We start from the raw sequence: 72,089 nt of genomic DNA, 5'->3' as shown, positions 1-72,089 counted from the left end.
CACACAAGCAGGGGGGCAGGCAGAGAGAGAGAGGGAGAAGCAGGCTGCCCACTGAGCCAGCTGGGAGCCTGATATGGGATGTGCAGCTAGATCCCAGGACCTGGAGATCATGACCCGAGCTGAAGGCAGATGCCCAACCATCTGAGCCACCCAGGCACCCTGACAACCTAATTTTAAAATTGTTATGAAAATGCATGGAACGCCTGGGTGGCTCAGTTGGTTAAGCGGCTGCCTTCAGCTCAGGTCATGATCCCAGCGTCCTGGGATCAAGTCCCAAATCAGGCTCCTTGCTCAGGAGGAAGCCTGCTTCTCCCTCTGCATCTGGCTGCCATTCTGCCTGCCTGTGCTCACTCTCTCTGACAAAAAAAAAAAAAAAAAATTGGAAGGTTAATGCTACCTGATTACAAGACTTACTATAAAGATAAAATAATCATCAACGGGATTTTAGTGTCAAGACAGATAAATAAATACATGCATCAGAATAGAGATTCCAGAAATAGACCCACAGATATATAGATAATTGATTCAATAAAGGGGCAAATGTAGTTCAGTGGAGAAAAGATAGTCCTTTCAACAAATAGTGCTAGAATAGTTGGATATTGATATAGGAGCAATGAAGGGGGAACAGAACTTTAATCCATACCTTGCACTATATAGAAAAATCCACTCAAAATACATCATAGACCTAAATATGAAACCTAAAACTATAAAATTTCTAGAAGAAAACATAGGAGGAAATCTTTATGATTTCTAACTGGGTAAATAAAGATTTCTTAGATATAACATCTAAATCACAATTCATGAAAGAAAAAATTGATACTGTATAGTACATCAAAATTAAGAACTTCTGTTCTTCGAATTATACCATTAAGAGAATGAAAAGATGGTCACAAAATGACGGAAAATATTTGTAAATCATGTATCTGATAAGAAAACTATTCAGAATACACAAAGAACTCTAAAACCCAATAATAAATCAAACAACCTAATTTTTAAAAAATGGATAAAAGATTTGAACTTAAATGTCACTGAGGAATTTTCATGGGTAGCAAATAAGCAAATTACAAAGATGTTCAGTGTTATTAAGTAAAATCCAAATAAAACAATGAAATACCACTACCCACCTGTTAGAATAGCTAAAATTAAAAAGACTAAACATACTGGGGCACCTGGGTGGCTCCATCGGTTAAGTGTCTGTCTTTGGCTCAGGTCATGATCTCAGGGTCCTGGGATTGCTCCCTGCATCGGGCTCCCTGCTCAGCAGAGAGTCTGCTTCTCCCTCACCCTCTCTACTCCTCTCCCCAGCTCATGCTTTCTCTCACTTGTTCTGTTTCAAATAAATAATAAAATCTTAAAAAGAAAGAAAGAAAAAGGAAGGAAGGAAGGAAGGAAGAAAGAAAAGACCACCCATACTACATATTGCCAAGGACACAGAGGTACTGAAGCTCTCACACACTGCAGGTAAGAATGTAAAATGGTACAACCACTTCGGAAAACAATTTGGCAGTTCTTTAGAAAGTTAAACATACACCTATCACATGCCTTAGCCATTACCCCTTGTGGGTGTTTGTGCAAAACAAATGAAAGCATACACCCACACAAAGACTTGTACATGAATATAGGAGTTTTATTTGTAACAGCCAAAAACCGAAAATTCCCCTCAACAGGTAAGAAGATAAACCAAATTGTGATTTACACTGAAATGTGACTCCACAGTAAAAGTTATGAACTACCGATATATACAACATGGCTGGGCCTCTCACAATCATTACACAGGCTGAAAGAAACCAGATTAAGGGTACTGAGTGTATGATTCCATTTATATACAGTTCTAGAAAATGAAAACTAATCTCAAGTGATAATAGCAGAACAGTGGTTAATTTGGGAATGAGCAGGGAATAGGAAGCACTACAAAGAAACACAAACTGACTTTGGGTGGGGACAAGTATGTTCATAATCTTAATTCTGGTCATAGTTTCACAGGTATATCCATGTCAAAACCTAGCACCTTCTACACTTGGAACATGTATACACTAGGATATATCAGTTATACCCCAATAAAGTTGTTTTTTAAAAAAAGTGATTGCATATAACCCCCACTGAGAGGCCCCAGGGGTGGGACCGTGGGACCCCATGGGTAGAAAGGCAACCTGACCAGGATATTCCCCTTCCAGAGCTGCTGGAGGACCAGATACTTCTGCAGCTACTTCTGGCCATGACAATAAGAGAACCCTGGCAAGCAGATTTTTTAAAAAAACAAAAACAAAAAGTGTTTAGCATGTGGTTAAGTGTTTTCTTTTGATTTCAGTTATCCCCTGATCTGACCAGCTTTTTTCTTTCTTTCTTTTCTTTTTTTTTTTTTCCTTTCTCCTGATGAATCTCTAAAGTAGGGATAGCTTTGATTTCACAGACTGGATAGATTTGATCTCACAGGTTAAACTGCGATCCACTGATAGTGGCCTGGAGCACTGCTCCCAGAAGCCCGACAGCAGGATGATGGCCTCCAAAGATGCCCACATCCTAATCCCTGGATCATGAAAATGTTTCACTCCACATGACAAAAGGGATTTTGCAGATTGATTAAGGATCTTGGGATGGGGAGATAATCCTGGATCATCCGGTGGGCCGAATCTAATCTCATGTGTTCTGAAAAGTGGAGGACATTTCCTAATTATGGCCAGGGAGTCAGAGCAGTATGAAAAGGATTTGGTGCCTTGAGGCTGGTTCTGAAAATGTGTGTGTGTGTGTGTGTGTGTGTGTGTGTGTGTGTGTGTGTGTTGGGGGGGGGCAGTTGCTATGTTCATGGACTGAAGAGAGGCTTCTAGAGGTTGGAAAAGGCAAGGAAATGGATTTTAACTCTTGAGTTTCCAAAAAGGAAAGCAACCCTGCCAAAAACCTTAGTTGTCACCCCACCCTGGTTTTAGCCCAAAGAGACCTGTGTTGGACCTCAAACCCACAGAACGCTAAGATAATAAAATTGTGTTGTTTTAATGTGTTCAATTTGTGGTGATTTGCCACTGCAGCCAAGCAAACAAATCCAAACGGGAAAGAATACTGTGGTCAGTTAGTAACGTCGACCGCGGAGACCACAGGGGAAAGAAGCTTGCGTGGTAGGGATCTGCCATCGTGGCTCCTGTCTTCACGGTGTGCCCGCCAGGCCGTGGGGCCAGAGGAACCTTCACCTACGGTGCTCCCCGTGTGCCAGGCTCTGTGCGAGGCTCTTCACGTATGTTCCCTCAGCCGTCTTCGTCTCCGTTCTACGATGAGGTAAATATTCCTTTTTTTTTTTTTTTTTTTGACAGTTGTGGATCCGAGAAATTAGGACTCACCGAAGATCTTAACTCCAAATGCTGGTTTGGTGTGGTTTGGTTGTTTTTGCTTCCTCTCTGCTTCCAAACAAAACACGGAGCCCCAAGAACCCGTAGGTGAACTAGGTTTCGAGTGTTGATGGGAAACCAGAACAAACACAGACGAAGACCCTTTGTCTTGGAACAATACTTCTGGCCCTGGAAGTGGCGCGCAAAACACTATTAGCACAGCTGGAGCTCCTAGAAGTGTCTTGGGAGCGGGGAAGGAACAATACACTCCTAATATTTGGTAATTATCATGAAAAGTACTTGCTCCTTGTTTACGCTTCAACTTCGGCACAGAGGAATGCCACTTATTTTCTCTCTCAGCACGACGCGGGTGACGCATCCAACCAGCTGCCTCCCTGGGCGGCCGGGCGGCTCCGGGGGTGGGGACTTGTTGATGCCTCCGCGGCAGGGCCCGAGCGCGCGGCCGCGCGGCCTTCCCGCCCTCACTCCCTCTTCCGGGATTCGCTCTCCCGGGGTAGTAACCTCACAGCATCCTGTGGTGAGGCGAGGGAGGGAGGAGGACCCCAGAGAGCCTCCAGCGCAGAGCTGTGGAGCCGGGCCAGGTCGCTGTCACGTGCCGTGGCACCGGCTCGCATCTGGAGGAAGCTAATGGGTCGGGAAGGCAGAAGGGAACGGTTGAGAGCCGAGTTTCACCAGGGACTAATGCCACAACTTAAGCTCTCAGAACCTTGATTGTTTTCACCTATGCTCGGAGAGTCCCAGTCCCCTCACAGGGACGTGGCCATGCTTCCCACGGCTTGGGCACGCACTAGGAGTTGGGCATTGTGGTAAGGGCTTTATCTGAAACCTCACCTGCTCCAACAGCCTCATGAAAGATACATTACAGGGGCACCTTGGTGGCTTAGTGGGTTAAAGCCTCTGCCTTCAGCTGGGGTCACAATCCCGGGGTCCTGGGATCGAGCCCCATATCGGGCTCTCTGCTCGGGGGAGAGCCTGCTTTCCCCTCTCTCTCTGCCTGCCTCTCTGCCTACTTGTGATCTCTGTCTGTCAAATAAATAAATAAAATCTTAAAAAAAAAAAAAAAGTTTCCAAAGGAATTGTTAAAATGGACTTACAGGATCCTGGTTGGGGGTAAGGGTGGGTCAGGCTGGGATTGGCCTTTGCCCTTAGCAAAGCCTCCAGGCTGAGGTAATTGAGTCCCTAGAGGACTGTCACTCTGCCTTTTTAAAGGGCTTGTCAGTGGATAAGGAAATTTAATAATATTGCTTCTGCCTGTTTCCCAAATCATTAGGATTAGATGCAATATTAGTTGGGACCTGAGATCCCCTTGGTCTCTCTGTCCTGTAATTACCCATTTGTGGTTAAATAAAACACAGATATAGAAAACCACACAAATTTTGGAAGCCCACCCATGGGCTGCATTCAGTCACAGCCAGCCACCCCAAATAGCCATGATCTTGACTTTTGGGGGAATAGCAGTTTTAGTCAGTCCAGAATGCTGGAACAAAGTGTCCTAGACTGGGTGACTTGTAAACAACAGAAATTTATTTCTCACAGTTCTAAAGTCTAAGATCAGGGGACAGGGATGGTTGGACTCTGGAGAGGGCCCTCTTCCGGGTTGCAAACTGCTGACTTCTTGTGTCTGTACGTGGTGGGAAGAGGGCAAGGAAGCTTTCTGGGGTCCCTTTCATAAGGGCATTGACCTCCTTCATGAGGGATCCAACTTCACAACCTCACCACCTCTCAAAGGCCCCGTCTTCTTATATTATCACATTAGGGGTTAGGATTTTCACATAGAAATTATAGGGGAGGGAGTACCCCATTCCCAGTCCTTTCTTTTTCTTACAGTTTTTCTCGTTTGCTTTCTGAAATTTCCTGAATTTGTAACTGTTACACCCAAGTTTCATGTCCGAGAGACCACCAAGGAGCCAACACTGATGTAATCACACAAGGGTTTATTCAGCAAGCTCGAGCTTGGGTCCAAGTGTACCCGACACAGCAGAATAGGGACTTGGACCCGGAACCAGATTATAGTCAGAGTTTTTAAAGGCAGAGTAGCGGTGGACTCGTTGGTGGGTGAGGACAAAGGGGATGATATAATTCTCTAAGGAATTTTGGAAGTAAGGTCTCCAGGACCTTGAGGGGCTAGCTATTGTTGGGAGAAAGGTTATTTATTACTAGTAATAAAAATCTTCTCATGAGACCCTTTAGATGTATATCAGTGGGTCATATGCTTGGGAATGATTGCTGACACTATCTCGGAGGCTTAGAGATAAAGTTTCACATTTCTCCTATCAAGTGTCCTTGTTAATGAGATTTAGGTTTAGAAGAAATTTAACTTTATTTCCATTTCCTTCCGCCTCAGCCTTCTTTAGTTTTATGGTGGGGAGGGCGACATTAGGGCCTGGGGAACTGAGTTATTTGCCTCTGGAAATTGGGCTATTGTTAAGATAGCTTCTTTGTTGTAAATCTCTAGGACATTTGTAAACCAAGGGAGACTCCTGTCTTGCAGGATTATGATCTCTGCAAGTTAACTATTTGTTTTTCTTTTAGGGCAGCCATGGGTGCCTGAAGAATGTCACACATATGAGAGGGACAGGGGCGAGGGGCGGGTGGAGAGGGGGTGCAAGATGCCAGCTTTTGCTTTGTCAAGATGACAGTACTTATGTCAGGGCTAGACTCGAGGTTGGTACAGCCTTGTTTTCCTTGGCCTCCACGGTAACTTGTAACTGAATTTGCTTTCCTTCATCTCTAGAGTCTGTTCAGTTTTTGTTCTACTCCCAGCAGTGTTTCCCCAGTGCAAGAGGGTGAGCCCAGGTGGTCACTTTGGGGAGTCCATTCCATAGGAACTAGACTGCTCCCCTTCTTCACCTTCTCTCCAGACCCCCTACATGCCCCACTCCTGGCTTGGGCAAAATGTCTGTCACATCAGTGGCCACTCTCAGATCGCTTCATGTGTGTTCCAGTAAGTGGCTTCTGTATCTGTGGAGATGTTCCTGTTTCCGGGTCTGTTGGCTTCCCCATGGCTGCCTTCCTTCCTCACATGTAGGCACTGATGCTAGGTGAATCTTGGGGCAGTCGCTGCTTTGTCCCCACAACTTATTGTTTGGGATTTGTGGGAATACCGTCTAATGTTGTTTTTTACTTTGTTATGTATTTGTTCTGCTTGTTGGCATGGGGAGATCGGAATAAATTCAAAAAATGATTCTATCACCATTCTCATCTTACAGAATCCCCCAAAACTCTCAAGACCTTCTCTAATCACAGGATCCTGTTCAGGCCTGGCTTCTGCCTTGTGCACTAGGACACAGCTGTACTCCACAAGGGCCTGCTTCATGGCCCACCCATCCTGCTTTCCATGTTTGTCAATGGCAACAGTCCATATATTCTGACAAGACAGATCTACATTCCTCTGTTGCAGAGGTTACCGCAACAGAGGAGATCACTTTAAAACATTTAGCAATGGGGCGCCTGGATGGCTCAGTCGGTTGAGCATCTGACTCTTGGTTTCAACTCAGGTCTTGGTCTCACGGTTGTGGGAACAAACGTGTGTGTTGGGCTCTGCACTCGGGCGTGCCAAGTCTGCTTGGGATTCTTCCTCCCACCCCTTCCCCTTTTGCACTCTCTCTGCTGGTGCACCCTCTCTCTCTCTAAAATAAATAAATAAAATCTTTTAAAAAAAATTATTTAGCAATGAGCAGACCTGAGAATAGATCAAAGAATCCTGTAGTGAGAGGGAGTTGGACTGCAGATTTTAAATCTTGTGATCTGACAGTTCAGGAAGGTCTCCCCAAACATCCCCAGCCTCTTTTAATTAATCTTATCTTGAGATAGCACAATGTGTCCCTGGGGGTTAGACCTTCATGCCTTTGAGTTTGAGGTTTCCAGAGGTCGTCAGAACAAGATTGGAATCCTCTACTCCCATTTCCATCATTTCAGGCATGCAAATGCCTTCATAAAAGTTCTGTTTTTGCTTGACTGCATTAGACCCTATTCAAAGTGGCAAGCACTGTGCGCCCCCTTCCAAGAACTCATGGTCTGAGTCAATAGCATGGATTGCCGTGATTTTATATTTCATCTCATATTCTTAAGGAGCCCCCAAAATAATATTTGGCTTAAGGAGAAAATTTCTCATTCTTTTTGACACTTGCATTAATGAAAGAAACTTTTGTATATATTTTTTTTTTCAGAAAAACAAAAGCTTGTTCAACAGAGAGGTTTTGTGTCTGTTCTTATGAATACTTCTTCCAGCTATATTTTGCAAAAATAAAGTCAAACCTTTTTAGAACCCTGGTGTTACAGCAGTTGGGGATAGGGAGGGAAGGAGAAAGTCGTAGCCCTTCTCTCCCGACACCTCCCTGTCTACCTTTCTCCAGGAAAGAATTTTCTCATACGCACCACTGAGAATGCTAATTGGGTCCCAATAACAGTGGGTAAGGTCACTGTGTGCTGGGAAAGCTTTGGTGTTGAGCCCAAGCTCAGTGTTCCAGCCCAATTTGTCAGAGTCTACACAGGGGTATTGGACATAAGACTAGTTAGTAATCAACTAGTTCGTGAATTTCCCACTTAATCTAGACCCTTGAGTGTACAGAGGAGGGCATTTCTGAGCCCCTGGTCTGACCCTAACAGCACATTTAACCACATAGTACTTCCAACCACAGCTACTTCCAGCCATTGCCTTCCAACCACTTCCAGCCTCACTTTGGGCAGTGGGAAAGAAAGTAAGCACACACATGCAAGCAAGGAGGGGATCAGGAGGGCAGGCAGATCCAGGCTGACCACTGTGCAACTGTATAGTTATAGGAGGAGAAGAACACTGAGCAGGAAGAAGAGAGAGGCCAGAGTGTGTCCCCAGGAGAGGTGTGGAGAGATCAGGTCTGGGGGGAAAGAGAATGGTTTCCCTTAGGAAAGCAAAGTGGACTCTCACTCACTACCTGCCTCTGATGGAATGTAATCAGGTAGAAGAAGCTTGGAACAGCTCCAGGCTTTCTCTTCTGGTTTCCTCACCCAGACTGGCTGTGTTGGAACAGTCTCAGATTATGTGATTGTTCCCATCCCTAGAAATTCAGTCCTTTTCAATCTATAGTTGGTCAGAGTGCAAAGAACACCACGATTCACAGGGTTTAGGGCAGAGCATACTGGTTAGTCCCTTGCTCTTGCTTCTCCAAAGCCCCTAGCAGAGGAAGAAATGTGTCATCCTAGGATGGAAGAGGAGAGCTAATGAAATGAAAGAAATATGGAAGCAGCGGTCAGTGGTGTGCCTTCCGCCACCTCCCACTACCCTCCCCTTCTATCCCCCCAACCCCACCACCACCGCTCTGTAGCCATGTACTAGATGGTATGGACTGCTCTGACTTTAATCAGAACAACGGAGTGGAGCTTGGCAATGTATTAATTTTCTCAATGATATTGTTAGTTTTGTTCTGATGCTAAAAGACCAGATGCCAATAGGTCTGGAATATTCTCACAGATCATTTTCTCTTCTCTGTCAATAGTTTCTCAACCATATTCTGGGAACTGAGGAGATCTAAAGGACACATCAGGACTCCTAAAAAATATCATTCAAATTCCATTTTTAAATACATATAACAACTTTAAAATCTATAATAAACATCCCTTCAAATGCATACTAAATTTGAATCTATCGTATATGTTAACTTCTGCTGTCAGGTTAAACTTTCATGTGTGAATGTGTATAGATTTGGAGTAAAATGTCTCCTATTTTTTAAAGGAAGAGTTTCCTGACATGGCAAGATCCACTGCTTTCAAAACTATTATTACTTGCAATTACTTATCTGTTTGAATCAGATCTCCTTACTACTGGGAAAATTGGTCAGAAATATTTTGGTTGTAAGAGACAGAAATCCAAGTCTGGCCTGAATGACAAATATTACTGGTTCGCACAACAGAAAAGTGCAGGGGTTGGGCTGGATTAAGTTCCAGCTAGATCTAGACACTTCTGTGGTGGCATCACCTCCCAAGGCCTCCTGTTGGCCAAGCTTTCCCCTGGGTTGGTCTCTTTGGCAGGTTTGTCTGGGTGGTGGAGCCCTAACCCCCAGCAGCTCCAGGCTGGCCTTCTACCAGACAGTGGGAACAGCCTCTGTGTTCTAGGAGTCCCTGGCCCTAGCTCCCAGACATACCTCTGTAGCTGGAAGTGGGACCAATTCCTCCAGAGCCATGGGACCAGAACTGAGAGATGGAAAATGGGGAATAAGGACTGGGTAGCAGAACCACAGAAGTTCACTATTCTAGGTAGCCTAAACAAACTACAGGAACACACCAGACTCCGAGACTGTACTGGCTCCCCCACTTTGATATCAGTCCCTGATTTCAAACTCCAGAGTTCCCCCAAATGGCCTCGTTGTTCTTATAGATTGATGTGGTGGGTGAATGTTGTACATTTGAACCTGACTATAAATGTATGCTAATAAAATAGCTCTTTTATCAGTTTATACAGTTGACAATTTCTACATAAAATTGCTCAAACAGGGGTTTGAGCTCAAACAGAGGTTTGACTCAGTGGGTTAAAGACTCTGCCTTCGGCTTGGGTTGTGATCCCAGCATCTTGGGATGGAGCCCCACATCGGGCTCTCTGCTCAGCAGGGAGCCTGCTCCCCACCCCACCCCCCCTGCCTCTCTGCCTACTTGTGATCTCTGTCTAATAAATAAGTAAAATCTTTTTAAAAAATTGCTCAAACACAGTGTGTTTTGGTTCATTCAAAGATTGAGAACTTATCATGATGTATTCATCCACAGCCCAAGTGAGTCTGGTCTGTATAATGCCTCCTTGACTGCCTAAGTTCATGACAGTCCTTGCCCCTTTTGTGCATGCTCCACTCATGTGGCTCTTGATTTAGAGGCCATGGGATGAAGGGGAAGCTTGTCATCAGAAGTTCAAGTGCCTGCCTCACTCCTTACTGTGTGGTTTTCCTTATCTGTAAGGAGTAGATCGTGACACCTGCTCCTTATTCACAGGGGGTGATTAAGCTGGAACATTTTGAGGGAAGGTTCTTTAAGGTCAATGAAATGCTATGGGATTAAAATTATTATCTGTCATCTTATGTTAATTATATATGTCTGCTTATTATGTATTTATATACAACTTAATTATTTATATGTGTATCTGTCTAGTCTCCCTGCAGTAGATTAATTGCTTTCATGGTTTCATTTTTTCATCCCTCCTGGAACCATTTCCTTTTCCATGCAACTTTGTCATGGCCTCCCACTCTGGCTCTAGATTTGACCACATGACTTGCTTTCACCAATAGTATGTCAGCAGATGTGATCCAAACAGAGGCTTGAAAAGGGCTTGCACAAGTGGTCATACTCACTCTTGCTCATCTACCTTTACCATGAGCACATGCCCAGGCTAGTCTGCTGGAAGATAGTCAAGCTGACCAGTCCCCAAGACTGAGGCTGCTCTAGATCAACCAGTAGTCAGTCAACCTCCAAACACATGGCCTAAACCAGAAGAACTGCCCAGCTAAGTCCAGACTAAACGGCCAACTTGCAGATTTGTGAGCTAAATGCACACTCACTAAATTTTCTCATGGTTTGTTCCACAACATTATTATGACAATAGAAAAGTATTACACTCCCTAAGTAGGAAAGCAAACATCTTGTTTTATATCTTATTCATCATAGTTCTGAAGCTCTCTAGTTTCCCCAACCCTCCAAGGGGAAGGAAGAGAAATAAAAATCCCAAGATTTTCCAAAGCTTTCTAACAGTTGGGTCTCTGGGAGGCAGTTCTTATGCAGTATTTTGTTTAATCTCCACAGTATGCCTCAGAAATAGACATTTTCCCATTTTTATAGATGAAGAAACTGAGGGTCAGAGAAGTGAAGTGATTCATCCAAGGTCACACAGGAAGAGTGGCAGAGTTGGATTCTCCCCAACGTGAGCCTCCTCCTCATGACAGTTCTCAATTTTCACTGCATTTGGCTTCCTTATGCCTATTGCTCCAAAGATCAGAACCTCCTCACTTGGCCTTCATCTGGATATCATCTTGTTCTCTAATAACGATATCATATTCATTTATCTTGGAACATAGATTTGTCTTTTTCCAATTTTTTTCTTCCCTCACCACACTGGAAGATGATCTACTTATTAGCCTACTGGTTTGACACCTTAAAAATCACAAATTGTCCCATTTCCTCATATTTATGTCTAAGAAACTTTGTTCGTTGTAAACAAATGAGGTGGGGGGGGGAGTTGCTTTCCAAAGATCTTTAGAGTCTAGCATTTTCTTAGCCCAAATTTGGCCCTCTGGGATTCTGGCCCCAATATTTCAGTTGTTCTCCTCTCCACACCCAACAGAGGTTATTTTTAAGTTGCAGTTTTATCCAAAGACTATTTTTCACAGAATGCCTTGGAAGGTCCTGCACTTTCTCTTCAGCTCAGGAACTGTCCCTCAGCCACACCCCCTTGGTCTGGGAATTCATTTTGGTTTATGCAAGAATCACATGTTTTCTTTGATGAAATCATCAGAGTATTTTGCTTCCATGCCCTTGGTAATACTTTTTTTTAAGGAAGGTCATTCTGTCTGTGATTTGCCAGGGGCAGAGATGTAGGCACTGTTTGCTGTCTGTTTGGAAGAGGAATTGACACAGGCTAAGGCTCCCAAACCTTACCCATGGCTTCACCTGGGCACCCTGATCCAGGTCCTTCAAACCCCTGCTCCTTCTCTTTCTTCCAAGTCCAACCATTCCTTTCTTCTCCAGGAAGAGTTCCCCGACTAAGGGTTCATGATAATATCTTTCTTTTCAGAATGATTAGAGAATCTGAAATACTTGATTGTGAAATTACTTAGCACATACAAGCAAGATATAGCCAGATAGTAATAATAATAACATGTAAAATGGGATAATGGGATATAAGCAATAAGAGAGTAGGGAGGGCTACTTCAGATAGGTGATGGGAGAAAAGATCCCTAAGAAGGTGACATTTGCATTGAAAGGATCCAAACCTTCCCTGAGGTTTGAGTAGCCTGGGTGAAGGATATCACAATGCAGAAGTCCTGGGGCAGAAAGTAGGCTTGTGAGCACTATGGCTAGAACAAGACAGTGACGCAGGATAGGGTTGGAGGAAGGGCTGGTCTACCAACTACACCACAGTGAAGAGTTCAGGACTTGCTGTAAATGCAAGTGAAGTGTGGGAGGGTTTAAAGCACAGCAATGATATCTGATTATTTGTGAAAGATCCCGTTGAGGGCTGCATCAAGATGAGATTAACTGGGGAGATGGAAGTGATGGCTATCCCACTAGAAATAATAGAGCTTTAGACAAAGATGGAAGAAAGTTTGTCACAATTTCTTTTTTATTGAAGTATAGTAGACATATGATGTTACATTAGTTTCAAGTGTACAACACAGTGATTCAAATTCTCTATACCTTATGTTGTGCTCCCCACAAGTGTAGCTGCCATCTGTCACCACACAACACTATAAAATACCACTGACTATGTTCCCTATGCTGTGCCTTTTCTCCTGGTGACATTCATTCTATAACTGGAAGCCAGTGCTTCCCACTCCCCTTCCCCCATTTCTCCATTTTGCCCAACCCCCACCTCCCCTTCAGGTTGTCATGATTTTTTTTTTTACCAGTTTTTCCCTGAATGTGATGATCTCCCTCCCCTGTATATTAAGTCTGTTTACTTTTAAACTTGAACCGAATCTTGGGTTTTGTTCTATTATTTACAAACCCACAAACCAAAATAGAAACTATGGTAGGGAATTAGATATAACTCAGCTTGGTTTAAAGCCAGGTATTTAAACTGGGCATTGGTCAACACCCTTAACCTATATGTTAAATTTGGAATGTACTTGTGAGATCCTTGGGTTAATGCCTCAACTACAAACTGCCACCTGTAAAATTTTCCAATATAACCTTCTTCTGGACTGATGCCCACCAGAAATTCCCATGACCTTGAAACCCTCATGAAACAGTTGTCTGTCTACTCCAAAAGTATGATTGTGTGAGAAAATAAACCTCTGTTCTGTGTAAGCCATTGTGGTCTGGTCTCGGTACCTTGTGGCCACTCATAATCCTAATTGATATCATCGGTCACTTGAACGTTGTTCAGACATGCCTCTCCCTGTTCCCAGTCTGAGGAACAGCCAGTGACATATGGTGGGTCATTTCCAGAGCTCTGCCAGACACTATTTCAAGACTTTCACACATTTACAAGGCAGCAGGTGACACTTGGGAAGACTCTGGGCATTTTCAATGCCTCCTCTTCAACTATTTCTTCCCTTGCTGTCAGATTTTGCATCTCACCAGCAGAGCTTATTATTCAAGGTGGCTAAACTCCAGGTGAAGTGAGAATATCTTGACCTTTCTCTGTGAAACTTAAACAGTGGTGCTAATGGAGGATGAGATGATCTACCATGCTCTTTAGTTGCCATAGATTTCTAAGGTTTATGCGAATAAGTCTTCTCCCTGCCCTTGCTAGTTGGCTGGGCCAAGGAGATACAGACCAAATGAAACCACTAATGAACTTAGAGTTTCCCCTTAAGCTAGAGGGTTCTTCTGAGGTAAGGGACTCTTTGATTATTTAGTACAAGATTTTTTTTAAATAGAAAGTTTTAGAGCCAACAAGCATCCTACAGGCCATCCAGTCACTTGAAAGAAGGAAAATGTAGAGCAGAAAATTTAATTTCCTATAATTGTGGACTATGTAATTTCAACACCAAGGCAAGGCAATCTCATACAAATTTATAGCGTCTGTTATGTACTAGGCACTGTAGTAGGTTTTCTACACACATTAATCTCATTTAATACTCCCGCAGATCTTAGAAAACAGATGCTAATTTCACCATATGATACATGGGGAAGTTGAAGCCCAGGAAGCTGCAGTAACTTTCCCAGAATTATAAAATCTTCAGATTTTATAGGTTGTATTATTATTTATAAATATTCACTTCCCTCTCCACACAGTGAAGACTGTTTCCCTACACCACAGATGCAGGGCTTGGTCATTTGACTTGCTTTGGCCAATGGAACATGAGCAAACATGGCATAAGTCATCCAAGAAAAAAAAGTGTGATTGCTTTGTTCAGTTTGGCTTCTTGCTCGTGTATCCTCTGCCATGAGGAGTCTTGCCCCAGTAGCTTCTGATCTCCTAGCCTGACTCCTGGAATAAGAAATGGACTTGAGGAGTGCCTGGGTGGCTCAGTGGGTTAAAGCCTCTGCCTTTGACTCTTGTCATGATCCCAGGGTCCTGGGATTGAGCACCACATGGGGCTTTCTGCTTGGCAGGGAGCCTGCTTCCCCCTCTCTCTGCCTGCCTCTCTGCCTACTTGTGATCTCTGTCTGTCAAATAAATAAATAAAATCTTAAAAAAAAAAAAAGAAAAGAAATAGACTTGAACCCTACCACTATCTGCAGAAGAACTATAACAATTCACCTACAGTTACCACCATGTAATATGAGAAAGAAAGAAGAATGAAAGAAAGAAAGAAGAAAAGAAAGAAGGAAGGAAGAGAGAGAGGGAGGGAAGAAAGAAAAAGAAAAAGGAAGGAAGGAAAGAATGTTTCTGTAAGCTACTGAGACCTGGGGGCTCTATGTTACACAGCATGACCTAGGAAAAAGCTACTAGATACACACAGAGCCAGAGCCCATACCCAGGTCTATCTACCTCTAAACTTGATGCCCTTTTTCCACCACACATTCCTTTATATCCTCACCTCCGGTTTTTGGCCTCAGGCAGTAGTTGCTGATTCTAAGCACTCCACTTTCTAGTACTCAAGACATTCCCTTGATCATGGCCCTTAATTCAAAATCCCGCTCTTGCAGAAGGACTGCCACCAGGTCTTATCAATGATGACCCTTCCTAGACAACAAAGAAAAAAGGTCTGTCCTGCATACACTCCTTCACCTTCTTTCCTACAAGCCCAGATTATGTATGCCATGACTTATCCATCCTTCCTCCCTGCCTCCTTCCCTCTCAGCTCAACTCTTCCATGTCCTGTCCAAGACAGACTTCTCTCCACTCTTCTCTTCATCCTCCTCTAGAATCTTACTGCAGGGATGATCTCCTCTTTCTTGTTTCTTTCATTCACTTCCCTCTCTGCATTTTTTCCCCCCAAAGTCTCCCTCTTTTTCTAAAACAAAACAAAGAATTTTCTTCTCTTCTTAGGCTACTTCTCTATTTCTCACCTTCTTTTGCCACCAAAATCCTGCATAGAATTGGCCCCTCACTAATCTCACTCCCTTGCTGCCCTCACTTCCTCACCATCTTTGTTTCCTTGTCACCAGCTCATTCATCCACCCACCAACTTCCAGATTCCACTCACACTGCTGCAGTGAAACTGTCTCTGAAGAGCACGTCAGTGGTTTCCTGATTGTCAGCGCCAGTGATTTCCATTCAGTTTTGGTCAACCTGTAGGTCAATAAAAAATTCCCAGTTAAATCCAATATTTGGGATACTTAAATATACTAAAAAGAACTTGTTGTTTATCTGAAATGCAAAGTTAACTGTGTGCCCTATGTATTTACTTAATCTGACAGCTTTAGCAACTTGCCCCTCTTTCAATTTGATCTTGATGGCCAGAAATCTGAAAGAGTTCATTGATTCTCACCCCGTCTTTGGCATCACTTGAACATGATGTCTCTCTTTATTCTGTTGCCTCCTCCCCACACCATGATCCCTGTCCCAGTTCAGATTGTCATCACAGGTAAGGAAGTGTAGTGGCTTCTTCCTGCTCATCTCTGTCTTCTGGTCTTGCAAACCCTTCCTGGCCATACTCTGTGCTGCAACCAAGGCAATCTACTCATTTTCAGTTATCCCATCTCTCCTACTGAAATAAGGCAATCGGCGCCTATTGTTCATTGGGCAAATCCAAACTTTCTAATAGGATATTCAAGGCTCTTCAAATATCTGATCTCACTCTGTTCTTTCCCCTTGACCTCCTGACATATATTGTTTATGTACACATATAATGCAGGGGTAATAGCAACAATGGATGATTGATTATTCCTGAATCACAAACTATATTTAAGTCATCGTACTCACGTATTTCCTTGACAAACATTGCAAAAAATGTTGCCATCCTCTCTGACCCAACAGTCTTACCCCTCCTTGCCTACATACATACTTTGTTTTCCTGGACAAGTTTTATACCCTGCAAAGGCCAGTTGAAATGCCATCTCTTCTGTAAAATCTCTCCTGATTCCCTCCAAAAGTTTTCCCTGGTTAATGGGGCACATAGTAGTTTCTACTCCAGATTTGTCAATGAGTGAGTGAGTTCTCTAAGACAAATTCACATAAATGTATCCATCTTATCAGACTCGTAAGCATCAAAGAAAATTTGACCCACTAACCACTCCTAGAGACTTGGTCTTAGCACTCAGGATTAGGTGGTAGTAAAGAGTATATAGTTTAATGTCAACTATGAGGTGGTTTCCCTTTGTCTCCTGCCATCCTAGGTTGCAGGGTTGAATTGACTCTTCTGGCTAACTGAGCAAATACCCTTTTTATTCTGTCCAGCTCCACACATGTATCCCCAAAGCTCTCAGTTTGGTCAAAGAGAGCAACTACACATGGCAGAAAATATGACTTGCTGCATGAAAAATGGGGCCCATTCTTGGGCCAATACCTTAATCAGTCAGTAATGCCTTCCGAAAGTGCTATATTGAGACAAATGCTAAAGCTACATCCAGATTTATAGAAAAGAGTAGCATGATTGTCTAGTTTTGGCTGCCATGGGCCTGGAAAAATGAGTAGCACTTATAATCTTGCCATCTTATCAAAGGTACTTGAATAGCTACAATCCTATCCTGTAGTCACCAAAGAAGCTTCCATGGTTAATAAGCTTTTAATATGGAAATGAATTTGTTTGCCTCAAATCCTAGTGGTATTTACATTTCCTTTACATAGTACTTTTGTTTATTAGAGTTTATAGCTCTGATGAAAAATATTTGATCAGAATATTTAATTTAGAGAAAACCAACAAACACTTTTTGAGCATATAGCATTAGGCAAAGCAGCATGAAATATAGTCTCTACCTTCAAGAAAATCACTGTCTGGATGGGAAGACAAGCCATGAACTCATTAAAAAATTTTTTGAAAAACTATATGAGTTAAAATCACAATACAAATAAAAATGTAAACCATAGCATAATCACTGCATGGTTAATCACCAAATAAGCACTTTGCATTTGAGTGAGGTAGAGAGCTTGAAGATATTTGTTCCAGCCTTGATCACTCCTGCCATTTGAAGAAAACACTTAGCCTGGGTCCTTTCTAGAAAATGTAAAATGTGACATGCACGACATTTATCTGTAAGGTGTAAGCCCATATCTGTAGGAAACAGTAGGATAATAAAGAGATTCTAGTTTAAACAGATGGCTGTTTGCTGCTGGTCATGACTGATTTAGATATTTTTTTCCACCCAAGAGTTTCTCACAAGTTAGTCTTTCTGGTGGATATTTGCTGCATTCTGATACTTCATCACTATATCACTACATGCCCCTTGATTTTCATACAGTGATATATATGGGGCTCCCTCCTATACTCCAGGGATAGAACTTGAGTCCCGACACCTAGGTCTAAGCCAGTTCCATTCCTTGGTCATAGTGATTAGTTCAGGATAGCCATGTGATTCATCAAATTAATCAGGTTGAATTAAAGTTAATTGAGAGACTTTGCTTGCAAGATCAAGAAGAAGGAGGCATTCACATTTTTCTGCCAGGCTTGAACTTGAGAGGCTGTATTGTTCCAGTGCTCTTGCCTTTACACAAAGTTGAAGAATGGAGGCACCACACAGAGAAGAGGATTGCTGGGTCCAGAGTCAGGGTCTTCACAACATCTTTTTGTGCTGAATCCAGCTGAGCCTGAAGCAAGATTCAACCTTGGACTTTTCGATGATATAACCAATCAAGTCCCTTTTCCTCTTGCTTAATCTATTATAAGTTGAGTTTCTGTCATTTATAACCCAGAATCCTAAGTGCCAACCTCACTTCACTATAACATCTTAAATATACAACATCTAACACACCTCTCATAGAGTTTCTTATATGCCCCTCTTTTGTTTGTCCTTCCTAAGCTTGCCTATCCACTAACTTACTCAATTTCCACCACTTTTTTTCTGAGGTAGGATCGGGCAAGCATTATTGATCGCAGTTGATAGAAACATTGACTTTAGTCCAAAGAAGCCAAGTTACTGATACTCCCAGCAGAGTCTCCAAATTAAAACCAAAATCCCTGGACTAGAGCCCAGGTCTTCTGATTCATAGCTTGGGTACTTTTGCTAAATCCTCATCTTGTCCTGAGTTTTCTCCCACCTTTATTTCTGCACCTGCCAGTTTTATAGCATTGTTTTCAGACTTGTGATTCTTGGTTTGGTCTTGGTAGAATAGAAACAACTTCTTTATTGAAAAATCTTACAGAGGTTGCTACAGGACCAATATCTTGTTGATCAGGGCTTCCCCACCCAGAAAATTGCCCCCACTCAGGATAATTGCAAACCTATCTGATGGGGCTTGATCTGTACTGGTAATTGATGGTGATAATAGTGATGCCGGTGGTGGTGGCAGTGATGATGATGATGATGGTATGATATTGGAATGAGAAACAACACCAAATGGGTCACAGTCCCTAAGGAACCAAGATTCAGAGACTGACCATGTTTGCAACTAGCAGTGACCACCACTGACAACTCTTTACCCCGAGCAGCTTTCAGCCTGGCAGTCACACTTTGTGCTAAATTAAGATGTTCTCAGGCTGAGTGATGGAGTGTAGCATCGCTGGAAATCAGACCCCCAGGTGCTGGAAGCCACTGGAGCCTGGCACATAGGCAGAGCCACTTGGCAGTACAATGTCCCCCTCGGGGAGCAAACTGGAAGCAAAATAAATGAATTTGACAGTGTGTGCTGTTGCCAAGCATAAAACTGTTTCCCATAAGTGATCACTTGCAAGACAGTAAGAGAATTCTGTCCATTGGAGCAGGGGTCGCCTGCGAGAAGGTTAGAACCTCCTGCTGGATCTCGGGGTTTTTCCAAGCAGATCTTAGATGCCAGAGTATAGCATCCTTCACCTCCCTGACACTGCGAGCTGATCCCCTCTAAGCCGATAGTAACCAGCACCCATCCCATCCTTGCCCTTCCTCTGAGCTTTGATGGGTCTTCCAATGGGAGGTTAATTCAACTCCTTCTTCTGGGCTTCTTGGGATCTCTCCAATTCCCTTCACACCTCTATCCATCCCAAATCTTCATGGAATAGTATTTATGATTCCAAAAAGACTGACATCATATAGTTTATAAAGCCAACCTCATTATTTTTAAGTCTGTTTCCTGTAATCATCTTCCAATTGGCAGTGAATGCTTATCCATTCATTCCTTTAGCAGAGATTTATTCAGCGTCTACTGTGTGCAGCACACCAATGTGTCAGAAACTGAGAGTTCAAACTATGTCAGGTTCACCATCGTAACACACTACCCAACCCAAGACTTGGAGCACAGCAGTGTTCCATAAACATTTGCCAAACAAATAAGAGAGTTAAAATAAATCAAACAGAAGCTCCAGAAGCTTGCAGAAGGTGCCCTGTGATGTAAAACTGAAGAAAACCATCACTGAGATCCCTCCCTATTCAAAAATTCTGAGTCCATGATTCAAAGCCTTAGTTAGAAAACACAGTTATCACAAGGTTAAATGGGGGGAGGGAGGGCAGGAGATGTCACAGAGTACTCAATAATAGGAGCCATGTAAGAAATAGTCTACTGAAGGTGCTAGAAGTGGTCAGAGGTGGGCCAGATGCCTGCAGCCTGGGGAAGGATTTGTGGAGGACATGGACTTACATAAGATCTTGCGGAAAGGGGGTGTTTGGTATAGGCATAGAGTTGGCAAAGCTGGGATTTACTCAAATGGAACAGAGGAACCCAGTTTCTATGGGTCCAAGTGGCACAGCATTTTTTGACTAGGAAGAAAAAGAAGATAAAAGGACTGCAACTATTATACATGTGCAAAGCATCATTGCTCTCGCCTTATTAAGTATCTTGCAAATATTCAACATTATTAATTGAGCACCTAATATATCCCAGGCACTCTCCTTAGATGCTAGGGATACTACAGTGAGGAGGGAAAGTGATGCATAAAATACATACCTAGTGGGCTGGATGGTACTAAGTGCTATGGAGAAAAATAAAGCCAGGAGCAAGGATGAATGCTTAGACTACAATGGAGGTGATAATCTTAAATAAAGTCAGGAAGGCCTCGCTGAGCATACAATATCTGAATGAAGACTGAAGGAAGTGAGGAGTAAGACATTCAGACGAAAAGCTCTTCCAGCAGAGAAAACAGCAGGTGTAAAGGCACTAAGGTAGAGTATGTCTAGTATGTATGAGAAACAGCAAAGTGGGCAGTTGGCTGGAGCTAAGGGAAGGAGGGAGAGACCAGTCAGAGAGAAGTTCCAAGAGATAACATGGGCCAAGTTAAGAGGGCCTCATGGGCTATTGTGGTGAAATTTGGTTTGCTTTATTTTGTTGTGGTGAACTTTGAACTTCAGTAGGCCTCATGAGCTACTTAGCATCTATTCTTTTTTTTTTTTTACAAAGGAAGAAACAGGATCTAGAGAGGTGATAGGACTTGCCCAGGATTATCCAGAATACAGGTAGCAAAGGCAGGGTTCGACCCAGGCCTACTTTACCTGCCCCAAACCTTTGCTCTCTCTGCATGAGCCATCCCTGCCTGTGTGTGCATACTCACACACACACTCACACACACCACCCCTTTGAGTCTTCCAGCACGCCAAGCTCTTCCTTACTCAGTGTCGTCATATATGCTATTCCCTCCGATTGGAATGGTCTCTATCGGAACAGTCTGTCTACTGTCCTCTCTGTCGGAACAGTCCATCTTTGGGGTGTCAGTCCCAATTTAGTAACCACAGAGAGGCCTTTCCTGACCCTCTGATGTAAACTGACGCCACCCCCCACCTCTGGTACCCTCTCTCTCAAAGCCCCTGTCTTCTCTCCCTCTGTGACTGTGTGTTTACTTCTGTGTCGGTTTAACTTAATTCTCCCAGATGATGTGTCTACCCATGCCTAGCCCAGTGCCTGGCACATAGGAGGCACTCAGCAAACATTCATTCATTCACTGAATAAATGAGAAGACCAAAAGGATCAAGAAGATGGAGTAGGAAGGACCCAGAGAGGTTTCCCAGCATCTCTAGGGAAGAGAAACCAATGGCTGCAGAGAGGGAGTGGGGGTTATCTGTGGACCTGGCTGCCTCCTCTTCCATCTGGGAATGAGACACAGCAGCCTGTCTCTGGCTGTGCCACAATCTAATACATTCATCACGTGACTCACCCCACTAGCAGCCTCTGGAATGAACGTTATTTGGAGTAATTGGACAAGCACTTAGAAAATGCTAGGGTTTATTTTTAAATGTGATTAGGACCTGTCTCTTGCTTTCCGGAAAATCACATGTGCTCCTCAGAGATACAAAATACTCATAATCATTAGGCATTCTTAAAACCAAGTTTTTAATCTTGTCTTTACTATGAACTTGCTAAGTTGCTTTAGGGCAAAGCATGACCTTCTTCATGGGACTGATAGAGAAACTGACACTTAGGAGCAATTGAATGCACCATCCGAGGCAAAGAACTGGTTGGTGGCAGAGTCAAGGGCTGGTCTCTTTAAACCAGACAGCAGCTGTGTCCAGCCTTCCACCTTGCCTCCTACTATAAATTACAAATCCCTTGACCCGGACAAATAATGCAGATCTCTCCCCACACAGAAAAATAATCTAGAAAAAGGGATCCATTGCCTTCCTGATTTTGTGTTTTATGTGGCAGCTGAGCAACCAATCGTTCTAACTAGGCCACAGGAAGCCTGTTTCTCTTTAAGAACCCATTAACAAGCTGGCAAAATCTCATCCCATTACCATGTAAATAAATAAGGATAAATTTTCCCACCTCAGCCTCGCAGTGCTAAACCAAACCTCTCCCCCTTGCACATTTTTGATAACCTGCTCATTCTGGAATACCTTGCAATTAAAGATAGCATGAACTGGAAGTCAATAATTCATCATGGAGGGGAAAAAAAGATGAGATAATTAACATTCTCTGGCTGGCTTTGGCTAGGAAATAGCTTAGTAAGCACAAGGACATTTTTTGGGCTATTTCCATCACGAGCGTAGAATAAATAAAATGGATCTTTTCTTGCTCTGGACCTGAAGGATCCATGTCAGGCTGGTTGGCCCCGGGGCTCAGCTGAGTTGGGTTCAGACCCTGCACTTAATGGCCAAGAAGCTGGCAGATGCAGCCTTGGGGCTGGCGTGGGGGTGGGACAGGGGGTTATGGGAGGTGGGCTCAATGCATTTCCAAGCTGTGACTTCTTCAGCTTCTAGCCCAAACCCTGAGTTTCAACTTTGCAATGAATTGCTCCTTGACCTCTAATTTTTTTTCTCCTCTGATCTCCTTTATCAATGATGGAAACTCACGGAGCCTTCCTTACTTTGCTCTTCTGTAAAATAGGAGAGATAATGCATGACAGTTATTGAAGACAGACCCAGCTTCTTTATCCTCCTCCTCACTAGCCTTTATGAATTGTTTATGACATGTCAGGGTTTACGATGTGCTAAATGTGCTTCATTTGCCTTATTGCATCTGATGCCTCCTGGGATGAATGGTCATTCTTTGAATCTCAGACAAAGTATGATGGAAATAAATATGTTAAACTTCTGTGTCACACAGTGGGAAATAAACCAAGGAAACACGGAACCCCAAGGGGATGGTGCAGGCAGCCGGAGAGGAGCTGGAGCCATAAATGGGTGCTGGGATATACCTAACCTTTACGGTTGACGTCAGGGGAAAGTGGTTTCTCTGTCTCTTAACCAAGAGCAGGGGTGGGTACAGCATGACTGTGCCCTCTGGGTGCCCATCCCATGGGACCTCTGTTGGCAGTAGAGCATCAACCTGCATGGACCATGAGTCTGTCCCAGTATGGCAATTCCTGTATTTTATGTTGTTGTGATTCTTAAGATGAATGTTTTTTTTTTTTTTTTTTAGTTCTGGCTCTGGTTTATATGCTGATCAACTGACCACTAGCCCAGTCTCTCTATCCTCTCTAAATTCTATTTTCTTGATCCAAGTAGTGAAATTTCAGTGGCGATTTAATGAGTCAGAAAGGAATTGTCCTAAAATGTCTGAACACACTAACCAGTCATTCAAAGTTGTCTCCCACACCCATTCCTACCTACACACCTGTCTCTGCCTCCTTCCCATTATGCCTGATGGAAAGATCATCCTCCTGAATCCAAGGCTGATCCCCGCTGGCACTTGGATCCCAACACATGTCCCCTAAGACCTGATCTCATCATAAACTCTCCCTCCATCCTTCATCTTTGACTACCCTCCAGCTTCCTAGTTTGGCTCCTTCCAGAAAAAACTAAACTTATTCATCTCTCTCTCTCTCTTTCTAATGTTAAAAAAAAAAAAAAAAAAAAAGTCCTCCCTTAATCCCCCAACCTTCTCCCGCTACTGTTTTATCTCTTTCCCCAATGTCAACGATCTAAGAAAGTATGTGTCTCCAGATCCTCACCTCCCACTTAGATCTCCCTGACAACAGACTGGCTGAATCCTGCTGGGCCTCTGAAACTGCTACCCCTAAGACTACATATGCTCTTGACCACCAAATCCAACAGGCACTTTTAGTCATCGTATGGATCGCTCTGTGGTCATGTACAGAAGCAGTTTCCTTCTTGAAACTCTGTCCTTGGATTTCCCAGCACTAGACTTCCCTGTGTTTCTCCAGGTCCACCTGCTCATTTTCCTTCAAAGATTCCCACTGTATTGAGCCAGCTCCAGGCTGTCCTCCCTCCCACTCCACACTCCCTGGGACCTCCCATCCAGTCCCTATGCCCACAACTCTCCATCAGGTCCATGTCTACATCCTGGATGTTTCTCTGGGGCTCCAGCTCATCCCCACTTGGAGAGCCCACCTGCTTCTGGCACTGGCTTCCTATTTCCACAAACATAATAGCTTAAAACATCACATGCTTATTATAAGAAATCAGTCTCAGTAGGCTAAAATCAAGATGTCAGGAGGGCTGTGTCCCTTCTAGAGGCTTCAAGAGAGAATCTATTGTCTTGTCCTTTTCGGCTTCTAGGGCTCACTGCCCTTGTTGGCTCCTGGCCCAGCACCACTCTAACCTCTGCTTCTGTGGTCACATCTCCTACTCTGCCTCTGCCCTGGGGGCTCCTTCTTATGATTGTATTGGTCCACCCAGGTAATTCGGGATAATCTCCCCCATCTCAAAATTCTTAAATTACTCACATCTGCAAAGTCTCTTTGACACATAATGTAACATAGTCACAGTTTGGGAAGTTATGATGTGGGCATCTTTGGGCAGCCATTATTCTGGCAGTCACACTCCTCAAACTCACTATGTCCAAACCTCTTGCACACCAAGATGCCACTGTCTTGGTAATAAACCACCATCCGTTCCACAGAGCCAGCCAGAAAAGTGTCGTCATCCCTGACTCCTTCTTTTCTCTCATCCTTACAGTCAGCTAATAAGCCAGTCCTATCTCCCTCCTTAAATCACTTCTCTCCACCCCTACAACCCAGAAAGGGTACCTTGGTTTGAGCCACCATCACTTCTAACCTGGATTATTGCCACAAATTCTTTACTGCTATTCTTGCCTCCAGTTGCTGTCCATGGAGTGTTGTTTGGAGAACACAAGTATTAATCTTCTTGAAGCTCATCAAGTTCCCATCCACCCTTACCCCTACCATTACCAGGGTAAGATCCAGGCCCCTTAATGTCACTACATGACTCCTCATGACCTGTCTCTCTCTGTTTACCTTTCCAGCCTCATCTTCAGCTACTCTCCTCGTGCTCTCTCTGCCTCTAACCACACAGAACAATTGCCGATTCCCAGTTAACCTCCTCCTGAAAGTCTTCCCTGATATGAAAGATGGCAAAACTGGCCTGAATTCTTCCCCTCCTCCATGTATCCTCACCCTTGGCAAGACAGCTTAACAGCTCTTCCAGTTAGGAAGTAGAATCTCTTTCCAAACAGCTTGATTCTGAGTTTGGCCATGTGGCTTGCTTTGGCCAATATAATTTGTAACAGTTGTCCCACAAAGAGAGGCTTGAAAAGAGCCCTTGCCCTTCATTTTATCTCCTTTTCTTTCACAATGAGGACCTGCCCCAATGGGTCTGCTGGAGAAAGATGTATGGGAAGCAGAGCAGAGATAAAGTAGAACGGACCTCAGCCAAGGCCATTACTGACCAACCAATAGCCAGTTCATGTCCAAATATGTGAGAGAGTCCATCCAAGACCAGCAGGGCCAGCTCCCTGACCTGAAGCTGAACACAGATATTTGAGTAAGCCTAACTGAGACTAGAAGAACCCACCTGCCTACCTAGACTCATGAGCTATATGAATGCTCTTTAAGCCACCAAGTTTGGGGGCAATTTGTTATGCAGATTTATTTTGGTAATATGTAACTGATACACCTCCCTTCCAGACTAGTTCAGGTTCCTTTCTCTGTTTCCATGTCAAGCCTGATCTCCGTCTGTCATAGCTCAGCAGGTCTCTCACAGTATTCTAGCTTTGTGGTTTGTGGTCTGTCTTTCCTACTGGCACACACAATCCATGAGATCAGTCTGTGTTTAGTTCATCCTTCACCTTGTATCTCAGTGTCTAGCCTACAGTAGTGGAAACACAGAAGACCCTCAACTGACATCTGACAAATGAATAAATTCCATTGAAGCAACAATGGCATTCTTTCTTCGACTCACTATGGCTGGGTTGGAAGTTGCAGCTCATAGGTGCTTTTGCTTTTCATTCAAAATAACTAAGCTCTCTCACCCCCTCAACCCCAAAGAGAAAGAGAACAGTGCTCGATTCAGATGTAAGAAATAGTTTGTTCACAGTAGGGGATGGCATGCACAAAGATACAGGTTTGGGAATGAGTCTGCCAGATAAATGTGTTTAACTAGGGTACAGCTTCATGGGAAGCCACTGGGACCTCAACTCAGCTGCTCATTAGTGGTTTTATCCTGGAAGAATCAAATCACCCTTCCAAGCCTCAGTTTCCCCATCTTTAAAATGGGGAGTATAGTACCCACTTCCTGGGGCTGTGATGCAAATGAACCTCCCATGCTGATGAGAGAAGAGGATGTCAGCAGCAATGATGACAATAGTCTACCACCTGAGCTTCTCTAATTCTGACAACCCTGGTAAGGGAAGGGACCCCATTAATGCCTGAGATAGAATTTCCTGCCAGTGCCAGGACTTCAGGCTCAGAATTAGATTGATTCGTAGGAAATCAAGGTAGGTAGAGTTTTTGCATTCATGGGTTTATAGGCTACCCACCAGACTAATCTAATTCTGTGAAGTTCTAAATCCAGCACAGGGAAATGCCACCATCCCCAGTGTCCTAGAGGTCCTGTGACATCCTGCTACAGCCCCAGTTCCAGTTCTCTCTCAACATAAACTTATGTGATAGCCTTGGAAAGCTCCACCTGTAGGCTTCAGCTTCCCTCTTGGTAAAATGAGAATACTCAACAAGATAAACTCCACAAACTTCTCTAGTTAAATAACCAGGAACTGGTCCTAGGGACTGGCATGTGTAATGCCCTCTTCAACCCCACTCCAGTGTACAAAACCTGGAAAGTTAAAATCTGTGTAGGAAATTCCTGGGGTTCCAATGGGATTTAAGTTCTGCCAATTTAGATGTATCTGCACAAGACTTTGATTTGGAACTGAATCCAGGAGGGAAGACAGAGTGGGGGACATGCATTTGGCTAGTGGGTGGTGGCAGAGGGGGCATGATTTTAGAATCAGTGGCCATGGCAGCAGTGTCCTCATCGTGCAGCTCTGTTGGTGGCCTGGTTCTGTTGTGTCATCTGCAGAGCTGTTGTCTTCCTGGTATTCATCCCAGACCATGGATTCAGCCCACCCAGCAACTGTATGAACAATTTAGTAATAATCCTCTAACAACAGAAATCGTAATAAACACCATTCATCTGTTTATTAATAAACATCTTTCTCTGTAAACTAACTAGAGTTAGTTAGTTTAACTGGATTCTGTTGTCTGCAACTAGGACTCCTGGCTGAAATGAGGAAGGAGGAAGAGAAGAAACAGCAAGACAGGAGGAGGGAAATTATCAGAAGAGGGGCAGCAACCAAGACAGCAGCTAATTTTCTCTGTGTAGATTTCTTCAAAGTGTGGTAAACCCATGGAAAGATGTTCATGTCACACTACATTTTTTAAGAACATGTATAATCCATACACGTGGGTAGTAAACATTTTAAAAAACATAAACTAAATGTTAGCAGCTGTTATTTCTAGATAATAGAATCACAAGAGGGTTTTTTTTTTACTACCTTTAATTGCTCTGTAATGAACATAGATGATAGTGATAGATATGTTTCATTTCCCCTGGACCCCACTCTGATTCTCTGATATTGGCCAGTAGTAAGTTCATCAGTCACATTAGTTCTTCCAAATCGGTGCTAGGCTGAGCATATCCAATATCTCTGAATATACATAATCTCTGCCCCTACTTATACAGAAAAGAAACCTGAGACCCAGGGACATGGTATAGTTGATCCAACTTACATCCTTTTAATGTGTTACCTCTCTCTGATAACAAAGGCTTGTAAAGCAACTAGAAGCACTAGTTTGGAAGTCGAAGTCTGGTCTCTAATCCTGTTTGGTCATTTCATAGATCTGTAGCAGGAGTTTCTTAACTTCTGTGAGTCTCTATTTCTTTCATTTGAAAATTGGGCATCATAATAGTACCTGCCTCTTGGGCTGCTGTGAGGATCCAGTGAGATACTTGTATGCGAAAAGCTTGGCAAATCATGCTCGGTAATTGTTAGCAGTTGCTATCACTATTACTATTATTATTATTATCCTCCTGTAATAGGACTCTATTCATATATTTCTTTAATTTGGAGAGGAATAAGGACAGAGATTTCTTTCCTGGGACACATTAAATCATGCTGATTCTGATTTCTGCAAGAGTGGGGATGCTGCCCTAATCATCTTGGTGCGGTCAGCATCCAGCCTAGCGGATGCTAATTTGAATGAATGAGTAGGTAGATGAATAGGTGGACGGAAGGACGGACAGAGACAAATAGATAGGTGGGAGGTAAACAAATGAGTGTATTACTCATGGGATGGATGTGGGGAAGGAGGACCTTAAGTGACTTAGGACGTCAAATGCCTGGCTGGGAAAGCAGGTCGTTGAGTGGAGCCCCAGAAGGGTAGATGAATGATGGACTGGGTGGGTGGGTGGGTGGATGAGTGGATGGGTGGAACAATGACTGGATGGGAGGAAGAGAGGGTCTTAAGTGACTTAGCTGTGAATAAAAGCTTGGACGGATGGGAAAGCTGGTGGTTAGGAGGAAGAGCAAGCTGGTGGATGAACAATGCGGTGGGGTGGGTAGATGGTTGGAAGGATGGTTGGATGGATGGATGGATGGATGGATGGGAAGAAGAAAGGGTTTTTAATGATTCAGAGCGTGAAAGAATGCCTGGATGGATGGAAGGTGGTTGTCCAGGTGACTGGATGGGAGGGTTACAGTTGGACAGAGGCACAGATGGCTGCTTCCCGGTTTTTCTCCCCCTGCATCACCACCCTTTCCCAGTTCCAAGGCCCGGAAGTCGCGCAGACCGACCCGGCTGGGGCGCTCTCCCCCTCCCGCCCCCCCCCGCATCCCCGCCCCCCCCGCACCCCAGCCCTTATGGAGGAGCGTCCCTGGAGAGCTCTCGGGCAGCCTGGCAGCTCCAAAGGCGGCGGGGTCCGGTGGCAGCGCTGGGACGAGGGGCACGGGCCGGAGTCCCTCCCCCCTCCCCAACCCCGCACCTAGCCCAGCGCCGGGTCTGCGCCCTGCTCTCCCGCATTGACGTCGGCGGCGGCGGTGGCCAGGCTCTCAGGAGCCTCGGTGTGACGCTGCACATCCAACGCGGCTGCTAAAAAAAGGGCTGTGACTCACCGCCCGCAGCTCAAACTTCCAGGAGCGCGGGCGGCGCGGGGCGGGGGGGTGGAGGCCAGCGGCGCGGAGCCCAGGGCGCGGGTCAGCGGCCAGGTGTGTCTCGAAAGCAAACCGGCGAGGACGGGGCGGAGCAGCCTGGTCGGGGCCGGGGCGGGAGGAGGTAGGGGGCCCAGGAGTCCCCAAGGGCCGCGCCAGCTCCCAGCTGCCGAGGTTCGGCCCGACCTCCAGGCCTGGGTTCCACCGGTCAGAGCTCAGAGCCAGCCCTTGTCGGGGATAAAGAACTCCACGTGGCAGGGGGCAAAGTGGCAAGTGGCTCCCATTCTGCACTCTGCTCTGTGGCCTAACTCTCTGCGGATTTGCATTCACTTAACCCTCAAAATTCCACTTTGCAGATCCGGAAACTGAGCCCAGGGAGGGAAAGGAACTTGTCAGAGGTGACCCAGGTGGTACAACCAAGTCTCTCAATACATTTCATACAATTGTAATATGATAGACAATGTAGGGCCCCTGCTGTGTGTCCAGGCCTGTGCTGGTGACACAGAGCTGGATGAGAGTGGTCCCCGCTGCCATGGAGCTCTTTCCCTGCCACCTCCGGAAGCATTGACTGGGGGCGGGGGGGGGGGGGTGACCCACAGGAGCAGGACAGAACTCAGTTCCATCCCTTCCCTCCCCCCAAACATTTCTCAGCCCTCCAGAATGAAGGTGACAACAGTGACTAAGGCAGATTTAATTCATTCATCCACCAAGCAATTATTAAGCCCCTAATAAGTACTGGGTAAGCCAAGTAACCCTGACCAACCCATCTTCACGGAGCACATGTCCTGCAGGGAAGACAGAAAACCGCATTAAGTGAGAAGGGCTCAAGAGACACAGCACCCAGCCTGACCCAGGCAACCAAGGAAGGCTTCCCTGTGGAAGCAGCCTTAATGCCAGGGTGTGGAGGATAATGAAAAACTGGGCAGATGGAGAGGAGGAGGAGGGAAGAGCGTTTGAGTCTGAGAACAGCATATGTCTAAGCTCAGAAGTGTGAGGTCGTGGTAGGCTTGAAGAACTGAAAAATGTTCCGTATACCTGCAACAGTGGGGGCAAAGGAGGAAGGAAAAGTGGGGAGGGGCAGGAAGTGGAGCCAGTCCTGAGGTGAAAGGTGTTAAGGACCTGGGGCTTAGCCAGAGGGTAGACCAGCTGACAGCTCAGCTCAGCACACCAGCAGCTGCATTCACAGAGAGCAGACTGAAATCTGTTCTGCTTGTACCAAAGAGGGCAGAACAGATGACAAATGGTGCGAAGGAGACACCAAGGAAGGCTTCACAGTGGAGGAGGTGTCTAAGCTGGGCCTGGTGGACGGATTTTCTGTTGAAAGGAAAAGGAGAGAGAGAAAGAGGAACAGTCTGGGAAGTGGCAGGCGTGGCATAGAACTTCATCCAGACTCTTGTAGATGCTCTTGAAAGGTTAGGGTGATGTTCACGAGACCAAGGCTAATGCAGCATCATTTTTCTGGGGACAGGACTCGGATGAAGTGGCCTGCCACGAACACCATGGGAACAGAAGTCACCGCCCTGGTCCTTAGGAAGCTGCCGATCATTGGTGCCAACACCTGGAGAACAGCATCACTTAGTTCTTCAACAACATGCATGGAGCAACTACGTGTCAGGGGCTGTGATGGACACCAGAAACCCACTAGAGAATAAAAACAGACATGATGCTCACTCTCATGGAGACTGATTCTGGGAGGGAAAATAATTTTTTTAAAAAGACCCAGGCACCATGAGAAGGCAGCAGAGGACTGGTCTACTCTGAAGATTCCTACTCTGGGCAGGAATCATTACTAATTCGACAAGTGGGCCTGGATGTGAACAATGAGAAGGAGAGAACAAAGCAGAGATGGGAGAGAAGAGTGTTCCTGGAGAGGGAACAGTGCTTGCAGATGCCCCCAGGGGAAGAAGGTCAGGTGACTGGGATGGAGAATGAGGGAGAGCTTGGTCCAGAATGAGGCTGTTCAGCAGGTGTCATAAACTACCCAACGATTGGGGATTGTATCCTGGAAACACTAGAATGTGTTGGAGTCTCTCTAACTGGGGCAAAATTGAGGGCAACCCACTCCAGGTGCTCTGGGTGTGCAGAGAAACAGGGAAGGAACAGACTCTCCGTTTACTGACCTTGCTCTTTTCTCATCTCACCGCATTTAACTCTGACCACAAGTCTGTAAGGTTCTCATCTCCATCATCACAAAGAGACACCTGAGATCCAGAGAAGGTAAGTGATTTGCCCCGTGTCCGCGGCTTGTTCGGGGGAAGAAACCAAAATCCAAATGACAATCTCTGTAATCCCATGATCTTTCTAATGGGGATGAGATAAGCCTCCCAGAAGAAGGTAGAGCCAGAAGTTAGTGCGAAGTAGGATTTGGATAGCTAGAAAGGAGGTAAAAAAGCTTTTCTCAAGGGACAAGAAGTTGTCATCAGGGTAGACATGAGACTAAGAACGGCCTAAGAAATAACGCAGGAACTGCATACACAGAATATAATGCAGAAAATGCAGGGGAAAAAGACAGGAAGGAAATATTAATTAAAAAAAAAAAAGATTGCTCTCAGAGGTTTATCTCTGAGGATTATGCTTAATTTTTATTTAAATTTTTGCTTGACTATGTTTTCTAAATTTCCCATAATGAATAGCAGTTTCTTCTATAAATAGAAGAGAGAGTAGCAGTCATATTTTAGGGGAACCAGGTTAATTTTTTCAGTTCTTACAGTCAATATTTACATCATATTAATTTTTTCATCCTCCTATGAGGCCCAGCACAATGCCTGCCACATAGTAGGTGCTCAGTAAAAAGAAATCAAAGGATGAAGTCTTTGGGGATGTGTGTTAAGGAAGTCAGGGTGGCTGAAGGCCGATGTTGGGGTTTTGCTCTGAAACAAGCTTCAGATCCACACTTCAAAAATCAGTCTCGAAACAAACCCTTGGAACTCTGAATGCACCTGGAGTTGCCTTCCTAACCTGTAGTGACCACACGCTTCCCCAACGCATGGTCACAGCCAACAAATTCCTTGGCAAGTTTTAATTAAGCTCTTTCAATGTGTCCACCTTGCATAGGCTCGATGGGGGAACAGATAACAAGAGCCGTATAAACCAGGGCCTCTTGCCAGAGCAAATATTTTGATACTGAATGACTTGGCTGCCTCCAAGCAGGCGAGACCCGAGAACACTGGCTCGGAAGGCTGCCTCTGCTAACCGAACAGCACAGCATACTATGATGTTATAATATTAGGTTCTTAATCATGGAAACACTGGCGTCTGTTTCGGCAGAAGCTTCCTCCCAGATGGTGCATCCTACTGTTTTTGTCGTCTGGAACAGTGTGAGGTTTCTTAAATGGCTATAAGCTTCCAAATCATCTCCCACACAATGGCAGCCTGTTAATTAAGTGGTCCCTTTGTGATTGCATTTGATAAATAGAAGATGAGAAAGGTTTATCAAGTTGTGAAGAATAAAAGCAAGACACAGCAACAGGAAGGGGCTCCGTGGGTGGAAAGGTCTTGGTGTGGGCGTTGTCCCGGGAGCTTCAAGGGAATCGAGGACAGCTTTGCAGGCACAGAGAGGAGAAGGCTGGGATTCACACAGACCACACGCTGCTGCCTCTGCCTAGTGGACGGCCAGCCAGATGCACATGGTGTGTGAGGTGCTTCGTGGCAGAGGCAGGCAGGGGAGGTGGAAGCCTTCCAGTCTTTTCTGCGTTGAGTGACTGGCGTCGATTGCCGACGTGCGGTTGTCAGTCACACTGCCCGGCACTGTTTTGATTTCAGTTGTCAGAACTGGGAATGCACAGCTCCAAAAAACTATCTGCTTTGCAGGTAGTGTGCTGCGTTCTTGGAACAGCAGATGACGGGTGACAATATACAATTTCATATGAACGCTCGGGCCGTGAACTTGACTTGGAGGGTTGGTGAAGTTGCAGGTCTCACTTGTTAAACTTGGCCTTCCTCAACAATTGAACACCTTTCTCCCAAACAGCACTTCAGGGAATCAAGCCTAGAGAGAAGTGGCATCCTCGGTTGAACACAGAGCTCTGTGGGCCACCCTCCAGCCTCAGGAAAGAAATACATCAAGCCCAGGCTAGAGAAAACATCTGTGATACCTGAGGATGTCTTTGTCTTTCCTGCTGGTTCCATCTTATTTCAAACATTCGTGTGATGACTCCCTATGAGGCATTTGCAGGGAGGAAGGCACGTATCTGGGGAGGAAAGGACTGGGCTGATAGGCTCCTGCTTTCATGTTTCTGTGGACCACTTGACAGTCGAGGCTTCGGCTCTTATTTTTATACTCCCAACACCCCGCACAATGCCGGCTGCTGGTGCTCAATCAAGGTTTGCTGAATGACTGCGTGAAGGGAGGCTATTTCCCACCCCCTCCTGTACTTAGTATTGTTCTATATCTTCTCCAGCTCCCTCCTCCTGCTATCATTAGTGCTTATTTTTCTGGCTTTGGAGGCTATTGAGAACAGCTGGGTCTCAACTTCTGCTCTCTCGCTCTTCATGGATTTGAAAGCTGTCAATAACTCACCTTTCAGCCTTCAGTCCTCCAGCTCCCTCTGGTCTGCCCCTGGCATCAGCATCTGCTCTTGGTCACTTGTCATAAGGAAAGGAATTTGTCTGGTATCTGATAGACCTTTAGAGCCTGCAAAGGTTTTCACTTGTTGAAGTATGATTTCAGGGGCTGCAGAAGAGCCACTAATAACCCCCCAACATCACACCGTCAACATGTTCCCAAATACCACCTCTCGCCCCACTCCTCCCACCTTAAAGTCCGGCATCAGCAAAGTTAACTTCCATTCCGCCGTTAAAATGTGGTTTAGAGACCACTTCCTCTAAAACAGGCATCACACTGACACGCACATTTGTTTACACAGTAGTTATACCACCTCCCGCGCCGAAGGGGAGTTTATGGTTCAGAGGAAAACTGGGAAAACACAGGACAGTCCAGAAACTTCGTGCCAGGCCAGACCCGCCCAGCAACAAATCTTTCACCACAGCCATTAGGTTCAGTAGTCACCAAGGTACTATTATTGTTATTATTGTTTACTATGATTACAATCAGAATACTACTGTTGCCATGAGTGCGTTTCTACAATCTAAACACTAGGCCAGTGGACTTCTGCTTCCTTTGTGACAACCAGATTCTCGATTACTTTTTTCACAGCTGTTTACAAACTAAGCTGATCCTTTTGTTTTTTTTAAGTATCAACAGATACTCTTATAAAATATTCCCAGGCTGTGTCAAAGAGAAAGGTTTTGACCGCTGGTAAATTTAAAGAGAACTGGGACTAAAGATAGATAGATAGACAGACAGACAGACAGATAGACCAACCAACCGACCAACCGACCTGGGACTAAGAGGAAAGGATTTCCTGCAGGTAATAAACACAAGACAACATTGGGACCTAACGGAGACACTTCCTTGTCTGTCTTTCAAGCATTTTCTTCTCCCTCTCAGGCATGGGAGAGCCTCAGTTTGGCAGCTGACTTCTGGAGGAAGTTGTGGAAACTGGTTAACTCTTGGTCACGTGTTGTAGTGATGAGCCAGTAGCATCTTTTTTTTTAAATATTTTATTTATTTATTTGACAGAGATCACAAGTAGGCAGAGAGGCAGGCAGAGAGAGACGGGAAAGCAGGTTCCCTGCTGAGCAGAGAGCCCGATGCGGGGCTCGATCCCAGGACCCTGGGATCATGCCCTGAGCCGAAGGCAGAGGCCTAACCCACTGAGTCACCCAGGCGCCCCCAGTAACATCTTTGACTCTGAGTACCCACCTCCTCCTACTGGGAGGTTACCCCACTTGTGTTCCACTGTCACAGCCACCTCTGGATCCTAGTGTCTCATTTCCCACTACAGGCTCCCCCTGCAGAGAAAAAGGCTTTCTCACTGGTCAGGCACTCCTGCCTGCCATCCATTACTGTCTCTTCGCCTAGCTTCTGGTCTCCTACCTTCTGAATTCTGTGTCCCTTTTGACTCCTTGCCCATGTTGTTTGAACTTGTGTGGATGCCTCTGTGGTACAGGCTGCCCTTTTGCTTGATTATCCTCGCTTCATTCCTGGTCTCCACAAGCCATAATAATCACGGCCCTCATGGAACAAATAGGGGAAAAAAAAAAAAAAAAAGACCTTTGCTTCCCTGACATCCCCTTGAGATGACAGAGGGGAGCCATCTGGCTGCAGATTCCTGGACAAGACATGGGTCACAACCTTCCCCCAAACAGGGTCTTCCTTGCACATCCTAGTTATTTCAGACCATGGCCTAAGCACTTCCGACACTCTGACCCTTGGTGTTGTCCTCACTGGCCTTCTGGTGAGATGGAGAACACTGAATGGCAAATAGCAAATCCATAAAAGAACTGGAGTGTTGGGCATCCCCCTTCAGCCTTGCTCGCCAGAAGACATCATTCCCTCCATTCTCTGGAAGAGAATGTTGTTGTTATTTCTGTAGATTTTCTCTTTTAGAGCAGTTTTAGGTTCATAGCAAAATTGAGTAGAAAGTACAAAAAGTTCCCAAAAACCCCACCAACACCACCACCCTCATATGTGCACAATGTTCACCGCCATCAATGGCTCCCGCCACAGTGGCACATCCACTACAGCCCATGAACCTACATGGACACGTCATCATCACCCAAGTCTATAGTTCACATTCTTGGTACTGTACGTTCTGTGGGGTTTGACATGTGTACCGCCATGCGTCCATCATTGTAGGACCATGCAGAATAGCTACAATGCTCCCCAAATCCTTTGTGTTCTGCCTGTTCATCCCTCCCTCTCCCCAAACCCTGGAACACACTGGCCCTTTCACTGTCTTCATAGGTTTGCCATTTTCAAAATATTATACAGTTGGAATCATACAGTCTGTAGCCTTTTCTTAATGGCTTCTTTCACTTAGTAATAGGCATTTAAGTTTCTCTGTATCTTTCCATGGCTTGTAGCCCTCTTCTTTCTAGCTCCAAATAATACTCCATCACCTGTACACAGCACAGCTCATAGATTCCGTCACCTACTGAAAGACACCTTAGCTGTTTCTAAGATTGGCAATTATAAATAAAGCAGTTATAAATATCCATAGGGAATGTTGTTTTTAATTACATTTTTAATTGGGATGACTTCTTGAAGAACAGGAGGGATGAGTTACAACAAATATATGTGGCTCAGAATGTAGGCAACATAGTCAACCCAAGACTTCCCAAATACCTGTCATCAAAATTGTCTATAGGAAATCACTCAGAAAGCTTATCAAAGACATAGATGTTTGAGCCCCACTCCTAAAGACTGACCTAACAGGCCTGGAAAATCACCAGGTTTAAGGAATACAGGTTTTAACTTCCAGAAGGAAGGAAGGAAGCAGTGGAAAGTTGAAGTCTTGTTCACACCAGGAAGGATCATGCACATTGAGGAGGTTGGAGACAAGCATCCAAAACTCATCCGATGGAGACATTTTGTTCTTCTCTGAGCCTCTTGGGGAAATGACTTGGTGGCTAAAAGAATTGTTGATATGTGCTATCCTCTCCCATTAAAAGGAGCTAAAAAAGCCCTGGGCACCAAGATGTGAACTATTTCCTTCAGGGTAGAATAGAGCCACTAAAAATAGCCTTGGAAAATAAGGAGTTGTAGAGGTTCAACAAGGAAAACAAATCAGAAATAAATTTGGCACTGCAAAAGAAAGCAGGAGAAAGAGACAAACTCTCACAAGCAGTTGAGAGAAAGAGGCTATTAGCTTGGGTACATAAAAGCAGGTACATTTTTCCCACCCACAGAGCTGCTGGCTGGCATTCCTGCAGTGTAAATCAGTCCCTCCTGAGCAAAGGGAGATGAGTCAGAGAGTCAGCCAGGATAAGCTAGGTTATGCCAGGGTAACAAACAACCCCCCAAACCTCACAGGCTACACCACATAGAGGGGGTTTCTCATCTGTGTTATCTGTCTGCTCTAAATCCTCGCTAAGAAAGACAGGGCCTATATGAAGTCTCAAGACTGGATGGAGAGATCCCAAAGGTTCTGTTGCCCCTGCCCTCCGTGAATGAAAGTTACAGCTGCCTGTTAATGAAGATATCCTCTCTGATTGCTCCAGGGACAAACGTATCACAGAGGGTTTGTGGTTGGTGGAGCAGGTGCCACAGTCGGAGGCCTGGGTGTATATCTGAGCTCTGCTACTCAGCAGCCCTGTGCTTTGGACAAGTCATGGAAACTCTCTGAACTTCTGTATCTATGCCTGTAAAGCGAGCATAGTAGTACACATACCACATCCAGCTGTGATTCTACAAGCCAAAGAACTCAGAAGTCTCCTCACCAAGCTTGGCACACATTGACATGGCAACAAAACCAGATCTATCAGGACATGAGGCTATGTATGGCCTTTATGTTACCCATCTCTTGTGACTGTTTCTCTTTTCATTGCAGAAATATGTATATGTTTGAGGACAAGATGTCGCTACAAACCGTGTTGGGCGGGCTGAAGAATATACAGCAGGTAAACTGTATTACCTCCCATGCATTCTGTCACACACCTGGTCTCAAGGGTTTTAGGGACGATGCTGTGGACCTGAACTTCTCTTTCTCCAACAGTTGGAGGGAATAAGGGGAAAAGAAGGCACGTAAAAATCCTAGCATCCCACCTCCTACACAGTCTGTGCTCAACAAAGAAGAGTTACTACTGAAATTATTGTTCCTCTCCATTTCCCTGTGGACAGAGGGGAAGCGAATGCAGGAGGTTGTGCAACTAGAGATAAATAGGACAAGGTCAGGTTTGTCCCTGTGGTTTCAGCCCCTTGATTTGTCTTTTGCTTTCTCCTAAATAAGGAAAAAAAAAATACATAGAATTGAATACAGACCATGAGAGCGCAGACAAGGAGAGTCAACAAAAGTAAGACTCAGGCAGGCGGAAAGGGCTCTCCCCTGTGCTTACAGAAGCAGCCCAGCAGGAGCTCAGTGCTGTGGGCCACCAGGGACATCTGCTTTCCTGGAGGCCTCTTTGAATGTACAGTTGAAGAGTCTCACTTGAGCAAAGGACTCAGAGGGAGGAGACGGGCTCTTCAGTCCTTACGCTGCCTTTCACCTTCCAGGGAACTTCAAGATTCCCAGGTCTCAGTTTTCTTACATAAAAATGGGCCAATCGTGCAGTCCTGGCTCCAACTGCCTGATTACAGGGGACATGTAAAAAATGTCTCCAGTGTGAATGCACTTGGAGAGGGAAAAATCTTTGTTTGCAGGTAGAGCGTAATTATTCATTCGACTCCATGCAGGAGATTGGTGAGGGAGCTGACATCACACAGGGAACTCTGGTTCACTCGTTCCTTAATCATGCTGCTCTTGTCAACTCTAATGGCATTGTTATTTGCACTTGGCTCCCTCACCTCTGCCAGAGCCGTTTGTGCTTGTCAGTTAAGGCCAGCGTGATTGAGTTTTCACGAGATGCAAATTAACTGAACAGCTTTAGCCCCACCATCACAGACAGACAATTGAAATCAAGGCTTTGGGATATGGTTTTTAGGGTAACAAATGACAGTCATTTGAAAGAAAACAAATACAGACAGGACACATATTTGAAAATTTGTTCTTCCCACTTCTGTCTTTTGCTATGTCTGCAGACTTTTTGGCCAATGGCTTTCTCGCTGTCTTCATGTCTTCTGTTAAGGACATGCATTTTGGGGTCAGATCAGAGTGAGCCCCCAGGATCCACTGCTATCATCCGACTAAGGCCAAGAAAGCAGGAGGACTGCTGGGACAGGATGACGTGACTTTGGTGGCATCCATGACTACTGAGGCTGGTCATTATAAAAAGACAAGCGGGTGGGTAAAGCCACATGTCACACTAGGGCTAGAAGAAAGGACCTGGTAGGGAAAAGCCTGCCCATTCGTCTGGCAAGGCAAGAACACATGAGTTTCCTACAGGCCATGGGGATGCTGCAGAATCCAGCATGGCCTAAGCCCCCATGGGAGGTACCCAGTAGAAAGATGCTATTAGGCAAACAGCAAGAGCTAAGAATGTCATAAGAGGTCAGCCTGAGTGTTCAGTCTGGGCCTCTAGGAATTTGCAAGTCTGCTCGTGAGATCCACTGAAGGCACACCTGCCAAAGAGGGCACTGGTGACCAATTTCGTCCTGGAAGGGGGTCCCTTTGCCCTTAATACCCCTGCCCTGACTCTAAAGAAGCCAGCCAGCCACAGGGACAGGAAAGAACGTCAAGTACAAGTGAAAGAAGAGACTGCCCCCCACCCCCACTGCAGATCCTTCTAGCCTAAGTTGGGGGGTGCAGGCATTCTGAAAGAGAGGGGACACTGAAGGTTTAGTATAGCCTCGAGAGGGCCATTTAATACCTGAGTTGAGTCTGAATGATCAGAGCAGTACTTGTTTTCATAAACTAACCTGAAGAGAAAACAGAAGCTAGGTCTGTCCAAGATGCCACCAAGGGACTGGTGTGGGGTCTGTAGAACAGTCAGCAGGCAGCACAGCAGCTGGAAGGCAAACGAAACTCGCTTCCTGTTGGTGCCCCCTGCCCACCTCCCCAAGTTCAGCCCCCATGACCAATGGGCACAGAGATCAAGTGCTTAGCTCGGGTACCAGAGCCCAGCTCAGCTGTCGGGAGACAGCAAGTCTTCCTGTTACCTTTATCTTCACACCCACAGCAATCTGATGGAGCCCTTATAGTCAAAGCACAGAAATATAATATATCTAGTAATTGAGAGGATGCAGAGATTTCTTAGCCTGTCTTTTAGAATTTAAAAAGCCCTTGTCTTCACAGGTGAATTCAGAACCATCTTCAGAATCAGGCTGCCCAGCACTCTGTCGATACACTGTAATCGAGACCTGCAAGAGCCCTTCTCACACCTCAAAATATTACGGTGATGTTGTGTCTGCCACTGGCTCCAGCCACAGAGAGGGAGCGTGGGGTTGCTGGTGGGGCTGCTTATCCTCCAGACGCCTGTCTTAGGCATCTCATTAGAACAGAGTCCCCCATGCGCTCGGAGCCTGCCTTTCATCGCCCACCATCAAAATCTTCCCGTTCTAGAGCTCATTTCCCCTTGCTCCTGCTCTCTGCTTGCCTAGCCTTGCCTGATAAAACAAACCATTCATGCACATAGCTCCACGAGGCCAAGGGCCCACATGTGAATCCTCGTTCTGTCGTTTAGTCTCTGAGGTCCCCAGGCAATTCCCTCCCTCTCTGCGTTCCCATCTGTGCAATAGGAATGACCATGCCTGCTCTGTTTTTATCTCACAGGCGCTGCTCTGGGGATTGGTGGCAGTCATGGATGTGGAAGGACCTAGAAAACTTGAAGGCACCATACAAATGATTATTGAGATGCTCAGGAGTGTAATGTCCTCATTCATTCAACCTGAATAACACTGTTTATGAATAGGTTAGACCGCAGTGGACTTCAGGGGTGGGAATCCTAGCTATGTGATGGGGTCAGGATGAAACCCATTTTCAACAAACTTCATTCTGTCTCACTAACTACTTAAAGATCCAGTCATGCTTCTGATCTGAATATCTCCCTAGACTCAGTACTTGATCTGGCCCACACTAGAATCGGCCCCAAATTCTCTGGATTTAAAAGAAAAAAAAAATGCTATTAGAATCAGAGCCTTCTTTGGAATGTTCTCCCCCTTCCATGTCAGCCTGGCCTGCGCTGGGCACTCAGAGCCTCTAATGCAGTCAATATTGTGGCTCAACTCAGCCCTTCGCTTGTATAAGGAAATGCCTTTTATCTGATGCTCTAGTGCCCATCCCTGTGCATGTTATTCTAGTCAGACTCACCTGGGCAGCCCTCAGCCCTGGCCCAGAACCTCCTGAGGAGAGGCCTTTGTCCTCAGCGCCGACAAGCAATGCAAGCTCGCTCAAGCCAAGAAAAACATTTCCATGGGCCCCCAAGAGGTAACGTCCAAGTCCATCACAGCTCCAGACTGAGTCGAGCAATTAAATCCACAGCTGCCCCTGCCCAAAACCTCAAAAATGTTAACATCTTGCACGTGTCAAGAGGGTTATTTATGAAACTATTTGCTTGTCAACCCCAGGAGGACGTTCTGTACTTTTTTGCTGGAATACTGTATATTTATGAACCATGGCTCAAAAACTAACTTTGGCAGGAATATTTATTAGAGAGGAAATTCTATCAGCCCCTTGCAAAGCGCAGCCTGGATTTGGTCACCGTCACACGGTGGTTGGGCAGGGTCCTGGTAGACAGCCAGTCTGTGGCTCCCTGCTGGAGGAATGAATTCCACGTGTGTGTGTGTCTTCGGGGGAAGGATTTCAGTTTCAGATAAGAAGCTTGCTTTCTCACTCACCCTGTTTTGAATCTCCACTCCCCCATTCTCAATCTCAAGTAATTAGCCTTGAACGTCGATTTAACATGTCCTCTATTTGTTGCCTCCCGCCTTGGATCCTTTAGCGGATCCAGCCCTGACCTCATAAAGTCTCCCAGTTTGGAGAACTAGCCTTCTGACCGCCCAGATTTAGGATCTGGTCATCTGGGCCTAGTGTGCGACACATAGAGAACCAGCTGGTGAGTGAGCACAAGGCTTGGTGTAATGTGGGACAGACCCTAATCTGGGACAGTGAAATGCTCAGAAGGAACTGTTGACACCAGCCTGCCTCAAGACGGCACCCGTGGAGCTAGGATGCCTCCAGCATGTCCCCACGGTCAGCTTCCTCAGCCAGTAAAGTCTTCTGCTGACAGGAATTCTGTGCCTGTCCAGCATCGTGCTGGGTTTCTTGCTCTCTCTTGAGCTTGGGTGATGAACTTATAATTCATTTCTTGTCTCTCTTCACGACTGAAGAGCCTCAGTGGGGAGTGGCCTGTGAGGTGTGGATCTTGTCCAGTGACAGATCAAGGAACATGTGTATCCGGGGACCTAGGGAGACCCAGAGTAACAGAGAGCTCTTCACACTTGAAAAGTGACATATGCTGTAATACCTATATTTTTCTTCTTAAGAGCTTTTGAGCCCTGATTAAACGCTTGTTCCTAAAAATCTTGACCTGTAATGACACGCCTGGTAGGTGTCCTTGTAGATAAAGTAAAATCCTTGAGCTAGTTTCCCAACCAGGCCTCAGAGTAGCTATACTAAATTATGATTATTGCCATTTGTCAAATATTTGGCATTTAGCACACTCTATTTCCGATTCTTAGAAACTGCAAAGATTTTTATCATTCCTATATTATAGGTTTAAAAAAAAATAAAAAGCCCAAGATGTGGAGGGGTTAAGTAGGTTTCTGACAGCCACACAGCTGATTACAGGTAGAATTGGTATTTAAATCCATAATGAACCTGTTCTTTGATGGGACAGAAGAGAAAAGAGATTAAGGAGTTGAAGGAAGGAGAGAGGAGAAAAGTTGAAGCATAAATAGAAACAACTCTGGGGAGTTTGGTGTTATTTACCCCAAGTTGCCCTTCCAGACTCACTTGACTTCCTTGAGGGATGCTGGCCGCCAGGAGGACATGTCCCTCTGTGGAGGGCCCCAGTGTGAACATCCAAGGAGGTCATCTTTGGACTTGGGCAGGGAGGTCATCTTTGGACTTTCTGGCAATGGAGACACAAGCAGATCCTGCAAGGAGTCATTCGGGGCCAAGTCAGGAATCTCAAATCCCTGAAAGCTTCTGGGGCCAGTCACAGGGACTCAGACTCCCCCGAATGTCTTTCTGTGCCAAGGTCAGGGCACAGAACTAAGCTGTTTCTTTATTGGTTCCTCTCCTGCCCCAGCCTTAGTCCACCCCACCCAGAGCTGGCATCTTGCCGGCAGAGAGCAATGCGTCTTGGGAGAGCAGGGTCGTTAGGGCCTCAGGCCACAGTCAAGGCTCTGGAGGCTGTGGGAGGGCCCCCACGGTATGAGGTCAGCCCCGGCTATAAATCCCTGGCCTGGGCATGGACACAGAGCCAGCAAACTCACTTAGTAGTGCACAGGGAGGGGAGTGGTGGGTGGGAAGAATGTTTGAGGAAAGGCCTCAAACAGCCTCCAGACCTTGGTGAAGAAGGGGCTTTACTCAAAGGCTTCATCCAAATATGATTTGTTTCATGAACACAATAGATCATGTTTTGAGCCTCTCCATCCTTGTGAATTTGAGCAAAGAAAGACTGCATGAGTGTGCCCAAAATACCCCATCCATAAAGTCAAGCCTTAGGCTGGTTCTAATCCTTATTCTGCTGATGTGTGAGTTTAAGCTTATCTCTTGACGTGTGAAAAAACGGGAAGAACACTTTATAATCTAATAAACCCTAGAAGACAAAAGTTGTGTATTTCAACTCTTAATTCAGAAGATCTCCTTTCCTATGTGGGTATATGGCTTTGGATGAGTTACTTAATCTCAATTTCTTAGTCCTTAAAATGGAAGCAATGAAATCCCTACTCCACAGGGGTGTGGTGAAGCTAAACTAGAGCATGAGTATACACAGATTTCCTTCCTGGCATATAAGTGCTCAAGAACTTTGAGCTTTTAAAAACAATTACTAATTCAAATTCCTGGAGAAAAAAATACAACCATGGGAATAAGAATGTACTTGGGACATTGTATATTAATGTGAAGAATTATGAGTCCTTATATACAGACAGGTAAATGAAGTTTAGAAATGTTACCACATTTGGCCAAGCTGCATAACCAGGCGCTGCGGGTTTGGGGAATGAGCTCACATCAGAGATTACAAGGAAATTGCTCTCTCAGACTGAATTTATTCAAGGAAAGGAGGGAGGTGGGCAAGTAGAAGAGCCCAAGGTAGGGATACCATAGATTGGGCTGGTCCATGGCAGTGTTGGTGCTATAAGACCTTCCCAGGAGGCCTCCAGAAATGCACATTTGCCATGAATCCAACAACCTGCCCTTGCTCAAGACCACCGCCTGAAGGAAGGAGTGTTCCAAACTGGGAAGGATGAGTTTTACAGATTTGGACTGCACCCCAGCTAGTGGGTGTTAGTGGGAAGACCTGCCACCCTGAAGGCTGGGAATCCTTAGCTCAAATCATTTCTTGGCCACTTCTTCGCTGACCGTGGGCAACTAAAGAACCTCCATTTCCCCAGGCTCTAACACGTGGATAAGAAATGCCTACATTTCAAGTCTTTTTAAGATTTAAATGAGTGAACTTACTAAGTACCTTACTTTTCCTTCCCGCACACCTCGGTGAAGTGGGCCATTAGACAAATCTTGTAGAAGAAGAGGAGTCTCCACCTTTATTAATACCCTGATGGCTAAGTGCTCGATCCTGGAGACACAGAGTCAACTCTCTCTCAGGATGGCAGTGAGACAAGAAGGCCTGCTTGCTCCGTATTGGAAATGTCAGCCTAAATATTTTTAGTTTTTAACAAAGTATGCTGTTGAAATCAAGAAAGAAAATCTCTAGGTGTCAGGAATGAAGTGAGAAGACAAAACTCTGTAGATATCTCTCCTCTCACTAGGGGAAGTAAATCTTAGGTGTGGGTATGCCTGAGGAGCTGTGGAAGCTCATGGCTACCCAGAATAATGACGTCAGGACTGTGTGAATCAGCAAAGACTCACTATGCCTACTATACTACTCTTCCAGAAGCAGGAAAGGAGACATGGACATTGTAAAAAGATCAATCCTAAGGTGTCCAGAAAATTCCTTTACCCAGAATCCCCCACTCTGCTGCTTTTGTTAAGCACATGTTTTGCCGTGTGTATCAGGAAATTATTGTGCTATTACTTTTCTCCACGGTGTTGTTATTTTTTTTTTTCTTTTCTGTATTACTTGGCTCTTTTGGAGTGGAATGGGAGACCCCCTGCGGGGCAGGAATGAAATAATCTGACCATGGTTTTAAGGGATCATATGCTTCTTTGTAATGTATCACTAAAGATTATTTACAGAGTGAGGGGGGTGCCAGAATGGAAGCAAGAGTTTGGGGGACAGAGAGTGTGAGTGAAAAGTGAAATGGGAGGGAGTCACAGACAGAGGGAGAGGTGGGAATAATTTAAAAATGTGAAGATCCCAGGGCCCCAGCCTTCTCACACCATCTGAGGACACAATGCTGTGGTCTGAGCCCCAAAAGGAAGAGAATTAGAGTGAGCCAAAAGCTCTGTCTGATCATCAGGGCCGCATGGATGTAAGACATAAGGAACAACTCAGTCCTTGGAATATATTACTACAAAGCAGAAAACTACAAATGCTTACTAATAAGAATGTTACCTTTAGATTCATGAAAATGCCTTCAACTTAAATCTCCAGCTGATAAAATTTCCAAGGCATTGATGTTGAGAGTGGAATAATGCAAATGAAATAAAATGCAGCTTTGATCCCTAGCTGTACCATTTACTAGCAACCTGCACAAGCATGCTATTTCTTATTTCTGAGCCTCAGTTTCTCCAAACTATGAAACGGAAACGGTAATAGTCTCCACTTCCCTAAGAACATTTTAAGAAATGAGATCATGCACTTGAGCATTCTGTAAGACCAGTGATGGTTCATCCTACGCCTTAGATAAACGGTTGAGGTTCAGAGTATGATTCTTTTTGTTAAAGGCAGGATCATGGCTGTTTTCCTAAAATGCCCATCGGCTGTTCTGCGACCTCAGATGACTTCACTCTGTGAACCTAGGCTTGTAGATAGGGTGGTCATGTGTTTCTGAGCTCTAGCTGTACACGACTTGGAAGTGCATGCCAGGTCTGCTGTTTACCAAATGACTCAGTGGGGACCTGTGATGTCACTTCACGGAGCCTCATCCTTGGAGATTTTGACAAAGCCAACTCTCAGAAGACCTTTATTATTGTTAATATTAAAAAGGCAGGGTCCTTCCTCTGCTCGGTTTCCCCGCGGTGGTCTCTCACGGGAACCGCCGCTACCCTCACGGCGGTGAGCTCGCACTCTGAGGCCTGCCGGAGGACGACTCTCCGTGACAAAAGGTGTGGAGTCCCTCGTGTGTACAGATTGGATTCCTCCCTCATTTTCTGGGTCTAGAATCCCAGAGAAAGTGTTTCCGCCTTCGCCTGCAGACCATGAAAACTATGACGCAGAGCCACGGCCCCTTCATAAACTGCACACTATTACCAGAATAAAAAGTACAAGACGTCCAGAGTGCGGGAAAGACACCATGAAGACACTTGAATAAGAAAAAGCACATACTCAAGCTCACAACAACCTCCCTCCGGGGAATGCAAAACTGAAAGCGGTGGAGCTTCCGGCAACAGTCAAGCCCCGGAAGTTGCCGCAGGGACTTCCGGCAGCGGAAGCCGCGAGTTCCGGTGTCGCAACAGCCCTTCCCTGGCCCTGCGCGAGGCTCTGTGCACCCCAAGCAACCAAGTCCTGATACCAGGGCGGTTTCTGATGAAAAAATCTACATCCTTCTTACTGGATTTGAGGATGAGAAAGTGTTTTCATCAAAACATATTTTAAAGGGGCCCCTGACAGGCTCAGTCCAACAAGCGTTTGCCTTCGACTCAGGGGTCTTGAGATGGAGCCCTGTCTCCCGCTCCTTGCTCAACGAGGAGTCTGTTCCTCCTCCTCCCTCTGCCATTCCCCCTGCTTCTGCTCTCTCTTCCTCTCTCTTCGTCAAATAAAGTCTTCCAAATAAATAAATAAATAAATAAAACATTTTTCATAAAATATATATTTTTTTAATAAAATGTATTTTTAAAGGAGGAGGAGAGATGGAGAAAGCTTTACCTCTTTCCACGCTGTCCTTCGTTCCTTTTCCTCCTTCCACAGTGAGAAGAGGCCCAGTGAGCAGCATACATTCATTAAAGCCCTGCCCCATACTACGGACCCATCCAAACAACTTCCAGGTTCTAATATTCGAATGGCACTGCCTGGTCGCTGCCTCGGGGCTACCACACCACTCCTCCCTATCCAGGAACTGCCCAGATATCAGCAGCTGAAAACATATGAATGTTATCAGGAACAACAAGGGGAAGGGGCCCTGAAATTATGGAGGGATGAAATCAGCCTGCAGTAAACAATCCAAGCTAATTGTCCGGAAAAGAGAAGCTTCCGTCTTCAGAATCCACTTCTCCCATCCTTTCTGAAACCCTTTTCTGAAAGACGGAGACCTAAGTACAGATTAGACCTCAAATATGTGGCAAACGAATCAAAATATTTAAAGGGATGGAATTTCTGACTCGTGCACCTCTTGTTGTAGTTTGTAATTGCTCCTTGCATGGGTCGTGGCCCTCTCCAGCAGCTCTGGGGATTTGGAAGTCCTCCACACTGGCTCCCTCACATCAAGGGATAGAGCTGTGCCAGAGACCAACCTGGTCCATGGAGCCCCAGAGCGTGAAGAAGAGCAGGACAGTGGGGCTGTGTGGAGTGTTGGAGTATTGAAGCCAGAGAACAGGGAAGTCAGAGGACATCTGGGATTAGAACCAGATGGTGAGGGAGGACAGATGGGAAGTATCAATCCCACCACTTACTGTGTAGCCTCTGACAGTGATTGAACCTTTCTTACGCCCAGACTCCCCACCCATGAAATCTCATGGGGCTGTTGAGAGAATTAAATTAGAGTGTGGATTCAAGCCATATAACACAGGCTTGGCACACAGTAAGTGCTCTGTAATTTATTCATTAACATGTGTTCAGCCAACAAATAAACAGTGACCATATTTTGAATGGAAAGCTCAGACTGAGGAGGCAGGTGCTTGGCCCGGGGTTCCTCATCCAATCATTAGCACTCAGAGGTCTAATCCCTGGGCTAGTGCTGTTTCCCTGACCCAGGCCACATAGTCTCAAGCACCTCTCCAACCTTGGGGCTGGCCTCACCATGGAGGTGAGGCCTACATTAGAGGCAGTCACCAACAGGGCATGATCTTGGAGACATTGTGGACCGCCAAGTGGTGTGGGACAACTGTCTAATAGATTCTTCTATCCTATCCTCCCTCTTGATCTAAAGTGCTCCATTCTCTGTGGGTTAGGCAACAGGGCAAAAAAGAGACTAACAATTCCTGAATTCCATTATGTGCCCAATACTATTCTTGACACACTGAATAGATCTTCCTGTTTATTTCTCATAACAGCTCTCTGAGGTAAGTACTCTTGTCCCTCCCAGTTTGCAGGTGAAAAAACTGAGGTACAGAAATGCTATGTTTGGATTAAATGGTGGCCCCACCCCCCAAAAAACTGTTAAAGCCCTAATTCCCTGGACCCTAGAATGTGACCTTATTTGGAAACAGAGTCACTGGGAATGTAATTAGGTAAGTAAGATGAGGTCACTAGAGTGGGCCCTACTCCAATATGACTGGTATCCTTATAAAAAGGGGACATTTGGACATAGAGGCATGCTCAGAGGGAGAACAGTGTGTAGAGATGAGGGCAGAGACTGGGTGAAGTAGCTACAAGCCAAGGACGCTAAACCATTGCCAATCAACTACCAGAAGTCAGGGCAAAGGCATGGAACAGTTTCTGCCTCACAGCCCCGGAAGGAACCAACCCTGCGGACACCTTGATCTTGGACTTCTAGCCTCTAGAGCTGTGACATAATAAAGTTCTGTTGTTTAAACCACTAGTTTGTGCTACATGGTTGCAGGAGCCTTAGCCAATTAATATAGTGATTGTGGATCCTGCCGTGCCACTCACTGTTCAAGCCGGAAACCCAAGGGTCACTATTGGTTCTTCACTCTCCCTTACTCTCCCATATATCCAGCACCAAGCCCTAAAGATGCTTTTCCCTTAATATTTCTAAGTCATTACCTCTTCCCATCTCCATTGCCACTGCTACCGTGCAAGCCACCTTCATCTCTCAGCTGGATCACAATAATCCCCTTACATCGGGTTTCCCCAACTCGTGCCTAGCCCAACCCAATGCCATTTTCCTCATAATGAAATCTTTACCAAAGAAATCAGATCTCATCACTCCCCTGCTTAGGAGCCTTGCAATGGCTCCCCAGCCCTCTTGGGAAAAAACCTAAACATTTTCCTAGGCCAGCAATTTTGGTCCATCCCAATCCTGCCTCATTTCATCATTAATCTCTGTGTGCCATGCAGATTCACCTTACTTTTAATTATTCAAGTTCATCAAGCCCTAGATTATCTCATAATCTTTGCACATGCTTATGCTTGGCATGCTTCCCCACCAACCCACCCACCACCCATGTTTTCCATCCTGAAAACTTCAACATAGCCTTCCACTCACAACCTAAGTGATTCCTCAGTGACGCCTTCCCTGACCATCACCCTCCTCTAGATTATTTCTGCCTTGTCATTCTCTGACTAGGCACCATGTTCTTTTTCTTCAAAGATCTTGCTAGACGAATGCCTGGGTGGCTCAGTCGGTTAAGCATCTGCCAGGGTCCTGGGATCAAAGTCCTGCATCAGGCTCCTTGCTCAGCAAGGAGGCTTCTCCCTCTGCCTCTGCCTGCTGTTCCCTCTGCCTGACTGATGCTCCTTCTGCTTGTGATTGTGCTCTTTCTCACAAACAAATAAATAAAATCCTTAAAAAAAAAATCTTACTATAATTTGTATCTGTGTATTATTTAAGGTACATACTTCCCAAGGGGACTTTTTAAGAATAGAGACCTTGTATTTCATTCACCTGTTGTATCCCCAGGAGCCGAGCACACAGTACCTGGAATATTGCCAGCACTCGATAAATACTTCTTGAACGAATTAATGAGAGTCAGCATTGACATTCCAGCCAGGTCCTGGATGATTCTGAGGCTCTTCTACCAGAGCACCCAGCCAGTTGCCCCCTGAAGCTTATGGTTAAAATTAACCCATTATAGAATTTCTGCTTCTGAATGGTGGGGTAGCTTGATTTATGAAACCCTTCTATTATTTTTTATTAATTTTTAAAGATTTTATTTATTTATTTGACAGAGAGAGAGATCACAAGCAGGCAGAGAGAAGGGGAGAAGCAAGCCCCTCCACTGAGCATAGAGCTCGATGAGGGGCTCCATCCTAGGACCCCGAGACCACGACCTGAGCTGAAGGCAGAGGCCCAACGCACTGAGCCACCCAGATGCCGCAAAACCCTTCTATTAATTTTAATTAAAAATAACTATAAAACCTGGATTAAATTCAAAGACCAGAAAAGAGTCTACTTGACAGCATCTGAGAAGAGCCAAGGCAGCCAGAAGTAATGGCACAAGATTCCAAAGGGAAGGAACTCCTAGAGGAAGGAGCCTGATATTTCACTCTACTTTGTACCTGAAGGAATTTGCAGTACCCTAAGCTGAGTGGGAGTGACAAGCCAAGAAACCAAGCAGAAGGCAGTGGTCAGAAGCTAAAAAACTAGCTCTCATGGAGTTGGAGAGACAGGAGTGGTGTTCATTGACATAAGGATGAGGGACCCCAGTAAAAACTCCAGGCTCCCAGTGAAGATGGAGGGTGAGAACAAACTGGAAATAGGCTAACCCTCATTTACTCCCTTCTCTGTCCCTGGTTGGATAGGCACGTTCTGTTCCTCCTATAACTGCTACTCAAAAGAACACAAAGTTTTCCCTGGAGAAAGAGGATGCCATCTAGACCATCCAGAATTTTGCATATCCGGAGTCCAGCACTTATTTTCAGCCTTTTTCAGGTCCAAGAAGACCAGGTGAATTCCCCTGCACAGGCCAGGCAGAGCCCAGGGGCAGAGCACAGGGTGAGGAGAAGGATGGTGGATGAGAAGATAAAGTTGACAATGTGAAGGTGTGAACAGAGCTCAATGGCCTGGACTCTCACTGGGAAGACAGAAAGCTGCCCTCTGGGGCCGGCCGCACGCCCGCAGACGAATGCAGAGCCGATGCAAAGAACACGCAAAGCAAATGTCAGCAGAGGAATGACTTCCCTCTTGACCAGTGATGAAACTGGCTGCAAGTTATTAGAATAATGTAATACTACAGCTGGAAGGGCCCTTAAAATTTGTCTAAGCCAAACCTTTAAACTTTTTGCTTTAATGAAGAAAGGCCCTGAGGCCCTGAGTTGGGGAACAGTCCTCCTATATCCACACAGAAAAATGAGATCCTCCGGGAGCACAGGCAGCCGGGCTGCCCTGCCAGCCAGACTCCCTCCCAGTTTCGTGGCCTCATTGAAGCTCAGACTTCAGATGACTCTAGTCAGCAACCCATCAACACTGCAAACAGCTTCCATGAGACTATAAATGTCATGTTAGACATCCGGTGATAAATGTCATTTCTCCTCAGCGAACAGAGCCCTGATGGGGGAATACAATGGGATTCCCATGGAATGAGATTCTTTCTCTCCCCCAAGAACACCACAACAATTTCCCATTTACAGTGTTGTCCTAATAAATACAAAGGAAGTCATAATTCACCCTTATTATTTACAATAGTTGTGATGTCCTGGCTTTTATAAAACCACGTGGGGCAGGATGTTTTCTATCAAGCAACAGCTGGGCCTTCCGAAAGCATAAAGCCAGTGCTCCCATCTGTGTTGTTACCTTGAGAGTAGGACTGGAGTTTTAGAATCTGGGAAAAGGGCAGCCAACGAGACTCTCGGCAGGAGGGCCAGGGTCCAGCCCTTGCTTCAGCACTCCTGGGTCTGGATGTTTCAGGCAAATCCCTTGTGTTTTGGAATAATGCAAACTACTTGTGAAGCTGTTTGTGCTAAGAGCTGACAAATCTCCCTTCCTGTCACCCTCACCACCTCCTGAGCTAGGGCCTGAGGAAATGGCAACTCAGAAGGCTTTTGACATGCTTGGGGCCATGGAAGTGGTATGACAGCTGGGACTCAACTTCAGTTACAGGGTGTTTAGTTGTAGAACCAGAATCTTTTGTTGTTGTTGTTGTGTTAGGTTCTGCTTGTTTTGTTTGTTTTTACCAACATCTTGTTGTCTTAGCTTCCTCATCTACATGCAACCCTAGTGTCACCCAACGCTGTCCCCGAGCCCACAGACATCTAAATAACCTTGACTCAAACATTCCCCTATCTACTACTGCCTGAGACAGGCCATAATGTCTTCCAGTCCTCAAGGGCATGCCTTATCCTGGACATCTCTGACTTTGGATCTGTAAGCACTGTCCCTGTCTGTCCCACATCAACATTCCCAGATGAGAAACTCAGAACCTATGCATCCAAAAAAAAAAAAAAAAAAATGCTGCTAGGATCCCATGGGTTGAGTGGGTTTAACAGTTTCAGAGGTCACAGGAGGAATTATGGCACAGAGTTCAGCCTCACCCTCACTCTACCCCATCAGATAAACTCCCTCAACTCTTCTCTCTCTTTCCCAAAGGACCCCCAAAACGTCTATCAGTAGTTCTGGTCCTTCCTCTAAATACTTCCCGTTGGCCAGCATTCATGGCCAGGCATATGTACCCAACTATACATCGTCTCAGTAATGCCAGGGTTTCTCTATATGGGAATCCCAGACATGTGCTAAGAACACAAATCTTTTTCTATACATTACATGAAAAATGAAAGGGGTAAGAGAAGTCAAAGATGCCCAAGCCTGGTTTTCTGAACCCATAGGACCATGAGGTATTTTCAGTATCTCCTAAAGTTAGATAAATACTGCACATTTATCTGCAGTGAAGGTATATACAATGTCAAGTATCTTTGTCTTGTACTAGAATTCTATCAGCTCTATGTGGTATTCTTGATTTTCTCTGATCAAAACCTCTGATAGACAACTATTTATGTTTCTGATTAAGTAAAAGAACTCATATCAATCCTTTATTAACATTTGTGCATTTGCTCATTCAGTGGGAATTATGGATCAATTTTTCTATGCCAGCCTCAGGTATTAAGTGATAAAATCAGATGAACTGCCTGCCTTCAAGGTGGTGACAGACAGGAAACAAATTAGCATAGTAATGTTTGATAGTTACTTAGGGACTTAGAATTTGGGGATACAAGCCTGAGTAAGCCCTCTGTTCAAATCCAGCCTGAAGATTTCTAATGATTCCTGCACATCTCTCTGCAACAGTTTTACCTTAAGACATACTCCAACCAATAATGTGTGCCCAGGTGAGAACTGGCGTAGGTCTTCAATGGGTTATGGACATGAGAATGTTTCCTTGAGGGAAACATGGTGCAACTTCAGCAAATGCTATAGACTGCTCCTTCTGTGTCTAATTTGTATACAACACAGCTTGGATCTTAATTTAGACCTGGATGCCAAAGTCTTTTCCACAGAAAAGGAAGAGGGTCAAGGGAGATGGATCAGAAAGAGCAAAGTTCCACCAAGTTCTTCGCTCATGCTTTAATCCCCACAGAAGCACAATTAACTAGGCGGCCTCTTCACACTGCTTTCATCACCCTCGCTCAGAGCCTTCTCTGGGCACAATCAAGTGCTTTCAACGCTCAAGTCATGGCTTTTCAGTGAATGTGGCTTGTCCATTTCCATTTCATTCAAGAGAGGAGGGAAAGAGATTGCTCTTTGGCAAGTGGATAAGTAGTGGGGGTGGGAGGCAAAGAGGGAAGACCAGAGAGAATCTGAGATAATTTGTCATACCTTGCATGGGTTGTGCTAAGGCTTAAGATTAATGCAGGTGGAATACAGGCCCATTACAGACACTCAGTGAAGGATGGTGCTACCGTTCCTGCTCCCCCTGGATGAATGTCCAAGTTCAAATCTGCATGTAAGTAACTCTGCGAAGATGTTTAAATATACCGACTGAGCCGCTTTCTGAGATTTCATAAACCCATGGACAGTAGAGAACCAGAAGATGTTAAAGACCTAGGAATCCAGTTCCGTGCAGTGACCTAGGGGAGACTGAGTGCCAAAGACGGAAGGTGCTTTTTCTCAGACCACATGGTTAGTTGCAAAAAGTAAGGACTAGAACCCTGACCCTTTGGCCAGTGCCCTTCCTGTCACACCAGCCTGTTTCCATATTCCCTTTTTTACTTCCCTCTTTCATGTTTTTATAGCCTATAGAATCCTCCCTCTTTTTTCTTACTAACCCAAATTTTCAAATAATTTTCCTCTATTCCATGTGTTCCAAGGAGGTAACCCAGTTATTCTGGAAATCACTTCTTTGTTCTTTGAAATCACCCCATTGGTAACCTGAGTAACGCATTTATTTGTGCTGTAGCTCATTACAATTTAAACTGTCTTAGGCAAAACCAAAAAAGAACAATTTGTTCATGGCAAAACTGAAAAGTGTAGGGGTAAATCTCACTCCAGGTATCCTGAGGCTCAGATAATAGCATCAGGACTGAGCATAATTCCTGCATCTCTCTCCTCCTCCACATGGGCTCCTTTCTCAAGATCTCTGCCTTAGGATGCTGTGATGGCTGCCAGCAGCTCCATGTTGAATCTTGTCTTCTTAACAGCACCAGCAGGAAGTGGAGTCTCTCTTTCCCAGCAGGTCCACAGAATTGCCACATGGGAGTCTCACTGGGTCTGATTGGGCACATGCCTTTTGGCCTACTGTGTTCACCTCCTCCTGGACCCCAGAAATAAGTGTCTTCATTAGATGGTTGTGGCACCAGCATAGTGACACTCAATGATTATCATATGACTTGTGGACAATGAGACACGCTGGTGTTAGCGGTGAAATAAGAAATTGATGAGACTTGCTAATGTCAGGTTTTGCAACCATGACACTGCAAGGTTATAGTATGATGTCTCACTGGGAGCTTTCTGAAAACTGTCAGGACCTTATACCAAGAGGCCCAGTTCCATCATCAGCAACCCAAGAGTATTTTCTATGGAAACTGGGGCTTTTCAAGAAGCTAAAGACTCTGAACATCCCACAGCCTGTTGTCTTCTGGTATAGTCTGCTGATAATATACACTTTGGGCTGATCAGAGTCATCTGTAACTTCTGTAAGGGTTCAGTTCAGAGAGCACATTTTTGACAGGCTTTTAAGGACATTTTGCTCATCTCTGAACCAGTCCTGTAGCCACAGGAATGCGATGCCCTGATTGGTCAGGTTTGGGTCACATGACTCTGAGAGGCCCTACATGGCCACTTGGCAGAGATGACGGTACTGTTGGATTCTTTAACATTTTTTTCTGCAGAGTGCCAGAAAACATGGAGTGTGGCATGGCCAATCCAGCAGGAAAAACCAGTATGTGTTGCCAGAAAAAGTAGTTGTGGATGTTGGACAGAAAAGAGAAATAGAGATCCACCACAGGCAATGTTCTCCCATCATTTCATATGTATAGACCTTATTTGTCTAAATCAATTTAAAGCTCCATGAGATGATGAGCTTACTCAGTATATAATCAATAATCAACACATTCTTTTTTAAGATTTTAATTTATTTATTAGATAGAGGGAGATCACAAGTAGGCAGAGAGGCAGGCAGAGAGAGAGAGGAAGGGAAGCAGGTTCCCTGCTGAGCAGAGAGCCCGATGTGGGGCTCGATCCCAGGACTCTGGGATCAAGACCTGAACCGGAGGCAGAGGCTTAACCCACTGAGCCACCCAGGCGCCCTTCAACACATTCTTATTGAATGTTTGAAACCAAACATTTATTGGGTACCAACAGAGAACAAGATGTTACAATGCTTAGGGGATTTTGGAGTATTTTCTATGGAAAATACAGCAAACCTGCAGCAAACCTATCTGGAAAGTCGACCATGTGCCAAGCTTGGTGCTAGTGCTGAGGATGCAAAGTTGAATAACATACAACCCTTGCCATTCATCCAGGGGGAGCAGGAACGGTAGCACCATCCTTCACTGCATGTCTATAATGGGCCTGTATTCCACCTAGCCTTAGTACAACCCATGCAAGGTATGACAAATTATCTCAGTATTATTTCACAAAGACCCAGAGAATGACGTCTAAAACCTGATAGCCAAGCTTGGAGGCTAAATAAAGTGTTAAAAATGTCCAAGTTCAAACTGCTCATATGAGGAGTGGGGAACTCTGGTTGCAAGGTGGCTCCCTTGCTCTGATCACTTAGCTTTGTAAATGTTAAAATAGTGGGGAGCAGGGGGACAGGAAAAAGAAAGTCTTTGCAGAAGCACTTTTAGCAATCTCTCTTCTTTGAAAAATTCTAAAGGCCCTTAAGACCTTATTGTTTGCCACACACACACACACACACACACACATCCCTACCTTAAATTTTTCTTTTGAACACATTGTGCCTTAAACCCTTTTCCCTGTGAAATACAAAGCCTTTCAACCATTAGAGGAGCTCAGTGACAGATAAATACAATGTATTACAATAACCATTTTGGTCATAATTCCTTTTTTTTCCTTTAATGGAGCATACTCTTTGTGGCCGCTGAACACTACTTTGGGTTGATTAGGCTCTTAGTATTTAATAAGTTTCAGTAGGAAATGAGCAGAATTAGTACAGTATTTTGAGTAATGAGCTATTAATGTATTTTTAATGACCAAGATGTTCTGACAAGAAACTTGTTGATTTTTGTCACTGTAACATCGTTGGAAGAAGATTTGCATGCAGACTAGATGGTGTTTTATTATGTGAAGCGGGGTGATATTTTAGTATATTCAGAGCACTCTTTCAGAAGCCACCTTGATTTAGGGAAGCTGTCACAGGAAGAGGATGGGGTGTACAGATGAAAATTCAGCATGAGCTGTAACATTTTTATAGTATTCCAACCATAAAAAATATATTTCCTGAAGAGGATCTCACTTTCTCTCCTTTGCTCCTTGCTTGTTAGTAGCTACTAACCCATTTTACAGATGGGTGAGGTGGAAAATCTTGTACTGTGTGTGTGCTTTCTCTGAACTAGAAGGATCATTTCTGTCTGGGTCTGACTTTCAGCATAATCACACAGTCAGTTCACTGGGAGTTTTTAGTAGAGGAGGTTATATAACCTCTCTGGGTTTTGGTTTCTTCATCTGCTAACTGGAGATAATAAAGTGCACGTGTTATAGGATGTTACAAGCACGACTGAGAGAGTTTATGTGAAGCATCAGTAGGTCTTCCTCCCCTTTAGTTCCCAGGCCAAGACAATTAACATCCCCTGCCAAAGATACTACTCTTGGTGGAAAGTTGATATATCCCGTTTGAGTATCCCATTTGAGTTGTGAACTCCCTGAAGTCAAGGACTCTATCTTACACATTTTCCTTTTGGGTCCCTGTGTTTAGCACAGCATTGAGCACAAAGCAGTTGATCAATATATATCTACCAAAGATTCCCTCCAAGGTGCCATCTAGCACTTACATGCTATGACAACTTCCAGCAGACTTCTCAAGGTGTTACAGAAGGTAAATTTATACTTAGGGTCATCTGTACTTCTGTAGAATCAGGGCCCAAGAAACCCAGGCTTCAAGTTAGGCATGAAATATTTGAAGAGTAATAGTAGGAAGAGTTGACAGAAGAAGAGAAGGAAGAAGTCAAGTATCTATACATTTGTATGGAGTGTTTCATTTTAGATGTCATTTTTGGTGATTAAGAAGATTGGGATATTTAAGGTAGGGAAGAGTAAGGAAAGGAAAGACTATTTATCATCTAATAGAACACTGATGATGTTGATAATGATGATAGTAACCATTTTTTGAGCAATTACTACATTCAGGTGGTATGGCTATCAGTTGACATTCATGACCAATTTTATCAACGCAATGCCAAGAGGCAAGTGCTGCTGCTCCCATTTTACAGATGAAAGAAGTTAAATTTCTCAACTAAGTCAATAATCAATAACTAGTAGAGGCAGAATGTGAACTTAGTTCTGATGACATAAAAATAGCATATTTATCAATTCTCTAGCCCAATCCTCAGCTTCTCTTTTCTTCTAAGGCAAACAATAAATCATAATTTAGCTAGAAAAAAAGCTATTCCTGTATGTTAAGGGAATAAGAAAAACCCTATATTTCATAGGGAAGATTTATTTAACAATATCATAATAACATTTGCCAGGGCCTTACAAGTGCTAAGTATGGCCAGAAATTTTATATAGAGACATTGAAACTCAGAAAACACATGCAAAAAAGAATGTCGTATAGTGTTTTGATCTTATTTTGTACAGAGACATCTACAACTCAGAAAAGAAGGCATAAAAGCCTGTTTCACAGATGAGGAGACTAAAGCTCTTACCGCTAAAACAGCCTCCTCGAGTTCCCAGAGGTGATAAACAGTAAAGACATATCTTTGATACAGGTTATATTTTTTCCCTGGACTTCCACTGTGCCAGTATTATACCAGGAAAATCCTCTGTTACATAGAAACAGTGGTTGAGGACAAGCTATGGAAAAGACATAATAAATAATTCAGCTTGCTTTTCAAGTTCTGAGAGTCAGGATGGTTTGTTTTATTTTGTCTTGTTTTTGTTTTTAAGAAAATACTCAAAAGCATCTCTCAAATGTTTGGGATTTGGGTAAGGAATGCTAAAACATGCTTGTTCCCTTGAGAATGTTCTTCTCTGTCTACTAAAATCTCTGTCATTTTAGGCAAAATTTAATCCATATGTTTCTGATTCTCTTCCTTAAACATATCACCATGTTTTGTAGGACCAGTTTGAAGTTTCAACTTTTAGAGTCACTCTGAGCCACTTGTCTATAAAGCAGGAAGTTACATTTCCCATAAGAGCAAGGACTTGGCCCTCAGAGAAAAGAAGATGCATTCTAAACCCTAAGGTGCATGTGGTTTCTACTTCTCCACCCCTCTCCTGGAAGCCTCAGCCCAGTAACAATTGTCCACTGTCTAGAATCAGATTTTGTTTCATCTCCCTTTCCTCTGATACTCTGTTCAGAATGCAGTATAGTGTTTTGATCTTATTTTTCTTTCCATAAATTATTTCTAATAGCACTGAAATTAATTGTACATACAAAAGAAATGCTTTTCCTTTCAATTATTTTTGATATGTATTCACAAATTATTACACAGCTGTAATCACAATAGAGATATGATTTTATATCATGTAAATTTCACTAATCATAAATACTATTTTTGTTGCAACTCAGTTTTCATTGTTTCTAATGTCTGCACTATATGCCATTAAGTTGATGACCTCATAAATCCAGGAGTTTTCAATTCCTTCACACAGTTTGAGATATATGCACAAAGAGTTAATATAGGATTCCAGTTATGGAATGAATAAGTCACAAGGATAAAAGGCACAGCATCAGGAATACCATAGTGAATGGTATTGTCATAGAGTTGTATGGTGACAGATGGGAGCCACACTTGTGGTGAGCACAGACATATAGAGAATGGAATCACTATGTTGTACACCTGAAATGAATATGACATTGTGTGTCAACTGTACTCAGATTAAAAAAAAAATCTAAGAACCAAGGAAAAAAGTTAATACATTCAGAATTCCATTTCCAGTATGGCAAATTAAACTTCTAGCACTATCTTGCAAATGACAATTCTAAACTCTGGAGAACACAGTAAAAACAACTATCAGTAGGAGAAACAAAAGCAGGCATATTTTGGAGGAAGATCAAACCTTGGAAGAATGGGCCAGCACAAAGAGAGTTTCCATTGACAGCTTTAGCTGAGACCACAGTAGTGGTGTACTGAGAAGCAGCTAAAATTCCACCATCTTTTTAGTCTGAAAAACTACAGGACAGAGACTAGGCAAGAACAACTGGTCAACAGTGAAGAAAGAAAAGATAGAAAATAAAGGGCCAGGGAAGGGCTGCCCCCAAATTCTGTGTGAGAACTCTGCCCAGGTATCTGGCTAACCCCTGCCTGTGCATCGAAGAAGCAGATACCTAGCATCTTGTGGCTAAAACTGAACCCAAGATCATAGGCAAGAATTTGCCATTTGAGTTTAACTAAGTTAATTGACACCTGAAGCAGAAATATCTACACCCAAGGAACATAACAGAATCCAGAGTCTTCACAATGTAGCATTTACAATATCCAGGATATAATTCAAAATTATGTAACAAATGAAAAACAAGGAAAAACATATTTTGAATCAAAAAAGCAATGCCAGAGGTGAGTAGGTGCATTTCAAAGTGATGAAGGGTCAAGCCATCAAGAAGACATGATAATTTTAAATATATAAATGTTTATTTAGAAACTTCAAAATAGAGGTGTCTGGGTGGCTCAGTTCATTAAGGATCTGCCTTTGGCTATGATCCTGGAGTCTCAGGACGGAGCCCAATGTCGGGCTTCCTGCTCAATGGGGAGTCTTCTTCTCCCCCTCCCTCTGTACCTACTCCTGCTCCTTCTCTCTTTCAGTCTCTCTCTCTCTTTCTCAAATGAATAAATAAAATCTTTTTTTAAAAAACACTTCAAAGTACATGAAACAAAAATAGACAGAAAACTCTACCTTCTCACTAACGAATAGAGCTAATCAGGTGCTATAGGGAGATCCCCACCCCAATATCACTACCTTAAACATAAGGCTCCGTGTCGCTCCAGTATCCCTAGGGGATATCCTAGGGGAGGAGTGCCTTTATCCCCAGGGTGCTTGAAGACTCATCACATCCTTTCTCTATGAAGAAATGGGAAGGGAGAATACCCCTTCCCTTTAAGAGCATAACCAGAAGTTGCACACATTTCTGCTCACATCTCATTGGTCAGAATTTAGTTACATGGCCACTCTCAGCTACAAAGAAGATGGAAAATAAAATCTTTATTCTCTGTAGCCAAATGCCCAACTATAACTCAGGGGTTCTAATACTGCAGAGGCAGAGACATGAATATCAGGATACGATAGGAAATCTCTCACATACACACACTCATTTTCATGATGTCTTTCCTTGTAGCAGGAAGGAAACTACCATACAAAAGGTTGCAGTGTCATAGATTGTAGATCTTAAAGCCCAAGAGACTTTTGGGGATCCCCTGGCAAGGATCCCACTTGGGTTTGGAAGGCAGAACTGCATTTTATAGGCCTCCTCAAAGCCCTTGGGAGGCCATGGCTTGCTTGCTCCTCTTTCCTCCTCAGTGCCTAAAAGAGTACCTGCTATATAATAGAGGCTCAATAAAATTTGTGGAATAAGTGTATACATGTTTTCCACTTTATTTCCTCATTGTTTGGGAATTTCTGGGTCTTTTCCACTAAAAACATGAGTTAGAAGTCATTTGGGGCCCAATTTGACAAGGAATGTTAGGAATTTGCTAAAGCAATTTAAGGAAGATCTTTAGATCTTTAGATCTTCCTTTTGCTCTTCTAGAGCAAAAGGGAAGCATCTCAATCCCCCAGTCAGAAGGGCCTTCGGGTAAACTCTGAGCAGGCTTGGCTTTCCTTCACAAGTGTCTGTGGTGTGATTTTAGGCCCTCTCACCCAAAAGTGTCTCCCTCACGGACATGTGCAGAGGCCTGAAATTCTGCCACTCGCTATTTCTTTGGGTTAATTGGAGCCCCCTCGTATCAAATACACTATTTGAGAGGATGTTGTAACTCATTAGACCATTGCTCACTAACAACACCTTTCTAGAAGGCAATTCCATCAGACTATAGCAAAGAGGAACAATGACAAGCCACTTTTTTTTTTTTTTTTAAACCATGGAGATAAGCCCAGATCATAAGGAGCTGCCAGAAGAGCAGACCAGAGTGAGAGAAGAAGGCAAACACAGCAGTGCAGCCAAGAGGCAGCCGAAGGACCCTGGCCCAAGGGTGCTGGGGCATGGGGACAAGCACCCGGAGCTCACAGCTAGCACTCCTCTAACTTCCCAGATGGTAGCAGGTGCTAGAGCAATGTTTGTTGAAGAGGTCAGTGGGGTGTGATATTTATTTAATTAATTTATTTAATGAACACTTAACCTCACGCTTACTATGTGCCAGGCACCGTTCTAAGTGCTTAACAAATATTGACTTGAATTTAACCAGCCCAACGGCCTTGTCAGAAAAGCTTGTCAGAGTTTGAAAGCCAGCTCCACCAGTTTCTGGCTGCGTGACCTTGGGCCGGTGACTCATGCCTTCTGAGGCTCATTTTTAATCCTCAGTAAAAGGAATACCACGGTGAAGGCACCTCAGAGTCTTATGAAGAACTATTAAGCTAAGAGCCATAAAGGCACGTTATAAACTGTGAAATGTTCGGTAAATCATGACTAATATTGAAGTAAGCCTAGAACTGGCTGAGGCTCTGGAACCAACAATGACCTCAAAGAATCTGTCTTGTGACATCCGTGACTGCGGCTATCTCTTACAGACCTAGTAGACTCTGGAACTAGGTGACTTTGTTCAAGTCCCCACTCCCAATGTATTCAGGCAAGCTGCTTTATCTCTCAGTGTTTCCATGCTCTCTTCATAAAGCTAAAGCCAATAATAGCACCTACTTCATAGAGTTGCTGTGAAAACTTTAAAAAGATGATGAAAATAAGGCCCTTAGGATAATGACCTAGAGTAAATGCCTCGTAAGTGGTACACCTCTGCTCCTTTAAGCCTCACATTCCCCAGTAGATAAGACTGTTGTTATTGTGCTTATTTCCCAGAGGAGGAAGTAGAGGGACAGGGAGGATGGAGGGTTTGCCCCATAGCCACATACCCAGGGAATGATGAAGCTGGGGTTCCTGCACGGCTCCTTCTGACGTGGGTACTTTGTGCCTGCCTCAAGCAAATGTTCTCACTGTCCACGATGACACATCAGAAATGCCCAAGGGCATTCTTGAGCAAAAGGGAAAAGAATTAGATTGCAACAACGTGGATGGAGCCAGAGACTACCGAAGTAAGTCTGTCAGAGAAAGACAAATACCATGTGATTTCACTCGTATGGGGAAGTTAAGAAACAAAACACATAAGCATAGGGAAGGAAAAAAGGGAGAGGCAAACCATGAAACAAACTCTTAACTCCAGAGAACAAATGATGGCTACCAGAGGGGAGGAGGGGAGAGGGATAGGAGAAATGGGCGGTGGGATGGAGAAGAGCACCTGTAACCAGCACCAGGTGATGTACGGAATTGCTGAATCACTGAGTTGTACACCTGAAACTATTATTACACTGTATGTTGAATAAGTAGAGTTTACATTTTAAAAACTTGGAAGGAAAAAAAGAAACAAGAATTAGAAAGCTAGAAAAGAAAGAGAGGTGACAAGTACCCGAATTATCCTTATACGCTAAGTTATTGCAACACAAGTGCTGGGAACTGGGAGATGCTCCCGGAAGCCACCTGCTCCCACCTCCTGCCCAGGGTGGCCATGGCTCAGCCTGACGGATTATGAACCAAAGTCATCTCCTCTCTGTCCTGGACCATGACCCAACCCTTGCAATTAGATACGATGGAATTCCAGCCTGTAGGGTGTGAACAGAAGGGATGTGTCCTTCCAGGCATGGGCTACAGTCACCTCTCCCCCTTCCAACTACTTGATGCCACGGAGCATGGTGACCTAAAAAGCTACATATTGAAGACGATGAAACCCCAAGATGAAAAGGACCCAAGTCTCTGAACCACTATCTAGAAAAGAGCTGCCTTTTCATCAGAAACACCCAGCTGAGACATTACATAAGCAAAAATAACTCTTTCATGATTGAGCCATTATATAGTTTGGGTCTGCCTGGCACAGCAGTTAGCATAACCTGAGCAATGCAGGGAGGAAGAGGGAGGGTTTTCTAGCATCCCTGACTATTGGACATCTGCCTCTGCTTAAATCCTTCCCATGGTAGGGAATCCATTTCCTCCTGAAGTATTCATTCCCTCTTCATCTGTCCAGGTGACAAGTGTTTATTGAGTCCCTACTATATACCAGGCCCCCTGCTAGGATGAACAAGGCATAGAGATCTCTGCCCGCGTGAAGCTATCGTCCAGACTGGTAGACAGAAAAATGAACAAGTGAGCAGGCACTGAGTGTGATATTTACTGTGATAAGAAACTTGCTGGGAATGAGTAGAATAACGAGGCAGAGGATCAAATTTAGATAAGGGCCAGGGGAGTCCATTCATGGAAGCCTTCTCCTAGGAGGTGACAAGACACAACAATCAGCAGACATCCCTAAAAAAGAAAAGATTGTTGGGTCTATTGTTGTTTTGCTTATATGAACAGGAAAATGTGTCTTCTTTAGTTCTACCTCTGGTCCTAATTATATAGTCTGGGGTCCCAGAGAAGTCCATTTCTTCCCACTTCCAAATGACAGCTTCTCCGACACCCAGACAGCTGTCCTATCTCTCGGGCCCCCTAGAGTCCCTCCTTGCTGACTCCCACAAGCAGCCCCCACAGGGTTTGGAAGTACCCAAAGATACCTGCTGAAGGTATTAAAAAGGCAAGCAGCTGGCAGCAAGGATCCATGTAACAAGGGGGTCCCAGAGACTACGCGGACCTCCCAGCATCCCGAGAATAATCGGTCCCACTCCCGCGCTCTTGCTTCATTTCCCCGGGGCTGCTTGCTAACTGCTGGCTCCCGTCAGGCGGTGATTCTCTGACATGGCGAGGGAACAGGCAGGGTTAGAGCCTTCCAGAGCTCCCGCTGGAAGCCTTCTCTCTCTAAAAACAATTTTTTCAGTGTTAAAACCACGTCCCTCCCCCAGGATTTGAACACCAGAACAAACCCCGCCATCCCCCATACCGGACTGAAACCACAGGCATTTGGCTGGAGAGCCACGCAGGCAGCAGGAGGAGCTGCTCAGAGAGTCTTGCTCCTTCGGATTCCTGCTGAGCTCCACTCAGGAGGCAGAGAGGCCTTGTCCTGCAAAGGCCCAGCCTTCCCCTCAGGATTAACTAGGACAGCACCTCCAGGGCAACAAAATCTACCCTGCCCCCTGGGGAGCTCGCAGGAGGCAGATGTTGATACCAAGTTCCTGGGGCCTCCTAGTGAGTACACGCCTGGCCCCCGCACCACCAAGGGTCTCCAGCTGCTCCAGGGGCTCCTGGACAGTCAGGGAGATGGAGGCCCTAGACCCGGGCGCCGTGTGGAGGACTGTTTGCCTTGCCTGGTTGGGGGATTAAAAAACGACTGCTCCTCCTTGCTTTCTCACACTTTCCACTGAGGTTACTTGGGGCAAGACTGAGTCAAGGCTTCCAGAGGGTGTGACAACATCAGGGAAGCAAGCAGTGGTGCTCGGGGCACAGAACACGCGCTGCCTGGCCCCTCTGCGGCAGGGAGGGCATCGCAGAGTCACAGCCTTCTGGGGCCTTTATGGCACTTCTTGGGATCTTCTCCACTCAGCCTGACCTGTAGATACGGGGCTTTGGACACGCCCTTGGTTCTCTTCCTCCCCTGTGCACACTGGTGCGGGGAAAGGCTCGCTCTTCAGGTCGTGCAAGTTCAAGGTCAACCCTGAGAGTGAACCCTCCTCAATGTGCAGCCCCCCAGGCGCCTCATTCACAGCCCCTACTCCAGGCCCTGGACTGGCCACCCAGATTTTACTTCCACGCAGTTCTCTGAGGAAACACTTTATTTCTTTGATCTCTCTCATCCTGTATCTGGTGGAAAGAGCGATGGTGGGCTGCATAGTCCTGTGTCATCCAGCTAGGAGGGGGAGGGCTTTTCTTTATTTGGGTTTTGGCTAGACAGTCCTTCAATTGTGTTGTTGTTGTTGTTGCCAATGCTTAAAATTCAGAAGAGTTCAAACGAAAACAACTCACATTTCTAGTATCTCCTGAAAACACAAAAGATATGGCCCCTCAAGCTGGAGCAGAGTCATAGCTGCCCTTTTATGCCCTTTGGACATGACCTGCATTCTCCAGCCCCCTGCAGCCCCTCACATGCCAACTCACCGTTTATATGATCCTCTTAGCCTCCATAGGCATCTGAGGTTGCAATCTTTGGTCTAAAGGCAGGTTATGTCCAGACACAGGGTAGCTTGTCTCTAATGGTGTGATTTCTGGCACCAGTGACTGGCCAGGTTGGGAGACTAGAGGAGGGGGAGGGGAGATGGGGGAGATTTCCTGCTGTCCTTGAAAGTAGGCCATGGCAGCAGGCCCCCAGTCGACCAGCCAGGGCACGGAAAGGATCGGAGCCTGCCGTTTGGGGGAAGAAACATATCGTGCAACAGCATCAGGAGAGTGGCTGGCACCAAGGGGCTCACCTGGAGATGAAATCAGCAAGCACCGACCAAGGGCCAGGAGGCCTGTCTGGCTACCCCCTGCTTTGGCCCCTGACTTCTGTGTGATGTTGAATACAGCTCCTCCTGGAGCTTCCCATTCCTGGGCTTTTACCAAGCAGAGCTGGCCTGGATTATCTGGAAGCTTCCTTCCAGCTCTAGCTCTCTTGAATTTAATGCTTACTCCTCTTCCATGGAATGAGTCTAGTTAAAAAAAAAAAAAAAAAAAGAATCTCCAGGCATTGTTCAGGCCAGCTTAGAAGAGCAATTGAGTGGAGATCAGAAACCACATTTCACTGATAGCATGGAATTTTGCAACTTTTGCAGCGCTCTACTTATCCTTTCATAATTTCTCTGATTCTGCTGAAAGGAACTCAAACAATGGCGTGACTCAACAGCCTCTTGCCTTAACAATCGCTTGTCTGCTTGCAAATCTACTAGGTGTGAAATCTAGTTTGCTGAAGACTGGTTCTCTACCTGGAAGGTGGCCGAGGAGAAGAAAGCTCCCTGCCCCATGCTGGGGCGAAGATCCAAGTGGAACTGAATGGGACAGGCAGGCATTGACAGGCATCCAGGCAGCACTCCGTGCAGGGTGAGCTGCGGGAGGAAACCAGGAAAGACAACCAGGGTCAAGCCCTATCCTCGTCCTCAAGGAGAATACCGTAGGGCAGAAGGTTTGACACAAGGCCCACAGAATGCAAGTGCACGACAGTAGATAAAAGTCTCCCGGGGTTATCAAGTGCTGGGAGGAGTCCGGAAAGGAAGACATTACATAGGCCTAAGGAAGGGAAACTGAGGAAAGGATGTAGAGATGAGGACGAGCAGGAGGGAACCCAGACTTCATCCACCAAGCAGGAAAGCTTCCTCCGGCCTGCTGTTGCCCTAGGCATGGGGATGTAGGGCCTAACAAGCCACGCAGGAGTCCTGTTTTCATGGCTCTTACTTCCTAGTGGGGGATAGAGACAAATACATAAGATAATGTCAGATATTGTTAGAGCTATGAAGGATAGTAAATGAAGTGATTATCATAGACAGTGACCTCTCAGAGGGGGCGCCGTGTCGTGATCTGGGGAAGAGCATCCTAAGTCATCTGCAGATGTTGTACACTGCCCGAAATCCCTGGGGGGAGGGCAAAAATAGGCACCCGCATGAGAAGTGGTAGAGACCCTAGATAGCTAACACCATAAGCATCCTGGGGCTAACAGGTTTATCCCGACCCAAGAATCCTACCTCCAAAATGGGTTTAGCCACCAAATCAGCGGCAACGTGACTTGGTCGCCTACAGAGAAAAGACAAGCACCCTCTTGCAGAATGTTGTCCCTCCCCCACATTCTCTGACATTTCCCAGGCTTCTTCCGTTGTCCCCCATTGTCTGCTTGAGTGATTAATGTGGAGGGAGGGAGCAGAGTGTGGTGGAGCCCAGTGGGGGATGGGTTGTCCCATTCCAGGCCTGCTGGTCCCCAGACGAAGGGCAGGAGCATAACTCCAATTTGCTCTTTCTAATTCCGAGACAAGCCTCCTAAAGGCCAGGCTGGACGGACGTGAGAGCATCAGGAATGTGAGTCAATCACCCCTGTTGTGTAAGGTAGCTTTTTCACAGCCACTTTTGCTTATGTTTTTATTTTCACAGTGTTTTTAAAAGATGACTAGAGAGGAAAATAAGGTTTTATTTCATTCAACAGGTTCATATCGAGCACCTCCCCTGTGTCCACTACACTGGTCTTCCCCATGGACCAAGCAAAGACACGATGGAATAGAACCCCCAGGTGCCTTTGAAGAACTGCAGCTCCGGGGGGGAGCTGGTGTGGGTTCACGTGAGACCCCACAAAGGACAAGCTGCAGAGGAACGCTGAGGCCAGACCCTCAGGGGCCTTGAATACCAGGCCAAGGAATTTGAACCTTGGGAGAGCCATGGGAGACTCTGAAAACGGGACAGTGTCCCTGTGAGATCTGTGCTGGGGGACAGGCAGGGCACAGACATTTCTCCAGGAGAAGAGTGAACAGCCCCAGGATGTGACCCTCTTATTCAACACCTGGAGGGCTACGTGGTCAATCACCTGCCGCAGAGCGGACCTCCTCCCCACCCGATTTCTTGGCCGCTGTTTGAAGCAGCTCAGCACGAGGGGCCCAGGGGCGGGAGCCAGGACTCCTTAGGGAAACAAGCACAGTCCAGCAGTTGCTACACTGCTCAAGACAGATTCTTGCCCCTACAGGGTCACAGTGCCTTCCCTCTGAAGGGAGTGGGAGCTGAAGCTGCCTCAGTGTGGCTTAGAAAACAGATCCAGCCCTGGCAGCACTTAAGAACATTTTGGAAACTTCGAACCAGGTTTGGTTTTGTTCTGTTTCCAGGCCCTTAGAGTAAGCAGCAGAAATCACGGCTGCGAGCTGATGGCCCTCATGGCTCCCCAGCTCCCACAAGCTGCCAAGGACCTTTCCTGGCCCGCAGCCACCACCCCCCGTGGTGGTCATCTACCTACCCCAGAGGGACCAGCGTTCACCAGGTCAGGTCCGGGAGGAGGTGCAGGGTGACCGGAGGCTGGGAACAGACAGGGCCGCGTTCATACCTGGGACGGACTGGCCAGTTCCACAGAGGGGATGCCAAGTTAAATACCTGTTTCCTGTCATTCAATGGTCAGAACAGCCAAATGAAGTAGGGACAATTCTTTTCTTTGCTTCTCAAACTGAGGCACAGAAAGCCACTTGCCCAGTCACTCAGCTCAAATTTGGCAGAACCTAGATTCAAACCTGATTCAGATTCCAAAGCTGAGGCTCTTGCCCACCCCTCAACCCCCACCTCTCGTTTCTTTCTAAGCATTTCCCTTGGGCAACTGCTCTTTCCTCTGCCTGCCGAATAGCCATTGCCTTGCACTGACATTTTCTCAGCTAAACACCCAGCTCTTCCCATGCGTGGCTTCTGTTTCAGGAAAATCTCACCTTTGCCATGAATTAACTCTATGACCATGGGAAGAGTCCCTTCATCTGTCTGGGCTTCAGTTTGCTCATCAGTAAAATGGGGATGTCTTGCCTATTTTACAGAGTCAATGAGGGGATTAAATCGTAAGTTCTTGGGCCCCTAACCCCTCAGTAACTGGTGATGGCCATGTAAGCAGAAGCTCTTACGATGATGCAAAAATGACTTCCCTAGTCAGAGGCTCAAGCCCTGCCTTGCTGGACAGTAAGAACCCAGGAGGTCTCCACAAATAGACTCAAGCAACAGGTGTCTGTACTGGGAGCAGCAGCTCTGTACCAGCCAACTCCACTGACAAAACTTGCTCTTGGCTCTTCCCACAGAGAGAGGTCACATTCCATGGCCCAGCGGCCCGGCACAAGGAAACAGCCCTGCCCAGCCACATTGGATGTTGAACATTCAAGGGGCTCTGTTTGTTTATAAAGGTGTCCAAGCGTCCAAGTTCTCTTGCTTGTGGCCAAGGCAAGAAGACAGGGGAAGCAGGGGAGGGGGTCCCAGGGAAGCATGGACACTCTCTTTGTTCTCAGCTGTTCAACAGAAGCTCTTCCTCCCCAGGGCTGAGGCCAGTAGCTTTCCCCACAGGCTGGCTGTGCTGCTGCATTCACAGATCAGTCTTGGGTCTGACCGAAAAGGAGCCTGGAAGCAACATTCCAGGGCTCTTGTCACATCTGCTCTGGTAGTTCCTAGAATCGTTGTAACCAAGTATTGCAAACTGGGTGGCTTAGAGCAACAGGAACTTTCTGTTGCTCTGGATTCTCAAAGTCCAAAAGCAAGGTGGTGGCAAGGCCACATTCCCTCTGAAACTGAAAGGAGAAAGGTCCTCCCTGGCCTCTTTCAGCTTCTCAAAGCCCCAGGCATCCCTTAGCTCATGGCCTCATACCTTCAAACTCCACCTCTTCCTCACCTGTGTCTTCACTTTGTCTTCTATCCATGAGCGTCTGTGTCCCAATTCCCCCTTCTTATAAGGACACAAGTCATTTTGGATTAGGGCTCCCCTAAGGACCTCATTTTGACTTGGTCATTTCTATAAAGGCCCTATTTTGAAATAAGGTCACATTCTGGGGTACTGGGCATTAATATCTTTTGCAAGGACACAGTTCAACCATAATGCCTGCCCTCCTCATTCTGTGTACCCAGTAGGGTGGGGGGAAAAATGGCTCAAAAGATTCAGTTTTGAGCCTCACTTCTGTGCATAATTGGCTTCTTGGTCTTTTACCAGTGATTTTGAACGTGGTTCCTCGTCTTGCAGACTTGGGGAAAAGACTACATGAGATCATAGAAATCACTAACTTTGAGACTGAACTGACCTTTGAGATCATTAAATGTTTCCCAAAATGCTCACAAAAGTACTGATCCTACAGTTATCTTAGGATAACAATGGGAAATGGTGCTATGTGTCCCTCTCAGAGATTCTCAATTGGCAAAGACCCTGAAAAGTCCTGCCGTTTTAAAAAAGCGGGGGAGGGTTTGTCCCAGCATCTCCCAAACTCATTTCATCATTATCTGGGTAATCCCTGGTAACATACTCTTGATCACCCATCCACACTTGGGAAATGCTCAGTAACCCTTCTAGTTCATTTGAAAACCAGAACTTAGACTTTGATCAGCTCTGACATAAACTACCTATTCCCAAATTTTCATCTCGGGCTCAGCTTTGAGGAGAACCCAAAGTGGGACAAAGATCTCTTTGTTTACCAGAATAAAAACAGCTTTATTTCTATTTAAAAACTTTTTAAAATTTATTTTTAATACTGTGTACTCATTGGTAAATTTTCCATCAATGCAGGAAAGAATAATGAAGATAAGTCAAACTTACTTTAAACCCTCCCACCCCAAAATAACCAGGCCATAGAGATCTTCATCACTTCTCCTTCCTGTTGATTGCATGCAGAGGTAAGGAGACTCAGGAACTGGGAAAGGAGCGGGATCTGGAACCAGTGAATTCAGAAGCACATCCTAATGTTTGTTCTTGCTCAAAATTTATGCAAGTCCCTTAGCCTCCTTGTGCCTGAGCTTCCCCTAGCCTCTTTAGGGAAAAACTTGTCCATGGCAGAGCCCAAAGATCGGTCATTTTAACAGCTATCATTTATTGGGTGCCTAATAGGTGCACACAATATTATATTACATGTTACTGCATCCAGGAAATTAGCTTAATCTTCATATCTGCCCAAGGAGTCAATGAGACCACTGAAGCTTTGCGAGTAACTTGCTTAAGGTCTTATAGGTACTAACAATAGGGTTAGAGTGTGAACCCTGGAATGCTCTGCATAGCCGTGACTCTATGACTTTGTGTACTACATTTTGTAGACATTAATCATGTTTTCTGAGGTCTCAGCTCCAGTTAAATGCCCTTGCTGTGTTTGGGATGGTTGCTGTGTTTGCATGGTTGAGATGTGCCACAGAGGTGGTAGCAATTCCTTCAAGAGCTTGGTATGACAACAGCAAGTGCAGTGGTCCCCATCAGTACAGCTCTATAGAATGTTACATCTGTTGCTCCTGGTAGCTTAGCCTCGAGCCTGGCTCTCCATTCCTCCTACAAGTTCTGAGACCTCCTTGTATCCTTTTGATAAAACAACTTCTCTGCCCAACAAGCCAGAGTCAGCTTCTGTTGCCTGCTACCAGAAACCCTGACTTATAGGCGTCATATCATTGTAAGAGATGCCTCTCAATACACAAAATTCTCTAATGACTTTCTGTATCTGCAAAGTAATGAACAAAGCTAGTCAATTTCTGGCATATATGATCAGAGTAAACAAAATGAATTCATTTTGATCCCAACGGGAACTTTTGGCCAAAGTTGTCTAAGCTGGTTTAAGCCAATCAACCCTATTCCTCGATGATGGTTAAGTCTCCAGTTCACATTGTATTTTGTGCCTGGATTCTGGGTATCAGAAGCCAACAGGATACTAGATTTGTCTGCATGAGTCTTCTGAAAGAAGTTTAATTGAAATCATGCTTGTCCTTTAATCTAGCAACCCTCAAACTTTATGTTCTCAAAAAGTTAGAGATTAGAGCAATGCTTCTTCACACCCTCAAAAATACTGAGGACCCAGGGTGCTTGGGTGGTACAGTCAGCTGAGTATCTGACTCTTGATTTTGGCTCGGGTCCTGATCTCAGGGTCTTGGGATCAAGCCCTGCTTCAGGTTCTGGGC

At 45.2% G+C, this 72,089-nt stretch overlaps 2 long non-coding RNA genes across 2 annotated transcripts; one reads left to right on the top strand and one right to left on the bottom strand.

The window, feature by feature from the left end:
• Nucleotides 1–30,361: 30,361 nt before the first annotated feature.
• LOC106003681 lies at nt 30,362–40,872 on the top strand. The gene is made up of 4 exons (XR_006605421.1): nt 30,362–31,524; nt 37,701–39,089; nt 40,041–40,140; nt 40,518–40,872. It is a non-coding gene; the product is annotated as an uncharacterized LOC106003681 (long non-coding RNA).
• Nucleotides 40,832–60,491, bottom strand: LOC106003690. Its single transcript, XR_001176338.2, has 3 exons — nt 60,380–60,491; nt 42,699–42,841; nt 40,832–42,148 (listed from the first exon to the last, which is right to left on the bottom strand). It is a non-coding gene; the product is annotated as an uncharacterized LOC106003690 (long non-coding RNA).
• Between the last annotated feature and the right edge of the window lie 11,598 nt (nt 60,492–72,089).

Source organism: Mustela putorius, unplaced genomic scaffold (genome assembly GCF_011764305.1).
Source record: "Mustela putorius furo isolate JIRA1106 unplaced genomic scaffold, ASM1176430v1.1 tig00000145_pilon_pilon_pilon, whole genome shotgun sequence".
Taxonomy (NCBI): domain Eukaryota; kingdom Metazoa; phylum Chordata; class Mammalia; order Carnivora; family Mustelidae; genus Mustela; species Mustela putorius.
This window is presented reverse-complemented; position numbering and strand designations above follow the sequence as displayed.